This window comes from Hyaena hyaena, unplaced genomic scaffold (assembly GCF_003009895.1).
Source record: "Hyaena hyaena isolate Hyena2069 unplaced genomic scaffold, ASM300989v1 scaffold_17, whole genome shotgun sequence".
Taxonomy (NCBI): Eukaryota; Metazoa; Chordata; class Mammalia; order Carnivora; family Hyaenidae; genus Hyaena; species Hyaena hyaena.
In genome coordinates this window covers 3,645,159-3,717,247 of record NW_024080648.1, presented here as the reverse complement: position 1 = coordinate 3,717,247, position 72,089 = coordinate 3,645,159, and the positions used below count along the sequence as shown (strand labels likewise).

At 42.1% G+C, this 72,089-nt stretch overlaps 1 protein-coding gene across 2 annotated transcripts; it reads left to right on the top strand.

Annotated features, from left to right (window-relative positions):
• Window positions 1–37,287: 37,287 nt before the first annotated feature.
• TRMT9B (tRNA methyltransferase 9B (putative)) lies at window positions 37,288–61,367 on the top strand. 2 transcript variants are annotated; one of them, XM_039221204.1, is made up of 4 exons: window positions 37,288–37,452; window positions 48,337–48,519; window positions 54,839–55,012; window positions 60,018–61,367. In XM_039221204.1, exons 2-4 carry the CDS (start codon window positions 48,366–48,368, stop codon window positions 61,043–61,045), a joined length of 1,356 nt encoding a protein of 451 aa, XP_039077135.1. In that variant the 5' UTR covers window positions 37,288–37,452; window positions 48,337–48,365; the 3' UTR covers window positions 61,046–61,367. The 2 variants fall into 2 exon arrangements, with proteins under 2 accessions (XP_039077135.1, XP_039077144.1); XM_039221213.1 differs by lacking the exon at window positions 54,839–55,012.
• Window positions 61,368–72,089: the final 10,722 nt, after the last annotated feature.

The window sequence follows — 72,089 nt, the reverse complement described above, 5'->3', positions numbered from 1 at the left end:
CCGTCTGTTTTCCCCTACTGCTTTCGCTCTCACACTCTAAAATAGGTCAAGGGGTGGAAGTTACACCGGGTACGGCCCCCGGCTCTGATGCAAAAGCAGCTTTCTGTCCCCGGCTCCGGGAGAGCGTTGCAACTATTCGGTTCGGTAGAGTCTCCCGCCCCCACACCGTGCAGAAAGCGCCGGCGACCGTGGCGCTGACAATGGTCCGCAGAGGGGAGCGGCGGCGAGCCTCTTTCCCACCCTAGTTCTGCCCGCCCTCCCCCAGCACGAGGGGAGTCGCGGGTGCGACAGGTCGCTTCGCGCGCTCGGGTCCCCGTGTCCGGGGTCTGACCGCCTAGGTGAGTTCGTGCTCTCTTCCTCTGTCGTTCCGGTCGCCAAGAGTGACCTGTTTACCTTGAAAACTTAGACGTGATGAAAACTGGAGAGGCTGCCTTGCAGCAGGGGATTGCAGGATGTGCTTCAGATGTTAACATCGGATAAATCAGAACTCGGAGCTGCAGGGGACATGTTTAGAGTCTTAAAGGTGAAAATGAATTTCTGTTTTCACGGAATGCACGTGTATCTCTCCCTTTAGAAGCTATCGCTTGGGAATTGATTTTTAACTAGCAGGAGACCGTGAGCTAATCACTTAACGCCAGAAAGCGGTCAGAATATTTTTAGGTGATCTGAAAGAACTTATGCACATAGTCAAAGCTGACAACAAAAACACAGTTTAGGAAGAAATTTCAAAACGGGATGGTAGGGTTTGAGTAATATTGCTATAGGTGTATCTCATGGTATTACCTGGGTTCTTTGTGGTAAATATCGTAAACATACAAACGCTTTATGTAGAAAGAGGGCAAGGCTGTGAATATCTCCGTGCAAAGCTTTATATCGGTTTGTATGCATGAATTTAACCGTATATTGAACGTTTCCTGTGGTCAAAGAGCTAGAAAATTCTCTATATCGTTTTGAGGTTAAGGTTGCTAGCAATATTACAGGCAAATGATTGACATTTAACTCCTCCTTTCAGCTGTTAAATGTAATACTATTCATGTGGCTCATTAGCTATGGGATCTTTGACGTTACTGTCTAATGAATGGTTAATTCGGTTTGAAGGGACAATTGTGGGTTTTTCTGCCCTTGATGCCTGACTGAACATGCAGTGTAAAGGGCTCTCCAGTGTTGGTGAGGGATCTTTAGAGGACCTCAGAGGGGAGCGTTGTTTGCAAAGAATGAAAGCGACTCCCTGATGGCCAATGATTGCACATAACTTCTTTTAAGGGAGACCTTGACGAGTTGAAAAGTACTTGCTCACTAAGAAGACCACTCCAGAGACCACTGCCTTATGAATGCCTTTGGTCAGATTTGAGACCGGACCTCCCTATAGGCTCTTCTTGTCTTTCAAAAGAAAACCTATTTCTAGAAAGGTTCAATTACTGTAATGATGTTCTTTGGAAATAATTTGTCCTTTTGTGTGTGTGTGTTTTGATATAGCTAAATCACCAAGGTAGTCAAGGTTTTAAGAAAAATTTTACTTACCAGCGGGGTATGAAATTGAAAATACTATGTCTGTTAATTCTGTTTTAAAATGGAGGGGCAGAGGTGCTTTCCAAATAAATCTTAAGTCTCTGTTTACATGTATTTTCTAAAGCCAAATCTTAATGGGGATTAAGAGGACTCTAAAGAAGGTATTTCTGGTGCGTAGATATGTGAATACTTATATGCATATCACTATAAATAATTCATATGCACCTTTAGAAGACTAGTATCCAGAATTTGAAACAAATGATGAAGGTTCTATCACTCTATCCTCCACAAAGGACCACAGAAACTTGGCAATATATAGGACCTTAATGTTGAGGGGAAAAAAATGCAACTAAATCTTTCTTTACTGCACAGTGATGTTCTGATTTGTATTGTAAACAGGATTGGAGTCAAGCTCTCTTGTAATTTAGCCCTGGGTGTGACGCATTGTTGGCGTGAGGCCGTCAGCACTTGTCTGTGCGATCTTATGTTTCTACCTGTAGGGAAATTAGGAGGTGCTCTGAGAAGATGGGCATGAAAGTATTGAGAGGCCAGGGATTTCTTTAAGACCACACTGAAGGAATAAAAATGGAGCCCGATTCTGGTATGGTTTGGTCCCTGGAAAGTCTGCAAGTTAAGTGCTGGTTCATGGCCAGTTGAATGTCCTTCAGCTTTTGTGATTTTCTTCTCTTGATGTCCTAAAAGGACACGTAGCATAGGACCCCTAGCCAAGAGGTGTCCAAGAGGAGTTGACAGCATTCACTCTGGGCACTTTCTTCCCATCCAGGCAAACTTCTAGCCACTCAAGAGAAGGAATTTAGAGTGTGCACTGGTACAGCTGCAAGGAATCCCATCTCGGAGCCATTTCCTCACCTGTGAAATGGCCGTAATGAGCCTCCCCGATGTGCTTGTGAGAAGCAAATGGAATAATTTGTATATAATACCGAGTGTGCGGTCAGCACTCTGTGAGTAGTCGTACAAGCAGGAGAAATGTGTTGCCTTAAATGTCATCTCCAGGGGGCTCTGGAGGGGTTCCTGCATAATTGACAGAACTGAACATACAGATGAACGGGTCACTCTCCTGTCCTGGTGTACTTAGTATGCTCTCACAGTATACACTAGAGTATACACTAGGCTTCTAGTAGTTAGTCCTTTGGGAGCTAGCGGCTCACCTGCCAAACTTGCATATCTTCCACCTGACACAGGCCTGTGGCATATCTAGAGTTAAAGAAGTTACCTGCGGTGCTTTTTGGAAATGATGATGAGACAGCAGGGGAGGGAGAGAGGACCAACTGAAATTCTAAAATAGGAGTTAAACATTTATTTGGCCAGTTTCTGTTAATGCCGTTAGAACTATGGCCCTCATAAAACGATAATAATTTCTAGTTTCCCCACAGACAATTACACAGTTTGCAGTGGAGCATTGGACTTTGGGGATGAAACAGCAGTAACATTCCTTGAGCTTTTCAGTTCAGCGCTGTCTAGGCACCGAAGGCATTATGCTGAGCCTTCAGGAGACCATAGCAAGAAAACCAGACCTAACTTCCCAGGGAACGCATGTCTGCTGCCACACATACGCAAGCCTGTAATTATACCGGAGCTCGATGCCAGGCAGGAAAAACATCAAGGGCAGAAACAGGGAATTTGGCTTGTAAAGGGAGGGATATCAGGAATGCTTGCTTAAGGTGGTGGTATCGGGGTTGTGTGAAGGTCCTTGGGGAAGGAAGAACATTAATATGGAAGGGACAGCACCTGGGAAGACTGCAGGTGCACATATACTGTAGTGGGGGGACCAGGAGAGCAGGTGTCTGTGAGGAAGGGTCAGTGTTGTGAATGAGGTAGGCTTGGGCTCCGACAAACATTTTCGTGTCCTTTATATCAAGGAGTACAGTCTCAGTAGAACTCTTGTTTTGTGTAAGCATCTTACCTTACGCTCTCAATGATATGTAAATATATGTATGTAATGTAAATGATGAATGTAAAATGATATTTACAATCATTTTTTAAGCTGATCAGAGCCTAAACCAATATGTACCTTGATTGATTAGTGTGTCAGCTCTTTGCATGACTAATGGTCTGACTTGAAAACCACTGGGATTAATTTTCTTTTGAAAAATCTATCAGATTTTTGTTTAATATACACATTTTGAGGATTTCAGCTCTCCTACACACACACACCCTACATGCAAATTATTTGTATATTTCCATTTTGTGTATTTCCAGCTTCTCTCTCTCTCTCATATATATACACACAAATAAATTTGTATATGGGTTATGTATATTTATCCAGTTTGAATTTATATATCTATTCAACAGCTGTAGGGACAGAGTCACTTGCATCTCACCCACGGAAAGGCCCCTGAGCCTGTACGAGAGGCCTGAGCCCCGCTCTGGGAAGCGGAGAGCGAGGCCGTGCAGGGCAGTGGCGGGAAACAGCATCTTTGTGCTCCCCCGTCCAGGCAAGGTCAGGGGAACATCTGGCATAGGATTCCCTTCGCCATATGCTTGCTTTATTCACTGTTATTCCCTGTTCTCATTTCTCTTCTTCTTCCTTCCTCTCTCCCCTATTTGTCATTTGTTTCCCTTTCCATGGGTCCCCATAATTATTTCCTCAGCCCTTAAAATTATGCTTTGGCTTTAACCCGAGGCCATGCGTGTCGCCCCTCCCTTGGGTAGGTCTGCATGGTATGGCCCTTGACCTTCTCCCTGTTCTTAATGTATAACCATATGTGTCAGATGGGCACGAACTTTTTCTCCTTTGCTGTTCTTCAGAACTGCTGCCTTGTGCACTGAACACCCTCATCTCTCCCTTCTTCCCTGTTCAGGGAGGCTGCAGCTAATAGAAACTATCCCAGCTACTGTAAGCAAACACGGTTTTTGTAGGGAGTTAGGTGTTCACAAGGTTGGAAGAAAAGGTTGCAACGGAAAGGGGAGAAGAGGATCCAGGCTGAGCTCTAGGGGTGACCCCAGACACCACAGCTGCTGCCATTGTTGCCATGGTGTGAAGGCTGGGAATCAGAGCCACGAGCTATTGACAGTCAAGGGCACAATGATCAGATTAGCTGCTTACAAAGTGCGACTCCACACAGGAAGCCAGTGACTGAACACAGCTACTAATGACAAAAACAAGCTAGCAAGCCTATCTTTTTTATATACGCTCTCCCTCCCTTCTCAACCCACCTCATCCCACCAGCAGAGCCTGATCTGTGCCCAGAACCCCAGCTGCAAGGAACTCTGGGAAATGTAGTTTACACCTTTCCAGCCTCCGCAGTTGAGGAACACACACTTGAAGGAGACTGGAATGAAAGCTGAGTGACACCCCATCACATCTCACATATCTAAAACATAATTCATCAGAGCCTGAGCCAGCATATTTCATTCAAGGCAGGTAGATGATATATTGTAAGAATCCAAAAAGGATCTGGTTGCTAACCAATTTCCATTTCAAACAGATGGATATTATAGTCATTACAGCTGAAATTGCTGGAAAAAGCATCAAGCAAATAAATAACTAAAAATTACCAAGTGCCTGCCTCTGCATGTGGTTCTATTTGAATGTGAAATAATATCCCTTTGTTCTGGTTTAGTAATCAAAGTCAAATACCAGGAGAATCGATTTCTAAAAAAGTCCTCCTCACCAATGGCCCAGAGAGGCTACATTCAATGCATAGCAATACAAAGAAAGAATGAAGGGTCTGGTAACAGAAATTATAGCTCCTGGCGGGCTGGCTCTTTCATTAGATGAGTTATCTATGCATCTCTGTTTCTACTAAATCTTTCTTTCCTCTATAACTTTAATGGTGCTTTTTTTTTTAAGGATCATGAAGATAGAAATGACTTGTTAATTGGAGATTAAAATAAGAGCATTGACTCTAATAACATATTTTATACGCTGGTACTTGTCAGATTCTGTTTTTGCAAACCATTCAAGTAAATATGATGGACTATCTACTATTGTTAAGTAATAAATGATCATTTATTGGCAGTCAGAAGTTCCACTGGCGCATCTGGGACTTAATCTTGATTACTGAATGAAATCATTTTATATTTGCCTCTGATATTTGGAGCTAGAAAATGATAGCAGAGTAGCTAAAAAAAAAGAGGGTAACTTAGTGAATTTGTCAGTCTATCACATATATCTATTTTGAATTTATTTTTTGTCTCAAAAGGCAATAGTCCATTCAGATATCTTATCTGGTAGATGGTAAAAGCATTTAAATGCAGAATTACAAATGCTGCCTGGGGAAAGCCACACTATAACATGAATATGTTCTTTCAAGTCCAGTGGTGACGCCGAGTTTAGCCAACCCACTCCAAGCTGCCAAAACTAAACATATCAAAATAAACACAGGCTCTTGCTCTTTAAATGCAGCTTCAAGACAAATCCACTCTCCTCCCTCCTGAGCCCCCACCTAAGCCCCAAGCACAGTGTATTCTCAAGAGGGAAGTGTTTGAATCTAATATTACACTATTACTTGATTAGTTGTAAGGGAAAGTAAGTAGTATTAATCTTTCTACGTTACAGTAACACATGATCTCTGCTTTCAGCTTCCCATAATTTTTCTCTTTCTTTCATATCTGAGCAAACATTCAGGAGAAAAACCTGGATTTCCCTCCCCCAGGGTTGTAAGAGGGATGAGTTCTTCAGCTATATGGAGCATAGTGGCAGATTAAGTTGTCGGACACAACTCCTTTTATGGACTGAAAATCAAAATGGTGTGGGGCACCTGGGTGGCTCAGTCGGTTGAGTATCTGACTTTGGCTCAGGTCATGATCTTGCGGTTGGTGAGTTTGAGCCCCGCGTTAGGCTCTGTGCTGACATTTCAGAGCCTAGAGCCTGCTTTAGATTCTGTCTCCCTCTCTCTGCCCCTCCCCTGCTTACTCTCTCTCTCTCAAAAATAAATATTAAAATCAAAATGATCTTTTGATTTTCTAAGTGTATTATAAAGTAGAAGAACATCCAAATCTAAATTCACTCTCTGGTTAGATCATTGATAGGCCAAATTGAAGCAGGAGGTGGGTAGGGAAAGCATGGTTTTTTTGGTGTATTTTTTAAAGCAAAATTGGAGGACAATCAAGGAAGACTAGTATCTGAACATCATTGAGTGCTCTGTTTATTCACTGACTTGAGCTGTGCCTTTTAAGAAGCTCCTTTGTGCCAGGATTGGTGCTGGGTGCTAAGGATAGACAAGTCTGTGAGAGACCGACACTCTGAGGGAGACCGGCAAAATGGTACTCTCATCGTGAGCGTGGAGAACTGTGGCTTTCTCAAAGAAAAAGTGGGGTATTTTCTCATGGTCAGGTGGAAAGCAGAGTTAATTGAAACAGACATATCTCTGACTTCAAAGACTATCTGCTGCTATATCTTTAACAACAGCAAACGACAAAAAGGCGCCCAGAAGAGGCAACTGTTTAGGACTGCGCCTTTTATCTGCTCCCTTTAACCTGCAGAAATGGAAAGCAGCTTGTCCAACGTTAGAGGGTTTTAGTGTTTAAAGAAATAATGAGTTTGTAAAGAAAGAGGACTGCTTTTGGTACCTTAGTCGATGTTCAGAAAGTAATCTCTACAGCGCCCGGATAGCCTGTGACTTTCCGCTCAGGTCACACGATCTCACAGTTCATGAGTCCCACTTCCAGTGGGCCCCGCTTCTCTCTCTTTCTCTCTTTCCCCCTCTCCCCCTCCTCGGATTCTCTCTATCTGCCCCTCGCTCACTTGTGCCATCTCTCTCTCTCTCAAAAAAAAAAAAAAAAGAAAAGAAAACGTGAAATCTATTACAAACAAAAATAAAAATAAATTTAAACAAGAGACAATCTTTAATCTTTAAAAAATGTTAAGGGTGGCAGCAAGGGAAATCTCAGTCCTACCAGCGACTTCGATCCTATGACCACAAGAATTTGAATTCAATTCCAAAAATGGGCTTGGAAGTAGATTTTCCCCCAGAACCTCTGGATGACAGCTCAGCCTGGCCGATATCTTGATTTCAGCTTTGTCACATCCTGAGCAGAAAATTCAGGTGTGTTCAAACTTTTGCTCTACAGAACTGTCAGCTAATAAATGGGTGCTGTTTTAAGTTAAAAAAAAAAAAAGTTCAGAACCCATAACATTCTATAAGACATTGAATTTACTTATTTTTAAATTTTTTAAAAATATATTTATTTATTTTTGAGAGAAAGACAGAGCATGAGCAGGGAAGGGGCAGAGAGAGAGGGAGACACAGAATCCAAAGCAGACTCCAGGCTCTGCTGTCAGCGTAAAGCCCGATACAGGGCTCGAACTTGTGAACTGTGAGATCATGACCCGAGCTACCCAGGTGCCCCTATAGGACACCGAATTTATAATTAGAGTAATTTGAGAAAATGCAGGCATTTGCAGATGAAAATGGCCATGCAATGAAACAGATCTAGGGGGACCACATGACTTCGTGTTCAGTCTGGGACACTGTTAAGAGTGAAAGGGGCACTATTAACGACTGCCCTAGGGAAAGAGCGGAAATGGGGACTCCAGGATTTACGGTCACCCAAGATTAAGACACTCATTGTGTAACATGATTGCATTAACTGCAATACTGATTTCTTGAAAATTGTGTAAATATATACGTAACATAACATGTACCATTTAAGCCATTTTGAAGTGCACAGTTCAGTAGCATTAAGTATATTCTTCTTGTGCAACTCATCATTCATCTCTAGAATTTTTATCATTGTGATCATTGTGCAGCGCTAAAACTATACCTATTAAACAGTAAGTCCCCGCTCGCCTCTCCCGTTAGCTCCTGGCAACCACCGTTCTACTTCCTGTCTGTGAATTTGACTACTCCAGGTGCATGACATTAGTGGAGTCATAAACTACCCTTTTGTAGCTAGCTTGTTTCACTTAGCATAATGTCCTCGGGTCTGATCAGAGTTTCCTTTCTTTTTAATGATGAATATTTTTCCAGGGTATGTATTTCCACATTTTGTTGATCCATTCATTCGGAGGCAGACCCATGAGTTCGTTTGGCAATTGTGAATGATGCTTCTGTGAACGCGGGCTTGCAAAGATCTCTGAGCCCTTGCTCTCCCTTCTTTCCCATTCACAAAATTGAGTTTGAAATGAGGAAATTTAAAATGGAGAGAAAAAGAGCATTCTTTTCCTTTATAGGATCTTTCTGGTCATCGTGTAGCACAGGACTCTGTCAGACTGGAGCCTGGCTATACCTTACAGAACTCAGCAGAAAAATCAGTGGTTGCAGATGATCTAAAGAAACTGCCTGCTGAGAAAAAGCACACACGGGCTCATATTCCATCTCCACACAAGTAAGAAAGCTAGTTTTTCTGTCTCCACCACCATATGCATTGATCACGCATGTTTGTAAGGGAAAAGGCCTGGCAGCTAGAACATCAGACTCTGAGTCAAGTCAATGGCCTTCAGCCTCACAAAGAGCCAGGAAATCAGCAGCAGGAGACTGAACAACAGAAGGCTCCCGTGTGACCAAGAACATCTTTGTGACACGCGGAAATGAACTTCCTGGAGACAGGCAACAGAACCAACCAACAGCCATCTGTTGATTTGGAAGCTGAGATGAAAGGAGACAGGCTGCAGGACCACGGACCTTCCAGATCCCGAGAAAAATGTTCTTTTCGCTGTAGAAGTAGATACCATAAAGTCAATGTCAAGAACATTGGTACATATGATCTCAGCTTAGATAATCCCTTTATGGAAATAGAAGCTTCAAAGTAGAACTCTGTAAAAATTTTTTTTAATGTTTATTTATTTTTGAGGGAGACAGAGACAGACTGTGAGCAGGGGAGGAGCAGAGAGTGAGAGACACACACACACCGAATCCGAAGCAGGCTCCAGGTTCCAAGCTGTCAACACAGAGCCCGACGTGGGGCTCAAACCCATGAACCATGAGATCATGACCTGAGCCAAAGTAGGATGCTTAACCAACTGAGCCACCCAGGCGCTCCCAAAGTATAACTGTTTATCTGAAATGTTAAGCACCTTTATTTCCACTGGGGATTTATAGTCTTGGAAAGTAATGTTGACATGTCTGGAACAAATACAGAATTGCCAGCTCTCCCTCTCTGAGTCTCTGTGGCAGATGTCAGCCCTCTCTGGAGTCAATGAAGAAATGAATTCATTTGTAACAGCAGCCTTGAAGGAACTTGATAAACTTTTGGTCATTGGCCATAACCAGGCTTCAGAAAATACATTTGCAGAGGTTAATCTGCCAATCTCTCAGAAATGGCAGCCAAGAGCCCAATAGCTATTAAGGAGCTTTGAGAAAAATGGACCCAAAGGGAATAACTTACAGCTTTCCAGAATGATCAGTGCCCAAAAGTCTGTTCTCACCCAGACCACACCTGTATCAGTGGGGACTGAAATATTAACAGGCAAGTCCACATGAAAACCTGCACACAGATGTTTATAAACGCCTTTAAATTGCAAATAATCAACATATCCTTCAGCAGGTGAAGAGATCACCTGTGGTTATAGCCATAGGATAGAGTGATATCCAATGATAAAAGTATCTAGTAAGCTATGAAAAGACATGGCGGAACCATAACTACATATTGCTAAATAACAGAAGCCAGTTTGCAAAGGCTGGATGCTGTGTAACTGCAACTGTAGACATTCTGGAAAGAATCCTGTGTGGTTCTGGACTGGGACAGTAAAAAGGCCAGTGATTCCCAGGGATTCTGAGGGAAGAGGAGATCAATAATGGAGCACAGGGGATTTTTAGGGCAGTGAAACCTATTCTGAATGATACAATAATGATGGACATGTGACATTTTATATTTGACGAAACCCACACAACATTACAACACAAAGAGTGAACCCTGATATAAACTACAGGCATTTGTTAATAATAATGTATCAATATTGATTCCTCAGGGTTTTTTTTTTTAACATTTTTTATTTATTTCTGAGAGAGAGAGAGACAGCATGAACAGGGAAGGGTCAGAGAGAGAGGGAGATATACAGAATCTGAAATAGGCTCCAGGCTCTGAGCTAGCTGTCAGCACAGAGCCCAACGTGGGGCTCGAACCCATGAGCAATGAGATCGTGAGCTGAACCAAAGTCAGATGCTTAACTGACTGAGCCACCCAGGTGCCCCGGTTCCTCAGTTTTAACTGATGTTCCGCGGCAAAGCCAGATGTAAATTAGAAATTGCATAAAACATGTCTTAAAAGTTTAATGCACATTTCGCCTGCTGCTAGAGTAGAAGATGCTGAAAAATGTTACCTTCAGGGGACCGGGTGATGGCATGTCAAGTGTAGGGAACATAGCTCCAAGTCAATGAAATGAATAAATGAGAGTTCCGCCATCTGTTCTCAGCTGAAACGTGTAATCAGCTACACTGAACCTAGGTACAGATTGTTCACCCAAGCTCTCGGCAGGTGAGGAAGATGCACACGATGAGACTTCTGAGCAAACTGCTTCCTTTCCACAGTGTTAAAGACTTGGGTTGGTGGGCGGGGGGAGCACCTGGCTGGCTCAGTTGGTTAAGCATCCAACTCTTGATTTCGGCTCAGGTCATGATTTCACAGTTCGTGGTTTCAAGCCCCACGTTGGGCTCTGTGCTGACATCATAGAGCCTGCTTGGGATTCTTTTGCTCCCTCTCTCTCTGCCCATTCCCTGCTCACTCTCTCTCTCTCTCAAAATAAATAAACCACAAACATTAAAATTTTTTTCATTTAAAAAAGACTTGGGTCCGGGCCCACAGAATCCATTGATGGACCTGAAACCAGAGAGAATGCTGGTCTGAAGCTGCACAGCCAATCACCACGTCCCCCAACTGTGTGCCATTAATTTTCTGCACTGCAGACAGTGACTGGATCCTCCAGGTTGGCTCTTTCCCGCAGGAAGCTCTTCAGGCCTTGCATCGAGTTGGCAGAAATGCAGACCTAGCTCTTCTCTTTGTAGTGAGGCCTGCTGTAGTTCCTATATAACCGTGGTGGAGCAGGCTAGAACACACACCTTCCCAAAGCTATACCCGTGCACGCCTGGACTGTGCAGTATGTGTAGAAACCAGCAAGCAGAATGTCAAGCTGGATATTTTTAAATATTTTTTTTCAGCCAAAGTAATTTATGATCTTGTGTCTGATAATTTGTTCTACTCAGGCAGATATGGGCCTCTTGAAATGTGTTGGGAGTATGTGCATACGGAAGCTTTTTATTCTTATGAAGATGATATGTCCTGGCATAAAATTGATGGTTTTATGGGTAGCATACCACCTTGCAGTGAGAGTGAAACTGCAAAGCAGAAGCTACTGGAAATCTCACCACTTGTACAGCTGAAGGCAGATCAACACAATCTTGGCTGTCTGTTCTGTAAGCAGGGTCTGCCCTCTTGACTCAGTTGTGAGCTTGTAAACTTTCAACCACACAGTTTGTGTTTTGAATGATTCCCAGCGCTCTGTGTATTATGATCCATCCATTAAAACAGGACATTGAAGAATACTTGAACAGTAAAGCAGGGGAGGAAAACTGTGTTCAATTTTGGCATGGAAATTTTTGTCATAGGTAAACAGTAATCTCTAAAGCATTTATACAGGTTATTGAATACTTTGTGCACCAACTGCTTGGGACAAAGCCTGTTTTCCTGGATTTGTTTATTTAAACTAGACTCCAGTGTGATATGCTGGGCCACTGCGCTTGGAGAATAAGTACATGTGGGTTCTAGTCCTGCATCCTTCAGAAACTCGTATATATTTTTAACAGTAGACTCTCAGATATTTATAAGTGACACTACTGGCATTAGTTTTCACCTACGATGACACAGAGCTTAAACCTCTTTCCACACACGGTTGACGTTTTCCCTGGCCCCATCTCAACCCTGTTGGCCTTTATAGCCTGCCCCCACCTCGTCCCGGGTCTTGCTCAGCATCAGGGCCCTGCCCTGGGCTGCACCTGAGCTGTGCAAGGCTTCCTGCTTGCTGGATGACCAGCGGCTTCAGAAAGAGTACATTCTGGTCCGTGTGCTAACGGTCAGTCCCAGGGGTTCCTGGGAATGATCATCCTGTGCAGCTCAGCCACAGCTGTTCTCAGAGCCGGGATGCTGCTGTAAAACCTGGTGATGGAAGCCTGTGGCGGGAAGACCCGAGAGTCTATTGAGATAGAGCGGTGGTCTGCGGCGGGCAGGCTGCGGTGGGTTGAGGGCAGGAAGGACAAGGAAGAAGGCAAGGCTTATGGACACCCCTCGGAAAGGAGGAGAAGGGGCGTCTAATGCTTGCGGGCAGATGCAGGGGCTGGAATGGCTGATCTTACTGTGTGGTTTTCTGTTCCTGGTTCAGGACAGGAGACGGGAGCTGTGTGGGCAAGGACAGGAGGCCACCGGGGGAGAAGCTGCAGATGGGACCGAGGATTGGCTGAATGGCCAAGAAAGAAGAGATCAATGGAGAGATCTTTGAGAGGCACCTCGTAATTCTGGGGAGGGGAGGGGATGGACAGGACTTGGGGGTGGCAAGGAAGGAAACAAGAAATTTGCATTTTCTCAGTGAGGTAGGAGCAGAGTTAGCCTGATAAGGCACTATTTTGTCAGTATCTCAGGCTTTCTGGGGAAATTGAGTTAGGCTCCGCCCGATGTAAACAATAAAACTTTAAGCTTTGGTTTTATATCAATTTGCCCATTTGGGGTCCTAGTTTTCTTGTTCGCGAGCTCTGTAGCATCTCATTTTCTAACAATTTAGGAGGCCATGAAACACAGATGAGGTGACTGAAGCAGACTTTGGCCTTTCTAAGGAAAAGTTACATTAAAAACTCAAGTCAGGCGTCTGGGAGTCTCAGTCGGTTAAGCGTCCGACTCTTGATTTCAGCTCAGGTCATGATCCCGGGGTCTCGAGATCAAGCCCTGCATGGGACTCTGTACCAGGCATGAAGCCTGCTTGGGAGTCTCCCTCTGCCCCTCCCCAGCGCCTGCTGCTTGTGCACTGCACACTCTCTCTAAAAACAAAAACAAAAAACCTCCACTCATTATTGTCATCTTCATGATTTGTGCTTTTTAAAAATTATCTTTATAAAATATTATTATCTCATCTTTTGTTTTTAACATTTTGTGTTTCAGCATCATGGGAATTGGGGGTGCATATTATAGCGTGTCATCAATTTTCTTGGTAAAATAATTGTGCATCTTACAAAATAGAGGGTGTCTTAGTCAGGATGGGCTATCATTACAGAACACCACAGCCTGGGTGGCCTAAACAAGAGATATCTATATCTCACAGTTCTGGAGACTGCAAGTCCCAGATTGAGGTCCCAGCCAATCTGGTTTCTGGTAAGAGCCCTGTTCCTGGCTTGTAGATGGCCACCTTCTTGCTGTGTCCTCACATGACCTTTTGTCTGTGTGCACATTGAGAGAGAGTTCTTTGGTGTTTTTCTTGGATTTTTTTTTTTTAAGCAGACTCCACAACCAACATAGGACTTAAACTCTTGACACCAAGATTAAGAGTCGTATGCTCTACTGACTGAGCCAGCCAGGTGCCCCTCTGCTGTGTTTTCTTATAAGGACTGAAGGATGTTAATCCCATTGGATTAGGGCCCACCCTTATGACTTCATTTAATCCCATTACCTCCTAATAAACCCCAGCTTCAAAGACAGCCACATTGGGAGGTAGAGCTTCAACATATGAATTTTGGGAGAGAGACAAACATTGAGGCCATGAAGGTGGCTTCCTAGATCCCACTAGGTACTGTATAGCCAGCACCAAGAAATAACTCCATCAGCCACAGGAGCTTCAGGGTAAATCTTTTGTCTTATTTTTATTTTTTTGTAATTTGGAATCAGAACTCATATTTATTTTTTTAAGGAGATTATGATGAAACCCTGTGAAGGCTAAAAAATGCCACTTCTAACTCTAAATGAGAAATAATAGACTGCATCCTTATAGGCTTATCTCCGAAGAGACAAACACAGTTATAAAATGGGGTATGAAAATTGGAAAAAATTAAACTTTCCAAAACAGTCTGGTTTATTCTGGGCACAGACTTAATAACTCCTGCTGCTAGGAGAGGTACAATTTACTGCCACAGCAAAGCTTAAAATGTCAAACATATTCTTACAAAATACAATGCAAGCTGCCTGCAAATTAGACCATTCTTTCAGCTGGCATATTACCTACTTCTCTGCATCTTTCATAATTGTGGCACTTACTTAGAACGGAGGGCCTCTGTGCAAGAGGTAAACATTCAAACCCTACCAACGCATCAGTTTTCACGTGCATGAAGCAGGTATGAGTTGCTGCCGACAATGGAGGGAACTCCAAGATCTGAGCTCTGAGGAGCTTAGTGTAAGAGAAACAAGTAGTGTTGAAGCAAACGCACAGCCAGGAGATGGTGTCAGGGAGCTCCGGTTACAAGGTAAAAGCCTGCCAGTCCGAAGGCCAGGACTCAGGGACTCAGCAGGAGGTCACAAGTGCTGCCAGCCTTTTCCAGCATCCAAGTCAGGACTCAGAGCCAAGAAGGCAGAAGAGCGGTCAGTACAGATGTCACCAAATTGGCTTATCCAGAAAACGGTTAAGAAGTACTCAAAACCTAATCCCACTTAATGTAGATGCAGACACTCTCTTAAGCACCGGAGAGCAAAGCTCTCATACTTAACCCCCATGCATTTAAATTGTTTTAAATTACAATTTAAAAATATGTTATTTATAGGTATTTAGAAAGACATCAAAAATATGTGGTATAGGTTAGATTTACCTAAAGGTGATTAACATTAATACCTTGATGAACCTCAGCTGTTTTTAAGTTTTTTAATTTTACAGAGAAAGAGAAAGAGAGAGAAGGGGAGAAGGGCAGAGGGAGAGTGAGAATCTTAAACAGGCTCTAAGCTCAGTGCAGGGCGTGACTCCATGACCCTGGAATCATGATATGGGCCGAAATCAAGAGTCAGATGTTCAACCAACTGAGCCACCCAGGCGCCCCAGCCTCAGCTATTTCTAATGTTAAATTACGTGATCCAGGTTTTTATTAAAATTGATCTACTTTGCAGTTCAGTCCATATTTATTTAGCATAGGACTTCTCAGACTAATACAGGAGATGGATGGCATATGCTAATCCCATCCACCACCACCCTAGAGAAAGAACAGGATGTGGCAGAAGCTGGGGCATGTGATCAAGGGGATGAGTCATCCTCTCGGAGATGAGCAGAGCCTGTTCGGTCTGGAGTTGGCCACAGTGGGGAGCTGCTTGTCGAGGACCAAAGGCTTCCTTTCCCCAGATCACAGGAGCAAGAAATAGAGTTCACAATCTGTTCATTACCTTGTTCACCTTTTACATTTTTTACATTAGGAGTATATAATCTCATATAACAAAATGCATTTTAGGATCACGTAGCATTCCTCCTCAGTACAGACATCAGTGGTTAACACTCCAGAGGAATAGGAGGTATACGTAATAAAATTCTAGATAGCATGAAAATAAACTTTTTACAGTACATAAAAGATTGGATCGAGAAGCAGGAATGTTCTATGGGTTAACATTTCATGTTAAAAAACCGCTTCACTCTAGGATTAATCATTTCCTGTATTTGTCTTCTCTCTGAAATGGTCATCTAAAGAGATATGTACAGGGCCGTGAAATCTTCGATCAGTTAAATTTAATACTAGTATGTTGGGTGAAAGCATATGAAAAAAACCACCCAAAGGCTCAGGAGCAAATGGACTCCATAATGGGACTCAGCACTGGCAGAACTAGGTCTTCACCTCAGGACCTTAAGGCATCAACGTCATGTGCTCGACTCCTGCCTTACCACATGCCCCCAGACTGAAGCCCATCACACTACAGTGAAGGGATAGGGACAAGGACAGGATGATTTGCTCACCCTAGAGGTTTTTCTTGTGATAGAACTGACATTAAAATGTTAGCATTTGACCAACTTTGATTATATTGAACTTTTCTTCACTAATGCACTACACCTAGGTGTATTCCTTTCTGCTGAAAGCTGCCCTTTAACTTCGGTAATTTCTGGGGAAGGCAAGGCCTCCTGAGTTTACCACCTTTCTTGTTAATTAAGTAGGAAGCTGTCACTCTCATAGAATTACAATCACGAATCCACTTAGAATGCCAGATGAGTATTAAATACATTTTCAGACAGCCATCTTTATTCCACATAGCGATTGTCAATATGAAAGTAGTAACAGAGACTAAGATATTAACAAATTTTAAATTTGTGTTGAAGCATTGTTACAAGTTATTGTATAGTCTGAAGGACCTTGCCTGTAATACAGCTTCTAAAAAAAGACAATGATAAAGATGAATTTCTATTTTACTTTTTTTTTTACAGTTTATTTATTTTGAGAGAAAGAGGGAGAGAGAGAGAGAGGGAAAGTAAGGAGGGGAGGGGCAGAGAGAGAGAATGTCAAGCAGGCTCCCCACTGTCAGCACAGAGCCTGACGTGGGACTCAACATGGGGTTTGAACCCATGCGATCATGTGATCATGACCTGAGCCAAAACCAAAGGTCAGACACTTAACCCACTGAGCCACTCAGGCACCCCTAATGAATTTCTATTTTAAATGAGATGCTACCCCAAACACAAAAGACATACACACTAAAAGACTGTAAAGGTCTGCAGAAATCTGACTTTCCTGGGATGCTGCCCATTTGATGAAGACGAGGTTGGGAAGAGAACAGAGTGGCCAGACCTTCCTGATTTCTGTTCCTTTAATCTAGAAAGCCACAGGCTTGCTCTTTGGAATTTTCCTCTCATAAGGAAACAATAATCCTTTAGTAGTTTCTGATTCATTTATCCTATAGAGCTGCTACAGCTCCTAGTTCACTACCCAGATCTCTACATGTTCTCTACTCTGAGGTCTGAATTTTTATGAAATGCGGTCAGGTTAAGAGGATTTTTCGTGACGTTTCAAGGTGCCCACATGTTGACTCGATGCTCACCTGTGCCCTCTGGCAGGGACTAATCCTCAGGATGATGAGGACAGAAAGCCTGCTCACAGGGTACACCAGAAGTGCATTTTCCAGTAGGTATTTCTATCAATTTATCAGTGTCTGTTAGTTACTAGCAAAGCTGGGGCATGACGGATGTGCCACACTGCCCGTTATCTACGCTGGCCTCACCTGACCGGTGTCACAAGGAGTTCCTGCCTGTGGACTCCTGCAGACCAAAGCCCCTCCCTCTCTGGATTATACCTGGATCTCCATCCTGGGCTGTATATGTACAAAAAGAGAGAATTATCTGAGATCCCAGTTTCCTTGATTGATACCCCAAATTCCTTCCCTTTAGTTTTTCCCTAGTGATAATTCCAGTACTACCTGGTTTTCCTCCAGGTAAGAAAACAGTATTTTCTTACCTATATATACTTTGAGTGCGTGCACATGTGTATACAAATACACACACACACACTCAATATTTTACTTCTGTGAACAAAATTGTATGAAAACAACAAAAAGCAAATTTCCTGTTAACTTTTGTAGACATCTGTTATTAGTAAGCAGACCAGTAACAGTATTACTGTATAAGTAAGAGTGTTTTTCACTCTCCTTAAACTTTTGGTTCTGGGTTTATTTGTTTTTGTTTTTGTTTTTGTTTTTGTTTTTGTTTTTGTTTTAATGTAATCCTATTTGTACTCTGTCCTCAACCTTTTATCTCTAAAGTAGCACTTGACTGATTGTTATACTGTACTGTATTCTCCGTCACACACGGCAGTAAAGGGAGGATGCTGGTGGGGGTTCACTCCATTTGGTGCTGTGGCCTGCTCAGGGTCCTGCTCAGGGCTCAGCCTTGGGTACAGGGCTCCTTCCCCACGAACACGAGCCCCACTGTTCACATCCCACCTGGCGCCGTGCCTTCTTAAACCTTTACATGTCAGTGAAAGAGTACAGTTAGTTGCCCTGACCTGGTCTTTTTTGAGCTTTGCAACGCATTCCAATGTGTTAGACACTTAACTCAGCTGTTAATATTAATGCTATTCCACAGATTAGGATCTTAAGCGGCACCTGGGAGGCTCAGTTGGTTAAGAGCCTGACTCTTGATCTTGGCTCAGGTCATGATCTCACAGTTTATGAGATCGAGCCCTGCATCAGGCTCCTTGCTGACAGTGTGGAGCCTGCTTGGGATTCTGTCTCTCCCTCTTTCTTCCCCTCTCCTGCTCTCTTTCTCCCAAAATAAATGAATAAACTTAAAAAATAGTATCTAGCCAAGTTGAGAAAGTATTAGCTATAGGAAATTATAATTGTATTTAGAACAGGAAATAGGAAGTGGCACCAAAGCTTTTTATTAGACTGCTTACCGTTAGTCACTACACACTTGTCCAGGCTCAAAACGTGTAGAGTAATGTGTCTGGGGACAGAAGAAGAAATTCAAGTCTGGCATGAGCTGTCAGTGCTTGAAAGTTATGTTGCACTTTGGGGATGTTAAAGCACATTTCTATATAACAATCATTTTTCGAAGAGAAGGGCACTTTATACCTAAGACAAAGTAACCCATACCTGGAGAAGCTAAGTGACTTGCCCAAGGTCGCGCTGCGGGGGACAGACCTGGGCCCTGGGTGCTCTCTCAATCCAGTATTTTTCATCACACCAAAATGCTACACCAAATGAAGTCTTATTTGTGAGGTTAATGTACTGGTGTGCCAATTTTCAAGCTGTATATTTTATTGACTGAATGAATGTAAAGGAAAAGCACACTCGTGGGAGTCTTCTTTACTCTGAGCACAACGACTTCTCCATTTCACTTCTCTCTAGATGTGATTCTGTGACAGCCCCGGGTGCCCTACAATTTAACTCAACTGCAACACCATCTACCTGGATATAGCCTCAGATCCCACGGGTTATGGGTTCAGTCCCACAGGATCCCCAGTCCCCCACGTCAGGTGCCAATTACGAGTCCGGCTTGTCACCTGGGCTTCTGAGAGGCTATACATCAGGTGTTTCCACAGCCCCCTTCTTGAACTAGATTAATTTGCTAAAGTAGCTCACAGAACTCAGGAAATCACTTTATGTACTAGGTTACTGGTTTATTTTAAAAGATATAACTCAGGAATAGCCAGATGGAAGAGATATGAAAGGTAAGGCCCAGACCTCACTAAGGCTCCAAACTTCTGCCCCCTTGGAGATTGAGGTGCACCACCCTCCTGACACATGGATGCATTATTGTCTCCCAACATGGAAGCTCTCTAAACTGTATCCTTCAGGTTTTCTTGAGGGTATGATTGATTAAGTCATTGGCCATTGATATTTTTTTTCTTTCCAAGATTTTATTTAAATTCAAGTTAGTTACCATATAGTGTAGTATTGGTTTCAGGAGTAGAATTTAGTGATTCATCACTTATATATAACACCCAGTGCTCATCCCAACTAAGTGCCCTCCTTAATGCCCATCCCCCACCCACCTCCCCTCCAGCAGCCCTCAGTTTGTTTCCTGTATTTAAGAGTCTCTTAGGGTTTGCCTCCCTCTCTGTTTTTATCTTATTTTATTTTTCCTTCCCATCCCCTATGTTCATCTGTTTTGTTTCTTAAATTCTCTATATGAGTGAAATCATTACGGTATTTGTCTTTAGCATAATACACTCTAGACAAGAAACCAACAAATCCTAGAGGAGAACACAGGCAGCAACCTCTTTGACCTTGGCCATAGCGAAGTCTTACTAGACACGCCTCTGGAGGCAAGGGAAACAAAAGTAAAAATGAGCTATTGGGATTTCATCAAGATAAAAACCTTCTGCACAGCAAAGAAAACAATCAACAAAAGGCAACTTACAGAATGGGGGAAGATATTTGCAAATGACATATTGGATAATGGGCTAGTATCCAAAATCTATAAAGAATTTATCAAACACAACACCCCAAAAATAAAGAATCCAGTTAAGAAATGGGCAGAAGAGAGACACCTGGGTGGGTTAGTCAGTTAAGTGTCCGACTTCAGCTCAAGTCATGATATCACAGTTTGTGGGTTCGAGTCCCACTGTATTGGGCTCTGTGCTGACAGCTAGGAGCCTGGAGCCTGCTTTGGATTCTGTGTCTCCCTCTCTGTCCTTTCCCCCCTACACACACTCTCTCTCTCAAAAATAAATAAACATTAAAAAAATAAAAAAAGAAAGAAATGGGCAGAAGACACTTACACTTCTCCAAAGAAGACATACAAATGGCCAACAAACACATGAAAAGATACTCAACATCACTCATCATCAGGGAAGTACAAATTAAAACAACAATGAGATACCACCTCACAGCTGTCAGAATGCTAAAATTAATAAGTCAGGAAACAACAGAGAGTGGCACGGGTACAAAGAAAGGGAAACCCTCTTACACTGCTGGTGGGAATGCAAACTGGCACAGCTACTCTGGAAAACAGTGTGGAGGGTCCTCCGAAAGTTAAAGATAGAACTACCGAGTGACCCAGGAATCAACACTATTTGGTATTTATCCAAAGGATACAGAAATACTGATTCGAAGGCACACATGCACCCCAGTGTTTATTATAGCACTGCCAACAATAGCCAAATTATGGAAAGAGCCCAAATGTCCACTGACTGATGAATGGATAAAGATGTGGTATACATACAATGCAATATTACTCAGCCATCAAAAAGAATGCAGTCTCACCATTTGCAGTGACATGGATGGCCAGTGATGCTGGAACTTAACCTCCATTCCCTCTCCCTTCTTTGGGGGTCTGGGGGATGGGCCTGTAGGTCCAACCTTCTCCTCCCCTGGCAACTAGCCCTTCCTTAGGGGCTTTCCAAAGGCTACCTCATTAACATAAACTCAGGTGTGATTGAAAGGGGCTTGGTATTTATTAATAACAAAAGATACCCATTTCACCTTTATGCTCTGGAGCTATTTCAAGAACAGCTAGGAATAAAACTAAGAATTCTAACAAAAGATGTTTATTTCTTATTTATAATAAATATAACTAAAACATAATATTTCTTATTATAAATCACAATATCACACTGAATGATTATCTCTGGATTATATACCCTAACGTATAAGAAAAAAATTTGGAGAAACCTCCACTTACAAAATTACTAAACAAGAAAATGGGGTGGGAAAGAAGGAAATGGATATTGCTGAGACTTTCAGAGAATTTTATAAAAATCAAATATATTCCCCAAAATATATTTGCAGGTAGTTATAACATTTATATATTATAAGCCTATTTTCATGACCAAATTTATTTTGTGTTTCATGTTTAAGTGAAATATGTCCTGCTCGTTTATCCAATCAAGATGATTGGGCACCTGCTGTATGCCTGTCGGTGTTCAAAGTGCTGTGTGTATGCATCAGTGAGCCAAAAACACCAGATTCCGTGGTGTTTACAAACTAGCTGAGGGAGGTAGGCAATAAACAACTCTAGGAGGGTGTGGAAATGGAATTTTCTTGTTTCACTTTTTGCACACTAGTGCCAAAATAGAGAAGTATCGGTGTCAGGTCGGACAAATGGAAGTCGCCCTACTTATGTGAATAGAGGGAATTTGATGTAGGGAGTTGGTTAGAGATTAGAGAGCTCTAGCTGCAAGGTGGGGACAAATAAGGTCGGCCACCAGGAGCAACTGCAATTGCCAGCGTGTGTTGGGGGAACGAAAAGAAAGGGATGGGCTTTTCAGAACCTAGCAACTTGGAGGAGGGCCCTGGACCGGAGACCAGACCTCAGCCAGCCAGTGCTGACAATTCCAGAGCTCCTATGAAGGCCCCTGAGCAGATGGCACACAGATTTCTCGGCTAGGCTCCAATGTCTGGGGTCAAGCATATGCCTGAGAGATAGAAAGTTTGGTGGAAGCAGCCTGTGGCAGCAGAGCAAGGGGGCTATTTGGGAAGTGCCAGCACTCTCCCTGAGGATGGATCAGAGGTGTTTTCCTGCGGGTGCCTGGGTGGCTCAGTCACAGAAGCCTGGGACCTGGGACTTCGGCTCAGGTCTTGATCTAGCGGTTTGTGAGTTCGAGCCCTGCATTGGGCTCTCTGCTGACAGCTCAGAGCCTGGAGTCTGCTTTGGATTCTGTGTCTCCCTCTCTCTCTGCTTCTCCCCTGCTCCTGTTCTGTCTCTCTCACAAAAATAAACAAACATTTAAAACGTTTTTAATTAAAAAAAAACAATTAAAAAAATTTTAAAAAGGTGTTTTCCTTGGACCAAATGTGGGCCACACAAGATAGATGGCACTGGCCCAGCGGCTGCACACAATCTCACCCGGAGGGGTGACAAGATGGCAGATGAAAACGCAGGAGGTGACCAACTTCTGAGAGAGCCATCGTAAGCTGCCAGTGGGACAGTGCTCTTGTGTCAGGAAACTACAGATCGGAGGTTTGCAGCAATGAGGGTCTGCAAAGAACCAAGGAGCTGTTCCACGGAGGCCATCAAATGCTCCATGAAATAGAGACGCAGCCGTCAGGGCCCCCCATGCCAGGAGACCACAGACATTAGCTCGCACCAGGACCTGTCAGAAAGGGACTTCTCTGGCTCCCTGACATCTCCTTGCCGGCCGCGCCTCCAACCTCTACAGCACTAGAAGGTTTGAAGCGAGCTGGGCCTGAGAGTAACGGAGGAGTTTCAAAGCAGACACCACCACGCTCCACCTTTCCTGCCACTGGCTTCGTGATGGCAGCAGGTCCAAGCCAGCGACGAGAAGCTTCAGAGTGGAATGGAATATGGACCTTGATCTTCTACAGGACAGGGAATCCTAGTTTCAGGCGTAAGGGCGTTTGAGAACAAAGAGACTTGGAGAACAAGAGTGGTGGAAGCATGAATGCCACAGAATAGGTTTCCAGGGACATCAAGTCACCTGCAAGTCCCCCTGTTCCACCCGACAGTTCTGCAAGCAAGCATGGCACGTGGTGGCGAAGGCTGAGGGCGTAACAAAACAGAGCGTAGCCATCTGCAGTGCTGTCTGCTCTGCAGTCAGAGCAATGACTTGGGTCGGTGGAAAGTGAATGGTACTCCGATGCCACTGCATTATTGGTAAAAAAAAAAAAAAAAAAAAAAAAAGGAAAAAAAGCACTTGACCTCTTTCTTGAGTGAAAGGGGACAACAGCAGCAAAGCTTTTCTTTTTTCTGAAAGTAGCCTCCCCGACTACTCCACTTGCTGTTTCCAGCACTGTTGTCTAGTATGGACAGTTGCTTTACGATCAGCATGACGGGCGGAAATTGTGCAATAAGACGGAAGCCAGCAAGGACACACGTGTTTTCGAAGAACCTTGCCATAAAAGGAAGCAGTGAAATTAAGGCTTAAACTGGACAGCGATCTGTGGTCATGCCTGGGAGGGTTGTTTGGGTTTTTGTTGTTGTTGTTGTTGTTGTTGTTTTAGTTAAGAGATATTGAAGCATATTTTTATACCGATGGGAGAGATCTAATAGCAGAGGAAAACTGATGGTTGGGAAGAGAGGGGGCAGAGCTGATGGATTTGCTTTATAGGCAAGTATGGAGTTCACCCCTTGTCTCTCTTCCAGAAGGAAGGAATTTATGAGAACAAATGCAAATAGGTTAGCAGATATACTTCTATGAACTCATGCAAATCAGAATGTTCCACACACACATCCAAACAAGTTACTTCATATAGATATCAAGTATTCTGTTGAATATATGTAGACCCCAGTATAAAATTTAGACCTCATTTGGGACTATACCAAACTTAAAGACACAATCCTTTCTGCATCGAAAGACACAATCAACAGAGTGACGAGGCAACTGATAGGATGGAAGATGTTATTTGAAAGCATGTATCTGATCAGAGGTTTATGGCCAGAATATGTAAAGAGCTCCTACAACTCAACAACAAGGAAGAAAGGGGGGAAAAGGCTAAATGCCCAACTTTGAAAATGGGCAAGGGATTTGAATAGACATTTTTCCAGAGATGACATAAAAATGGCCAACATGCATATGAAACATGCCCAACATCGCAAACTGTTAAGAGAGATGCAAATAAAAATGAGATATCATTTCATACCCATTAGGAAAAATACTATTTTTTAAAAAAAGAACAGAAAGTAACTTGTTGGGAGGATGTAGAACTCTTGCACACCATCATTAGGAATGTAAAATGGTACAGACACTACGGAAAATCATATGGAGGATCCTCAAAAAATTAAAAATAGAATTACCCTGTGACCCAGCAACCCCATTTCTGGGTATTTATCCAAAAGAATGAAAAGCAGAATCTTGCGGAACTTGTTGTACACCCATGTCTCAGCAGAATTATTCAAAATAGCCAAAAAGGTGGAAGTCGCTTAAGTGTCCATTACCAGATGAGTGGATAAACATTGTGGTGTGTACATACAATGAAATATTATTCAGCCTTATAAAGGAAGGGAATCCATGGATGAATCTTGAGGTCATCATGCTAAGTGACATAAGCCAGTCACAATACAAGGGTGCCCGGGAGGCTCAGCTGGTTAAGCGTCAGACTTCCGCCCAGGTCATGATTTCACAGCTTGTGAGTTTGAGCCCTGCATTGGGCTCTGTGCTCACAGCTCAGAGCCTGGAGCCCGCTTCGCATTGTCTCCCTCTCTCTCTGCCCCTCCCACACTCACGCCCTGTCTCTCTCTCCTTCAAAAATAAATAAACATTAAAAAAACACACACACGACAAATATTGTATAAGCCCACTTATATGAGGTATCTAAAGTAGTGGAACTCTTAGAAGGAATGGTGGTCACTAGGGATTGGGGGCAGGGGAAATGGGGGGTTATTATTTAACGGGCAGATACTCAGTTTTGTAGGATGAAATGTTCTGGAGATCTGCTGCAGAACAATGTGAATGTACTAACAGTACTGAGTTGTACATTTATAAATGGTGCGGATGGTAACTTTAAATATGTTTCCATCACAACTAAAAATAAAAACAAGATTTTTTTTAACTTATAAGTTATTCTTTTTAACTTACAACTCTTTCTTTTCAAAAGTTGTGACTCAAACAAAAACTTTTTAACTGATGCTTCTAGCTGTTTGGAAGCATTCATTCATTCCTTCGGTTGACAATTATCTGCCACCACCATATCTGCCAGATACAGTAAGAGATATTATGGATAAAGAGATGAGGCAGGTATGGTCATTGTCTATACAGAGCTCAAAGTCAAGTTGGAGGAGATAAACATAAATGAGTGCCATGTTCTTCCAGTTCCATGTGACCCATGGTTCCTAACTGTAAGTAACAGAAGCTGAGTCTGGCACTGATTAGGAATTTATTGAAAGCATATGGACATCATAGAAAAGTCAGAGAACCAGACCTGGAGGGTAAGTGCACCCTAGGGCAGTTCCAAAACTCAAGACCACGAGGTCCAATCATCAGTATGACCAGTGACCAGGACCTGCTGCCACAGATGCAGAGTTTTGCCACACGAGGCTCCCATGGCGTGGTAACCCCTTGTGTGTGCAAACCTCTAAACCTGCAAACCACGAGGCATAACAGAGAGAACAAATTTAAAAATTAATTAGATTGAATTATTAGTGGCATCACTCAACATTTTCACTCCACTCCTACCTCACATTTCCTGGACCCAAGACCCATAGGAAAAAAAGTGTCACATATCACATATATCAGAATAATATGTACAAGGCCATATCTCAAGGTCAGAAGATGTTGTTTCCCACTTGCAATTGAACCTTAAATGAGTCTTTCTTAGGCCATCATCCCATTAAGTAAAGGCCAGAGATTTCTAGATGATTGGGTCCATGGTAAGATCAGTGATGGGGAATCATTTATTACTTTACTTCTTTCACTGTAAGGTAAATTTCTTGGTCCAAGAAATTCTTGTGTGTGAGAGACTACGTATTCATTAATACCACGTGAGGCAGCCAGAGCAGACCAAACAAAGGCCACCACAGGGCCAGTGCTGATGGGCATCTATGAAATAAGGGGAGGCACAGGGGAGCACGGGGTGGTGAATCCAGCTAGGGAACAGGAAAAGCCTCATAGAGAATATGGCACAAGCTGACCCTTCAGAAACAATCATGTCTTTCAGGTAGTCTATGGGAGCAAGGTTTAGTTCCAGGCAGAGGGAACAGATGTGCAAAAAATCATGAAGACTTCAAAGGTCTAAAGTGTTCAGAGAATCTCAAGTTCTAAAGGTAGAGCAGTGGCACTGGATAAGGAGTTTGTCATTGACTATAAATAAGCTATGTCACTGAACCGATTCCCTTAACTTTCATCATAGCAGGTTTCTCAATGAAAGAAACAATCATTGATCTACGTTCTGGTATAAAGTCTTTATCTCATGGTAACAGTTTGCTGACTGGCTACTTTCAGTAGAACATCATGGGGAGGGAAAGCTGGGGAGTGGGCTGGGGTCAGATCATGGAATGCTTTGCTTTGGGACATGCTGAGTTATTTGGACTTTCTCTTCCAGTCTGAAGAGGAGGAGTGAGACATGACATTCACTGTGCTGTTGAGGATGAATTTCAGAGCACAGAGCTGTGAAGGCTGGGGGTCCAGTGGGTTTGGGGACTCTTGTATTAATCTGGTCCCCAAAACTCAGTTCTTTATTGCAGTGTTGGTTTGTGATCAATCTGTAGAAGAACGAAAAAATTAAAGGAGGTTCAGTTGGTTTTTCACAAAACTAAAGTTTATTGAATTTTAAAGGACTTTTTTCGTTCCAGATGACGGCCTCCCAACTTTTGTGGGGATAAATTATCCGTTCTTCTACACAATTATGGTGACAGCAAGTAATAGCCTTTAAAAATATGTGTGTGTGTGCGCTTGTGCGTTTGCGTGTGCGTGTGTGTGTGTCCTAGCCTTCCAGTAAAGAGCCAACTGGTCCCTCTGGTTCACCAGATGCCCTTCTGAGATTTTTGCGGGGTGTCTGTGAAATCCACAAGAGTGGGAACTCCAAGCTGAGGCAATGGAGATGGAGGTGGGAGACACCTAAGAGGAGAGGAGCAGGTGCGATCTATAGGATAAGATGTTGGACAGTCCAGATCTTACTATACTTCCTATGCATGTAACTCTCTTCCTGAGCCTCAAATGACCAGATTTCTTTTCATAACAACCTCGTGCATACCTCTTTTGAATCAATTACATTATAAACATATTTTATGACTATATCATCCTCCTCACATTTATCCCCTTAATTCTATTCTTAGAAAATCATCAGATGATGTCTGGTTTTAAATTGACACCGTGGTCCTCATGTAAAACTCCTTCTTGCACAATCAATCATTTGACAGCAAGAGGAGTGTGGGATTTCTCATCCCCTGACATGCTGAAACCTTCTTTCCTTAGAGGAAACAAGACGGGTCACGTTCCACTTCTCCACTGGGGTTGCCTTCTCTAACTCTGGAACGATCTGCCTGCAAGATGCCATTCCGGAGACCCTGTATTACCTTTATCTTAACACAGACTAGAGCTGGTTTTGTCAAATCTCCACCAGCAGCAAATGCCTGGGGGAAGCAGGGTGCTGTATGCTCATTTTTCTTCAAGCTCATATTTGATTTCCTGGCAGCCTCTAATCTACAGAATCAAAATAAACTATGATAGAGTTCAATGAATCTGGCCCAGTCATTCATTGTAGCGGAGCAGTCTTCGACAGTGGATCTCATCATCAATATTGTGCTGAGTTCTTATTTCTTACTTTGCATTCTCCTCCTGTGACCACCCCTCCCCCTCACCTACTCCCGCTCCTCACCCAGATGATATCACCTTTGCTTCCTTCATTGAGATGTTGGAGACAGTATTCTGCTCCTAAATGAAGTCAATTTAGACATGTGATCTTTGAAAATTTTCAAGGAAAACAAAGTATTCTTTGGGCATATGTGCTGTCTTTCTCCTGAGATCTACTTCTCTCATGTTGTCCACATTCTTTCAACATCCATTTACTCCAGGGTAACCTTTGGACCCTGTTGGGCTTACAGAGAGGGTCATAGTCTCCTAATGCTGCACATTGTGCTGTTTGGAAGCCCCAACTTTGTTCTGCTCATGAGATTTTAATTAGAAATGCCTGTTGTTCCTTCGACCATTTCTACTGTAATCTCTCTGGTGTATCATTAAGGGGTTCTGTGTAGGGTAGGGAGTATTCATTAGAACAGCATCCTGTTTCACTTGCCTCATTCCATAGAGGGGCTAATACTCAGAGTATCACTCCAAATTATAGCACTGCTTGCTACCTATATTTTTCTATCAGTAGAGCATGTGCTTGTCTCCTACTGTTGTCATTCGGCTGTCCTGTGTCACTCTCGTATTCACCTACAGCTCCGTGAGAGGAGAGACCATGCATCTTCTGCTCTTCTCATTGCTGCCAAAGCAACTGTTGCCTAGCAGGGGCTCCGTCAGTATTTCTTGAATTAAATTTCATTATGGTGGAGCTCTAATAGCAGCACATGGCTAGCCTTTCCTCTAATACTAGCATGTATGGGAGTTAAATATTGGGGATCCTTGGTGTTCTAACCTCATTCCATTTCTTAACTCTGCATAATCTCTTTTGATTTAATCCACTTCTGTGGTGCGAATTGCCAAGACCTAGGATAATGATTTGTAAATGATCGTTAGTCCAGCCTGTGCTCTGGAGCTTCATATCCATCTTACTCTGCTCTCTTCCAAACACCACGGAAAGAATATATCTAGGTATGATTATTCCCTCTGATGGTGGACCTTAGCACCATCTAAAGGGCCATCTTTTTTATTCTCCTATTCCTTTTCTCACATATTTATACAATAGATATTTACTGAGAACTGTGTAAATGGCAATACCAGGCAAAGATGCAGCCATCATAAGCTACATTGTCCCTTCCTGGAAAATGCTGCAATAAGAGAATAAGGGATATGTACAAACAGTCCATGCCAATACATGAATACAACGTATTACCGATCATGGCATTTCAAAGTCAGTTCCCAAAGTCTAGTCCTTCTTATCCTATTTCCTGCAGACACACAAATATTTTAAGTTTATTTATTTATTTTTGAGAGAGAGATGGGGATGCAGAGAGTAAATCCCAAACAGGCTCTGTACCATCAGGGCAGAGCCCGACCCAGGGCTCAAGCTCACAGAACCATGAGATCATGACCTGAGCTGAGCCCAAGAGCCTGACGCTCAACCAACTGAGCCCCTGCAGACACCTAAATCTTAAGTAACCTTCTTTGATATATTCACATGTATTCCAAAGGAACTGTTTATCAGTTTATATACGGTCATTGCCCTTTAGATGATGCTAAGGTCCACTATCAGAGGGAATAGTCAGAGGGAGGGTTCAGACCTAGAAACCAAAGTTTCCTTTTGTTTGCCCTTCATTGCCTCTTACTTTGTTTTAGGGGGGTGAAGGTACATCTTCCATGTCAGCATTGTTATTATATTGTTTTCCCTTCAGTGTGCTCTTTAACTCTTCCTCAGTCCCCCAGTCCTATTAGTTTGATCCTTTCTCCTTAATCTCTCTTGTATTTGGCCTTACATGCATAATATAATACTTCAAATATTTAACCAGGTTCTTTCTCTGTCTTCATGGTGAACCTGGCCAGGCAACACGAACCTACACTACTTCCAAAGGAGATTTTTAAAAAATTAATTCCAGTATAGTTAAAATACAGTGTTATATTAGTTTCATGCATACAATATAGTGATTTAGGAATTCTGTACATCACCCAGAGCTCATCACAAGTACACTCCTTAATCCCCATCACTTATTTAACCCATCCCGTCCAGCCCACCACCCCTCTGGAAACCAACAGTTTGTTCTTTATAGTCAAGAGTTGATATCTCAGTTTGTCTCTCTTTTTCCTTTGCTCCTTTGTTTCTTTCTTTTTTATGTTTTATTTATTTCTAGGAGAGAGAGAGAGACAGCGTAAGCAGGGGAGGGTCAGAGAGAGAGGGAGTCACAGACTGAAACAGGCTCCAGGCTCCGAGCTGGCAGTCAGCACAGAGCCCGATGCGGGGCTCCAACCCACGAACTGTGAGATCATGACCTAAGCGAAAGTCGGACGCTTAACCGACTAAGCCACCCAGGCGCCCCTCCTTTGTTTTTTTCTTAAGTTCTATGTATGAGTGAAATCATATGGTGTCTCTCTTTCTCTGACTTATTTTGCTCTAGTTCCATCCATGTTGTAGCAAGTGGCAAGAATTCATTCTTCTTATGGCTAAATAATATTCCATTGTGTACATATACCATTTCTTTTTCCATGCATCAATCACTGAACACTTGGGCTACTTCCATATCTTAACTATTGTAAATAATGCTGCTGTAAGCATTGAGGTGCATGTATCCCTTTGAATTAGTGCTTTTGTACATTTTGGGTAAATACCCAGTAATGTGATTACTGGATCATAGGGTAGTTATATTTTTAACTTTTTAAAAAAATGTTTATTTATTTTGAGAGAGAGAGAGTGCACACAAGCTGGGAAGGGACAGACAGAGGGGAAAGAGTGAATCCCAAGAAGGCTCCCTGCTGTCAGTGCAGAGACCGACACACAGCTGATCCCACAAACTGTGAGATAATGACCTGAGCCAAAATCAGACGGCTACCCAACTGAGCCACCCAGGGGCCCCTATTTTCAACCTTTTGAGAAACTTCTCCACTGTTTTCCCCAGTGGCTGCACCAGTTTGCATTCCAACCAACAAAGCAAAAACGTTCCTTTTTCTCCACAGCCTCGTCAGCACCTGTTGTTTCTTGTGTTGTTAATTTTAGCCATTCTGATAGGTACAAAGTGATATTTCATTATAGTTTTGAATTGCATTTTCCTGATGATGAGTGGATGTTGAGCATCTTTTCATGTATCTGTTGGTGACGTGTGTGTCTTCTTTGGAGAAGTGTCTGTTCATGTCTTCAGCCCATTTTTAAATTGGATTATTTGTTTTTGGAGGAGGGGTTAGGGTTAGTAGGGTTAGGGTGTAGTAATGCATAAGTTCTTTATATATTTTGGATATTAACCCTTTATCTGATATGTCATTTGCAAATATCTTCTCCCATCAGTAGGTTGCTTTTTAGTTTTATTGATCATTTCCTTTGCTGAGCAGAAGCTGTTTGATTTTGATGAAGTCCCAATAGTTTATTTTTACTTTTCTTTCCCTTGCCTCAGGGGATATATCTAGAAAAATGTTGCGATGGCTGATGTGAGAGAAATTACTGCCTGTGCTCTCTTCTCGAATTTTTATGATTTCAGGTCTCACATTTAGGTCCTTAATCCATTTTAAGTTTATTTCTGTGTATTGTGTAAGAAAGTGCTCTGGGTTACATTATTTTGCATGTAGCTGTCCGGTTTCCCCACCACCATTTGTTTGAAGAGACTATCTTTCTCCATTGGATATTCTTTCCACCTTTGTTGAAGGTTAATTGGCCATATAACTGTGGGTTTATTTCTGGATATTCTATTATTTGTCTACTTTGTGCCAGTGCTATACAGTTTTGATTGCTACACCTTTGTAATATAATGTGAAGTCTGGAGTTGTGATACCTCCAGCTTTGCTTTCTTTTCCAAATTACTTTGGCTATTCAGGGTCCTTTGTGGTTCGACACAAATTTTAGGATTGTTTGTTCTAGCTCTGTGAAAAATGCTGTTTTTTTATAGATATGGCATTACATCTGTAGATAGACATTTTAACAATATTTGTTCTTCCAATCTGTGAGCATGGAATTTCTTTCCATTTCTTTGTGTCATCTTCAATTTCTTTCATCAGAGTTTTGTAGTTTTCAGAGCAGGGTACACACCTTTCACCTCTTTGGTTAGGTTTGTTCCTAGGTATTTTATTCCTTTTGGTGCAATTGTAAATGGAATTGTTTTCTTAATTTCTCTTTCTGCTGCTTCATTATTAGTTAATAGAAATTCTACATATTTCTGCACATTGATTTTGTATCCTGAGACTTTACTGAATTCATTTATCAGTTTTAGTAGTTTTTTTGGTGGAGCCTTTAGGGTTTTCTACATAGAGTATCATGTCATCTGCAAATATTGGAAGTTTGACTTCTTTACCAATTTGGATGCCTTTTATTTCTCTTGTCTGATTGCTGTGGCTAGGACTTCCTGTGCTATGTTGAGTAACAGTGGTGAGAATGGACATCCTTGTCTTGTTCCTGACGTTAGAGGGAAAACTATCAGGTTTTCCCCATTGAGGATGATGATTTTCATATGAGGCCTTTATTACGTCCTCTTACTATTGTATTTTTGTAGTGTTGGTTGTTATTTCTATTTCATTTGTAATTTTCCTTTTCTGAGTCTTTCCTGTTTTTTGATGAGTCTGGCTAGAGGTTTATGAATTTTGTTTATCTCTTCAACAAACCAGCTCCTGGTTTCATTTATCTGTTCTGCTGGTGTTTTATTTTACTTTCTATATTGTTTATTTATGCCCTAATCTTTATCACTTCCTTCCTTCTGCTGGTTTTGGGTTGTTTGTTGTTCTTTTTCCAGATGCTTTAGGTGTAGGTGAGGTTATTTATGTTGAGATATGTTCCCTCTAGAACTACTCTGTTGAGGACTTTTATCATGAATGGATGTTGTACTTTTTCACATGATTTTTCTGCATCTATTGAAATGATCATATGGCTTTTTGTCCTTCCTCTTATTGATGTGGTGTATCATGTTGATTGATTTGCAAATATTGAACCATCCTTGCATACCAGGAATAAATCCCACTTGATTACCATGAACAACTTCTTTAAATGTATTGTTGGATTTGGTTTGCTAGTATTTTGTTGGGGACTTTTGCGTCTATGTTCATCAAAGATATTGGACTGTAGATCTCTTTCTTCCTGGGGTCTTTATCTGGTTTTGGTATGAGGGTAATGCTGGTCTCATAGAATGAATTTGGAAATTTTCCTTCCTCTTCTCTTTTTTGGAACAGTTTGAGAAGAATTGGTATTAATTCTTCTTTAACTACTTCGTAGAGTTGGCCTGTGAAGCTGTCTGGTCCTGGACTCTGTTCATTTGAAGTTTTTTGATGACTGATTCAATCTCCTTGTTGGTAATCAGTATATTCAAATTCATTGTTTAGAAGCATGTTATTTAACCTCCATGTATTTGGGTACTTTCCAGACCTTCTCTTGTGGTTGATTTCTAGTTTCATAGTGTTGTGGCTGGAAAAGATACATGGTATAACTTCAGTCTTCTTGAATTTGTTGAGACTGTTTGTGGTCCGCCATGTAATCTCTTCTGGAAAATGTTTCATGTGCCCTTGAAATGACTGTGTATTGTGTTTTAGACCGCTGTCAGTCTTGATCTTTCCTTTCCACAGAGAGTCTCCTTTAATATTTCTGGTAAAGTTGCTTTCGTGGTCATGAACTCCTTTAGTTCTTGTTTGTCTGGGAAACTCTTTATCTCTCCTCCGGTTCTGAATGATAACCTTTTTGGATAGATACTTGGATGCAGATTTTTCCCATTCTGCACTTTGAATAGATCTATTAGATTCATCTGGTCCAATGTATCATTCAAAGTCACTGTTTCCTTATTGATTTTCTGTTTTGATGATCTAGCCATTGATATAAATGGGGGTGTTAAAGTCCCCTACTATTATTATATTACCATTGACTACTTCCCTGTGTGGTATGAGCTGCTTTATGTATTTGGATGGTCCCATGTTGGATGAATATTTATAATTGTTATATCTTCTTGTTGGATTGTCTCCTTATTACACTGGATGGAGTCACTGAGTTCCCTAAGTCTATTCTCATTTTGTGTAATTCTTTTTTCTCTCTTTTGTTTACCTTGATTACTTTTCATTACTCTGTCTTCTAGGTCATCAATTTGTTCCTCTTCTTCTTCCAGCCTGTCATTAATTGCATCAAATCTGTTTCTTGTTTCATTTATTAAATCTTTATCTCTGCTATGTTATTCCTTATCTCTGTGCTAAAGGTCTCACTGATGTCTTCCACTCTTTTCTCAAGTCCAGTGAGTACCTTTATGATCATTAGGTTTCCAAAGCAGATTTTTTAAACCCCAAATTTTGTTATTTTGCTTGTTGAAATACTTAAATGGTTCCGCATTATGTTCAGGATAAAATCCAAACTCCCTAGAATGCTAAACTAAGACCTACGTGATCTGACTGCTACCTACGCCTCCAGCCCTGCCTGTCTGTTCTCCTTTCCCCAAGATGGAGAGCTAAGAGTGTGAACTCTGGAATCTAACTTTCTAGGTTCAGATCCTGGCTCTGCCACTTACTAGCTCTGTAACTTTGGAAAGTCACTAATATTCTCTGTGCCTTGGTTTTCTTACTGTAAAATGGGGGACATACTAGTTCTTGTTTCATATAGATATTGGGTAAATTCTAAGAGTTAACATATGTTATATGCTTAAAATAGCCTGGATGATGGTAAATTATGAGTGCGTGTGTGTGTCTTACTATTATTAATTTACTTGAAGTTCATTACAGAGAATATAATAGGTCTTGTTTCTTTTTTTGCCTATGCTGTTTTCTATGCCTAGAATCACCCACTGCCCCTTTATCTGACTTACTCTCTGTCTTCTGAACTCCAGGTCTGATGCCAGCCTTTCAAGGGAGCCTTCATTGCCTCTCCCTGCTCCAAGCTGGATGAGGTACGTGTCCTGTGTGCTCCTATAGCACCTGGATCATAATATGCAGTACACTGGATGGGAGACCATGGCATTTGTGGTTTGGAAAGGAATTTTTTTTTTAATTTTTATGTTTGTTTATTTTTGAGAGACAGACAGACAGACAGACAGACAGAGTGCTGGCAGGGGAGGGGCAGAGAGTGAGGGAGACACAGAATCTGAAGCAGGCTCCAGGCTCTGAGCTGTCAGCACAGAGCCCAACGAGGGTCTTGAACCCATGAACGGTGAGATCATGACCTGAGCCGAAGTCAGACGCTTAACCAACTGAGCCACCCAGGTGCCCCGGTTTTGAAAAATTTTAAGTGACCTAAGGGGCTATGATGTTTAGTAATTTGTTGTGGGGTTAATTATATATAACATAAGATTATTAGGATTAAATAAATACAGCATAAGTTTGGGGATTCAGAAACTCTCAGTATAGATCTATCCCCAAAGTAAAGTTTCTACATATTTTAAATTTCTTTCTTTGTATTGTTTCTCATATTAAATTTTGGGTTCCTGAATGGACAGATTGTTTTATCTCTATCCCTTGTACTTTATATGCACAAGAAGCTTAACTAATATTTGCTGAGTGAATGTGTGAAAGAACGAATTTTTGCAGAATTTTTATGTATCTCAAAACTGACTTGGCCCCTAAGACATAATTTGAGGTGCCGACCCATTTCCCCAGGGAAGAACACACACGGCTAACCACAAAATTTCAGGTTTGAGGTAGAAGCCTTTGCCCTAGAAGATGGTTTCCCATTTATTCAGGAGAAAAGGAGAGGAACTACGTTTCTTAATGCTAACTACTCTAGAGATATATGGCTAATATAGTTAAAGGGCTCATTTGAATTCAACATTTTAAACAATAGATACTACCCTCTTTTGTCTTTGCCCAGCAGCTTCTTGGAGAAGATAAAATGATTCATTCCCACATTTTCAACAGAAGCAAATTTGGATCATAATTTAGTAAAGGTGAGGAAAGTCTGTTTATATGGAGAGGCACTGGAGGGATGATTTGGGCGTACAGAAATCTTCCCCCACCCCTGCTCTCATCCAAGTAGCTAACAGATGCCTTCTGCATTGCCTACAATTCCTTTTGATGGCTACTTTTACTGACACATCTTAAGTGGCATATCTGAGGGTTAATGCATTTAGGAACTAATGCCTGAAAGAAAGGTATAGCCAGCCAAGTTGGCTGGTGACCGTGGAGTGTCGAGGTCAGGACATGGAAGGGTGAATCCAAGTAGAGAGCGTTTAGTTTTGGGACTAGCATGGGGCCTCGGTAAACAAATGTCATCTCCTTTAGGATAAAGGTAGGCTCTAAAATTGCAGGAGGAAAGATGAGATCCTTTGACTAATAGCTCTGTCAAGACCCTTCTTAAATGTTCTTCCTAAAAAGTCAGCCTTTGTGGCTCTCAGCGGCACAGATTGAACCCCTGATACGACCGACGGATGACTGTGGTGTAAATGTATAGGCATATTCTGAAGATCCAGAAGCTTTCCAAAGCACACCCAGATCGGTGATAATCAGATCGGGACCAAGACTGGGGTGGGGTGGAGAGCGGGGGGGCGTTGGGGGAAGCCACACGCGTACCACCCACCATCCAGAGAATCACTGTGTATAACAAGAGGCAGTTTGTCATAGTGAGGTGTCCACACAAAAAATACGAAGACTAGGGAAAATGGGTGAGAACCGTGATCTAGATTAAGGTCCATTTGCTTCATTTACAGATAAGGAGGCGGGCCCCAAGGTATTACAGAATTAGCTTTTCCTATCACACGAGGTATCTCCCCAGACCTCATTTTATACCCCAAGACTTCTACATTACAAACTGCTTTTTGGCATACAAAAAGCATTTTTTTTCTTTAAGTAACTAAGTCTCCTGATGGGTTTCATGACAGACCCACTGTATTACGAAAAAAGAAAAATAAATGTGAACAGCGAAGAATTGGAGTACTTCTTAAAGTGATGTGGAAGTAGCTGATATTCTGAGCAAATATTGAGCAAACAGCACTGGAATGATTTAATGCAGTTTAATAATATTGTCTGAAATAGTATAGATTTCATTAAGCCATGGGATTCAGAGTTGACTTTCCATGCTTGTAATTTCTCTAGGAACAGGATGAAATCATTCAGTGTAATTTGGGGAGAAAGTACTGTATATTCTATAGAGAGTTTAGGAAGTAATTCAGAAACTGCTCGTACCGTTCTGGCATACTCTATGGAGGAACAGTTCTTTCTAATCCCTTCTTCCCTGGGTAATTTATGCGGAGGTCAAGAGGTCACTCTGGGCTGTAGCTGGTTCAATGTTTTTATTATGTAAAATGACATTTAGTATTTGTGTTTTTCCTGATAGGGCCTGTGTTCCCTTCAAAGACTCACGCAGAATTGCCTCATTGCGCGAAGGACCTCCCTGCTTTCACTCCTACTACTTTTCATTTACATCACACACTGAGAAAGTCATGAGCTAAAACCATCACCGTCTGAGGGTAGAAACTGCCATGATTCACAAAGACAAGTTTCCTGTCATCACAAGATGACTCAGGTTAGTAGCTTTTAGCTGTTACTGCAATTCAAATAATATGAGGGTGTGGGGCACTGCGCAAACCTAATTAGTCCCCATCTCTCTACTTTTAAATGTATGATGATGTGATATAAAGTAAGTTGGAGTTTATTTTTGCACTAGGCAGCAAAAAGTGGTTTGAAAATTGTAATACAGGGTAAGTTAAAATTGCAAGAATGTATTTAGTATTTTTTTAGAGAGAGAAAATGCTTTTCTAGTAAAGAGCCTGGTTAAATGATCATTTTTATCATAGGAAAGTTTGCATTGTAAGCTGTACTTGGAAGTAATATGTAGATGTTAAGTTTGAAGGATCATGGATTAAAAGGTAAAACACACACACACACAGCACAAAAACCCATGTATTTTTACAAATAAATGTCTCTGAACTTTTTACAAGTCTCTGAACTCTCCTAACCAACTTGTATCGTGTTAGCATCGCAGTGTGAGTAGGTCTTTGAAACTTAAAGCAGCTTCGTGTTCTTTTTTAATATTGTGTCTTCTGTGGCGTTTATAAATAGGAGAGCAATTTAAATGCTTATGTTTGCTTTTAGTTACCAAAACGTGACTTCTGAGTGTCTGGGATAGGTCTGTCAGACGAGCCTCTACCAGGGCAGGAAATCATGAAATACAAAACACAAGTGGGAAAGCTCGGTCTGAGCCCTGTTTCCTCTTGGTGCCTGTTGCCTCCCTGTAGGGAACTTATGATTTCTGATCAGAGACTTGAGCCCCCGTTTGTCTGGAGTAAAGTATTGTTGTCTTGCAGAAGGAGCTAAGGAAAAAGCTTACGGATGCATTGATTCTGTGGTTAATATTGAGTGTCTGCTCTGTGTTGAGCATTATCCTAAGCACTTCGAGATAGACAAAGAAAGGTCATTTTCCAGTTCCTGCCGTCCAGAAGCTTCTAATCTAGTTGGGCACATATACAAAGTTGAGAGTTTAAGAAGTATCAGGAGAAATGTCCTAAGAGTGATGGAGATAAATCTTCTCATAGGCTAGTGCTGGTTCCCACATGACATCCCAGTATGCCCCAGTGCCCCAGGGCTCCAACAGGGGTCTCTGCATCTATCTGTGGCAAGTCCTCCGGTGGCCACAGCACAATTCCTCCACTGTGGTGCCCCCCGAGGTGCATGTTGTGGTCGCGAAGATGCATTCAAGTCTGTAAGAAAGTCCCTTGGCAGCAAAGGTCAAAACAAACTCTCCCTCAGGCACGAAGGACAGATTTGTTGGGAATGTACTGAGTAGCTGATAGAAGAAAGAGCTGCAAACCAAACCAAACCTCAGGAAAGGCAACACTTGGGAGAAACCTGAGGATTTTCCTTTAGGGTTGTGCCGTTAGTGATTTGGCTCCACCTACCTCTTCTCATTTTCACAGGGGAGAGAGAATGACTGTCCTAGATCGAATCACACGTCCACCCCTAGCATACATGATCAGCAGACCCCAGCATCACTTGGAATCTGAGAGAGGGGCAGTTCCTCAAAGGAAGAGAGGATAAGCAGACATTTTTAAAAGTACTTAACCTCTAGAGGCACCTGGGTGGCTCAGTCAGTTAAGCCTCTGACTTGGGCTCAGGTCATGATCTCATGGTTCGTGAGTTGGAGCCCTGTGTCAAGCTCTGTGCTGACAGCTCAGGGCCTGCTTTGGGTTCTGTGTCTCCCTCGCTCTCTGCCCCTCCCCTGCTAGTACTCTGTCTCTGTCTCTCTCAAAAATAAATAAAACGTTTTTAAAAAGTATTTAACCTCTCAAAGTTCTGGATTTTTAAATAATGGTCATACGTGCATGGCTTCAGGATTGGGGAGAAATCAGCTATTTCGCAGAATCTCAGATTTCCAAAATTATTTTTTCACAACTACTTCTGGCAGACCCTCTGCTCTTCCAAACTAAAGTTTTACTGTTAAAAAACACACAAACAGATATTAACCAGAAATTACCTAACGCAATACCTTCATTCTTTAGGGTCCACCCATTAGTGTCTTTTCTCCCCCCAACTCTCCTTTTTGTCCTTTGGTAGCAGTCTCCTCTTCAAACACATCAAGTGGTCCAAAGTGATTGGATTTCTATGCCGTAGCGGTATTAGAAACAGGGCCTTAAGAAACAGAGAGCCTTGTCCAGCTTTGGGCGATCTTTGAATTGATACTTCTTGTAAGTGCAATTTAATTGAGTTCTAAGGTGGCGATCCCAGTTTCTCACGTATTCGTTTGGAGATGTGTTATTTTACATACAAGGAGGACTCACGGAAAATTTCCTTTTTAACAATTTCCAATTACACTGGAAATGAACATAATATATTAAACTCTAACAGAATACAATTCCAGACTTCTAAAGCAAGAGTTTTTAAGCTTCTCTGGCATTATTTTGAATGTTCATTTTTTAAAACAAAGGTTCAAACAAATTTCAGTTGCAGTTACAAGTTGTCAGAGTCTAATTTCTATGATTAATGGTAATGCATTCTATGAACAATTAATATTAGAGTGTATTAATCTGGTTCTGAACCCTAATTGAAACATAAAATTAATAAAAACATAAAATTCCATAGTCTATCTCTTCTTTCTTATTTTTATCCCTATAAAATTGGAACTCTTATATCTTTGTCTACTTTTCCTCCTTTCCGTGTCTGGCTTTTTTGTATTAACCTATAGGAAGCACGTGATCATCATTTGATATATATTCGTTTCCCTTTTTCTTTTCCTCTTTTTCTCTTCCCCTAGTGCCTTTCTCCTTTTCCTTATCATTCCACATTGCTCCTTCAAAAAGAAAAACTGTATGGACACATAGTTTGGACTCCTTTCTTTGTCTTTTGGGGGGAACCCTGTTTCTTTTATTACGTATGCATTGTTCAGGAGATTAACTGTCCAAGTCTCAAGTTCCACGTTGCTGTTTCCTTGATTCCAAGGCTTATAAATACTGTGAAATAATTCAGAAAGATTTTATTCTCTGATAACCTCAGCAGGGTTTTCCAATAAGTGCACGTGCAGAGAGCCGCATAAACAACTGGCTGAACATTCCCGCCGATCCACGTAGGAGTAATAAATCAGGAAATTTCAGTTTGTCCAAACATTTCCAACACGGCACTGAAGTAGCTGAGAATTGTGCTAATGAGTAACAGTAACAACAGAACAAGGTAATTAGAGAAATGATGGTGAGTAAGACTAGGACCCACACGCTGTTAGAAGCTGAGGATATGGTAGCATCCTCCCTGGATCCTTTATAGACTTTCTGTTCCCAATCCATTCATGAGGATCCATAATCCTCATATGTCATTTAGTTGTGTGTCTTGGAGGCTATAGCTAACATAATTCATCCTTAATTTCACACTGAATGTTTAGATAAAGCTATTCAGTATCTAGAAAGCACATGAGTCTAATGTTGGTGAGATTAATTTCTTTTCTTTTAATAGACCAGTGGGTCACCGACCTGCAGCCCTGATATGATGTCTTTACTAAGAGCAAATAGACTTTATTTTTCACTGGTTACTGGATAATCTGACATTAGGGATTCATCTTAAATTATTAAGAAATCCTCAGCGAATTTCCCTATACTGTCTCCGTGAGGGTTACCAGCAAGTTATTTGCGAATCAGAGTTGTTAAGTGTGTGGTTGTTGAAGGCACAGTGCGTGGGTTCACATTCCAAGCACTGGATTTATCTGTATTTTTTCAGGTCTTTTTTATGTTCTTCAATAAAATTTTATAGTTTATTCCAAGGAAAAAGAGAGAAGGAAATCCTCAGTTAAATTACTTCTGAGCTAAAAATTCTCTCCACAGTTTTTTGTAGATACTACTATATAACCTAATTTCACGGGGATACTGCCTTGAAATAAAACCCCAACTCATCTTTGAACCTAGCAATCTCCAGTTTCTAGGTGTCCCCAAGAAGACGCACTAACTGAATGGCATCCATTCATCCTGGGAGTGCTAGGACACGGCTGAGAAAGGACACTGCTCAGCTTGGAGTTTTAAAATGCTTTAAGGTACATAGTAAGACAACTGTCTGAAAGTAAAAGGGGTTTCCTACGTGGAAATAGAGAGAAGAGTACATGTAACTGTACACTTAGGTGAATTTTCACAAAAGAAGCATACTTGTGTCACCAGAACCCCGATCAAGAAATAGATTATTACCTGCACCCCAGGACAGTTGTCCCAGGCTCCTTTGCAGTTACTACCCCTTCCAGTAACCATCGTAACCATTATTCCTTTTCTAATGGCCAAGATTTGTTTTACCTGTTTTTGTACCTTACGTAAATGGACTCCTATGCTCCATACCCTTTTGTGTCTTTCTCTTTTAACATTATATTTATGAGACTGATCCATCTCATTGCAAATAGTCACAGACTTTTCATTCTTATTACTCTACAGTATTTCATTGTATGAATACATCATTATCTGATCATTCTGCTGATGCCAGGCATACACATTTCCACGTTTGTGCTGTTTTGAAGACTGCTACGGTGGAAATTCTGGACTGTCTTTTGGTGAACAGATGTGTGCATTTCTTTTGGATACATGTACACATACATAAAGAGTAGAATCTCTGAGCCACAGGATGTGCATATGTTTGGCTTTAGCTGTCACTTGCCAAATAGTCTTCCAAATAGGCTGACACACTTTACACTTTTACCAGCAGCATATTCTAATTCTGGCAGCCACATGTTCTCACCAGCACTTCGTATTTTCTTTTTCCTGTTTGCCACTCTCTCACGTAAACGGCATGTCACACTGTGGTTTTATTCTGCAATTGCCTGTTATGAATGAAGATGAGCACTTTTTCATGTGCTTCCTGCCCGTCTCCTGCCCACTGTGAAGTCTGGGGTGGGGGTTGCCCATTTCTACATTGAGTTATCTGTCTCCTGCTTAATGATGTGGAAGAACTCTTCATATTCTGGATACCAGTCCTTCGTCAGAGGTACATCTGGGACTATCTTCTCACATCCTATGGGTTGCATTTTTCACTCTCCTACTGATGTCTTAGTTTTAATATAGTCTAATTTACTTATTTTCCCTTTTATGCTTAGTGCTTTCTAGGACCTGTTACGGTTATGTTCAAGAAATCTTAACAGACCTCCAGGTTCTATAGATGTTCTCTCTCTTCTTCTAAAAGCTCTGTTGTTTTACCTCCTAGCAAGAGGGTTTAATTCAGAAATATAGTCAGCAGGTATTCTGAGAGGGAATTAAATAAGAAAAAAAGAAATGTGTTTTCTGTTAAGCCAAAACATGGGCCACTGACTGCAGAGAAAATAATGGTGCAGAGAGAAACTCAGGATTAACTGTAACAGAAGTTCCCATCGCAGACAAAAGACAAATCCCTTCTGGTGACTGGCCGTGAGCTTAGAGCCTATTACCCCAGCCTCTGAGCTGTCTTTCTAGGAATGGTTACTACAGGCACTGTCCTGATGGTACGCAGCTATAGTGACTCTTCCCTGGGGACAAGGAGCTACTCCTGGGGACAAAACAAGGCCTCTCAGAGTTCCCTGTGGTTCAAGTGCAATGCCTCATCTCCTTGATGAGATGCTAGGAAAATCTTTTCTCATGAAGCCTTTTCTACTCCTGTGAATATTTTTACTATTTATACACGTGTGTGGTAGATATGTAGTTTTGCAGTGATTATTAGAAGTATTTCATTTTTTGGTACCCACATAAAATCTCAAAGTTGCATTTGAAATTGTGGGTATTGGCCACACGTGAGTATTGGCCATACGTCTCAGTGTGCACCCATCCATCCCTGTTTCTTCACCCAGAAACATGGCATTAAGAAAAACTAAAAGTGGGAGGGATGGCTTATAGAGGGGCACAAGGAAACTTTGTGGGTGATGGCTGTATTCATTGTCATAATTGTCAGGAAACCCCACGTATGTACATATAAAACGTATCATATTGCACACATTAAATAGGTGCAGTTTGTCATATGCCAATTATACATAAACTGTTTAAAAATAAAATAAAAAATAAAAACCATATTGTTTATTTGCTAGAGTTTCATTTTCCATTTACTCACTAAATGTGGTTAGACCCGTTATATTTAAGACTAGTGCTAGATACTATGGGCTAAGATGTATATTTAATGTTTCTTTAGTAGTTCAGAATGTGGTAGAGTTACTTAAGTCATTCTAATGCTTGGTAGACTATGAAACATTTCAAGTCCTGTGCAATTTAGGGATGAAGGAAATTACATTTATTTGAGAAGTTTGGAGAAAACCACAGGCAAAAATCACTTCTTGGCTCCCACTATTAAATTAAGTTTTAAAAAGTGGGACAGAGTACTATATCCTGTTTTCTCCCAGTTTCATTACATCTACAGTAAAGAGGAAAATGTTAATATTTATGAAGAAAAAAGATAGGCTCACATAGTAACAAGGTCCCTTTTAATAGCATATGATTGATAGTCTTTGGTTTTTCAGCATTTTCAACCTATTCAGCATTTATGATGAGCTCTTTATCTCCCTCCCCCCCTCTTTTTTTTTTTGGCTTAAAACACACATGCTGATAAAAAAAAAAAAAATTAAAAAAAAGGGGCGCCTGGGTGGCTTAGTCGGTTAAGCGTCCGACTTTCGCTTAGGTCATGATCTCGCGGTTTGTGGGTTTGAGCCCCGCGTCGGGCTCTGTGCTGACTGCCAGCTCAGAGCCTGGAGCCTGTTTCAGTCTGTGACTCCCTCTCTCTCTGACCCTCCCCTGCTCACGCTGTCTCTCTCTCTCCTAGAAATAAATAAAACATAAAAACAAAACAAAACAAAAAAAACACACACATGCTGTCTGTCCATCAAGAGCAGTCGCTCGGGGGTCCCACACCACTACTTCCATGATTTTGCAGAGACACAGAAGAGGGCCGGCTCATAAAGCTTCTCCCCAGATGTAATCCACATCTTTTCTGGTCATATTTAATGGTCAAAACAAGACACATGGCTTTGCCTAAACGAAGCTGAGTGAAGAAGTGCTATCCTGATCACATCCCCAGAACAGGACAACCAAACATTTGTGACTTCTCTGTGACAACCCCGTGGCTAGAATTGCTGATGTCCTTCTCTTTGTTCCTCTCTCTGTGGGAAATACATAAAGCACAGACCTCTCTTGTTAGTTTCCTATCACCTTCTCTCACCTCTTCCGTTTTCCAAGGAATACAAGCTTGACATAGAACAGAAAAACAAAGCTCTTGGTAGAAGAAGTAATGCTGAACTAGCGAGGCCTCTAGTGCTGGCCAGGTCAGAACCCCGACAAGAGTAAGCACAAAGGCGAACAGACTGATTCCCTGAGTTGGGAAGGATGAGGAGGGGCCCCAGGACGGCAGGAACCGAAGTCTCCGGGAATAGAACCAGGACTTGATGCGTGCCTTGATTCTTTCCCCACCGCATCTGTCTCTCATGTGTTCGCTCTGCCTCACTTCATTCTCTTCTACCTAAAGACATGTCTTTCCCGTGTGGGGAAAGATAGCCACCGGCAGCCTGAGTTCTGTGATGCCTGAGGCAGGCCACTTGCTCTTTAGGTCCACACGGAGAGAGCTCCAAGAAGCACCCTGATTGGCTCACCTTGCATCACCCTGAAACAGCGGTTGTGTTCAGGGATAGGGATACCATGATTGGCCAGGCCTGGGGCATCCAGGGAGGTGCCCATCCAGGGAGGACAGGATGCAAATTATGGGAACAAGGGGACTGAGACAAGTAAAATGACAGCTCCTCCAATATACTTAGAATTAGATATGCCTAGAGGGATCTTTTAAAATTATAAATCCAGGGGCGTCTGGGTGGCTCAGTTGGTTAAGTATCTGACTTTTGATTTTGGTTCGGGTCATGATCTCACGGTCAAAGGTCATCTCTGCACTGGGCATGGAGCCTGCTTAAAATTCTCTCTCTCTCTCTCTCTCTCTCCCCCTCTGCCCCTCCCTGCTCACATGCACACACACAATCTCTCTCAAACATTTTTAAAACTAAAAAATAAAATTATAAATCCAGTCATGTTACCTACCTCCCCCAACCCATCTACCAACTTAAAACTACTTTCTACTTTCCATTGCACTTAAAATAAAATCCAAATCAGTTCTTTGAATTTTCAGTGCATTACTACATCTGGCTTCTCCTTGCCTTTCAAATTATTTTCCCTTCTGTCACGACTCACCAACAATGCACCAGCTAGCTACAAGGGCCTTCAGTTTGATAGCCCACAGGTTAAGAAGCCTAGCTAAACCTAACCCTATGTCCCTAGCTTCACCTTGATCCCCACTCATATTTTATAGTACCAACCTCAACTAGCTTAATCACACAACCTAATCCACAGGGAATTTGTTTATTATGCATAAGAGTCATGTGGAAAATATTGCAGGTAATTTAAATCCAGTGTTAAAAATGTCACCTTGGATAGCTCCAACTCCACAAATCAGTTTCACGGTCAGCTAACCATTCTGCAGTATAGAATCTTAACTGTAAAACAGAGTAAAAACAAAATGGATTTATGTTGTTCACACACTTTCAAATAGCTCTTTGTTTATGGTCAAGGCCAAGCAGTGTGGGAGAGGACTTAGTGAACGGTCTCCGAGGCGTACTATTCACATACTGCATATTCTGAGCTTGCAGGTGGAGCGAGATGGAAGATAAGTGTTTACGTTGATTGCCACCTACACTGCACAAGTACCAGAAAGTAAAATTCCTCAAAATTGTATTGCCTGATCTGATTCCTTGAGGGAAAAAATTTTAAGCAGACTTAAGTCTACTGAGATTTTGATTAAGAAGAAAAGCACTCAGTGTTTGGGCTTTTCTGGTGTGTAGGCAGTTATAGCCGGCCATATGTTTACTTTGTAAATTCCAGTTGAGGGTGCAATATAAGCTGTTTCAGTTTGGGTGGAAGTTTTGTCAGACCTCACAAATGAGATTTGTACTCTGTTAGGAGTTTGCCAGATTTTTTGCAGGGGCTGTGGGCAGGCCCGTAGTAATTAAGGATAGTCTACTGCTCATTTGTGTTCTTAAGAGTCAATCCTGAAAAGCTCTTCCTGGCAATAGAAGGCATGATGGAATTGGAATATCATCATGTGGTGATAATTATAGTAATAACTGTTTGGGGCAAGCATCGTCGATGGAGAGGATGCTACAATTGGTGGATGAGAGTATGAGAAACAGGATATTTATGTAGTCTCAAAGTATCTCTCCACAAGATTCTTTCTTTCTTTCTTTTTAATGTTTATTTTGAGAGACAGACAGACAGAGAAGTGGGGAAGGGCAGGGAGGGAATCCCAAGCAATCTCTGTCTGCTTTCTTGGCCCAGTGTGGGTCTCAAACTCAGGAACTGTGAGATGGGTTACCTGAGCTGAAATCGCGTTGAACCGACCCAGCCACCCAGGCGCCCCTCTCCACAAGATATTTTTTAAATGCAAAGGGGAGGAAGAAGGGCAGGTACTTTGCAATAACGAATCAGATGCCATCTTGCTCAAGGGCTTCCCACTTTCGTAGGTAGGAGTGGTGAGGGGATGGAGGGTGGAGAGCGGGACACACGGCTGTCACGAGACTGGAGGCTTCTCTTGTCACTCTTTCATCTGCAAGTGTGTGAGGGTCTGTCTCTTCCCACCAGGGTTAGTCAATCCTGATTGTGTTTCTTTGTTCATTATTGAGCATCTGCCATGTGCAAACTCTGGTGGATTCAGCATTAAATAAGGCGAGCCCTTGAGCTCTAGGATCTTCCAGACAGTACTAGAGGTGAATATCCAATAAATAATTATAGCCCTCTGTATCTGTGGAAGCCAGCATGGGATGCACAGGAGTAAAAGCATCAGGAGCAGACTAGCTGATAGGAACCCTTGAGGCCAAATGGGCTCTTAAATGATTGAAAATACTTTCATATTGATTGGTAAAAAGCCACAGGCTGAGCCTCGGGCCACTTCCCCAGGATACTCTTCACTCACATGCCACGAGAGAATAATTAAAAGATTAAACCCAACCCAGCAGCGGCCTCTAAGACTGCTCTTACATTTGCTCACTCCTTTCTCATTGCCTGATCCTGCATGAGAGGTCAGAGGTGGCTTTCTGGAAAAGGTGATGCACGTGTCAAGAATGAACTGAAGTTAGCCAGGTAAAGAACAGCATCTGTTCAGGCCCCTGGCTGGGAGAGAATGTGTCACGTCTGAGAAACCCTGGGTCACTGAGGTACAGCTTCCTCTGATGCCGGGGAAGGGTGGTGACAAATGGCTTCAAGAGGTAAGCTGGGGCCAGATCAGAAAGCCTTGTATGCCCTACTGAGATACGTGAACTTGACTGGACAAGCTAGAAAATGCCTTTGAAGAAATCTGAGATGGAAAGCAACATTATTAAATTTATGTTTTAGGAAAATAGCTGTGATATTAAGTGAAGGAAAGGGACTGAGGGGCAACCCTGTCCCCCCAAACTCCCAAATCCTCTCCCAAAAATCTGTTTGCAGCTATGAAAGCAATTCAGGCCAGAGATGAGCACCTTTTCTAAAGCCGGATCAGTAGGGACATAGAGAAATGGTTGGAATCCAAAGACATTAAAAAGGTTGAATCAATAGGGCTTTGTGATTGGATTGGAGACGAACTACCTGTTATAAAATTTTAAAACTTCTGTAGCATTAGATAGAATGATTTTATCCAGAGTGACCCATTTGGTGAACCTTCTGCATATGCTTCCAGAAGTAAGAATTGATCTGGCACAGGAACTTAACACTAACTGGCTCATTTCCAATCCATTATTTTCTGAAGATGTGCAGGTAAAAATTATGCACTTTCTGGTCTTTTGACAATTATTGTGGGGTTACAGTGCAGATTTTGTTCCTTGCAGTTAAAAACAAAAGCATAAGGACAGTATGACCGTGGCTGTCGTAGGTTCCCAGTTTTAGGAAATCTGCATCCCCTTTCAGCTCTCTCTGCTGTGTACCCTGACCAGCATTTCTTGGGGGCGGCCACGTTCCCAGGATGGATCATGAAGCCGCCCAGCTGGAAAAGCAGCACGTACACGATGTATATGAGGGCACCGCACCGTACTTCAGTGACCTGCAGAGCAAAGCCTGGCCTCGCGTCCGCCAGTTCCTCCAGGAGCAGAAGCCGGGCAGCCTCATCGCTGACATAGGTAACCCTGGCGCTGTGCCATGGAGTCTGAAATACATTCTATCATGCCTTTCCTTTTCAGATTCATTTCACAGTTTTGCTCTAACCAGAAGTCTAAAATTGTGTCCTTGGCCTGCCGGTACCTAGACTATCCACTTCATAGCAGAAATTCATCAAGTCAGAAAGTAGGAAACTTCCTGAAATCTACATTTACACAATGGTGACCTTTTCAAGAGCCTCTGCACACATCCTCCCACGAAATAGACCTGATAGTGAATGAATAAATCACGACAAAAGACTGCAGGTGAAACTGACCATTTGAAATGTAGAGAGATTCACATTTGTAAATAATGTTTTGGTGGCTCACCATGAGGGGCTCTCGGGCCTTTTACAGAAGAGCCAGAATTGTGGGATTACAAAAGAAGTCCTATAACCTCTTATAAATCTCATAGATCTTTTCCTTTAACTATTCTGTAAGTCTTTCATTATTAGAGCATATCTTTAATTGGGTCATACCTTCATAATCATTGATTTGCGTGGAAGACTTTGGCTCCATGTCTTTCTGAATCAAGAAGTGGTAAACCACAACACGGTAGGTCGAAGACTAAGGTTTAAGACACGGTAAGATTTCTACTTGAGGCATGCCTACCTAAAACTGCTTTCCAGCAACTGCACGCAGGCTGTGCCCAGAAGAGTCATAAATCTGTAGTTACAAATTCCATCTGATTTGCCATTTGCTCTAAACATTTACTCTCGATATTAGCAAGAGAAACAGATGTGTGCCCAGGGCTTTTAGCATGTTAAGGATGGTATGAGCAGTGTGGAGTTTGAGGAAGGGGTGCATATCACGTAGAAATGGAGAGTCTCTGAAAAATCTATCATGTCATTTTTTAAAAAATTCAATGTGGTTTCAGAAGATACCTTGAGTTTGGAACTCTTACCAACCACAATGTTAGCACAGTGCCAGAATATTAAAATAGTAAAAGCAACCATTTAATAAGTGACTTTGGGACAACAGTATCATTACATGCTACATTCTCATATCTTATAGCAAAAATTCAAAACAAAGTGAAGACTTAGGTATAAGAAAATGAAATCATTAAAGGACTAGATGATTGACAATTAGATTATTTTTTAAAATATCCACAGAGGCCAAAGGCCCCTCTGTAACACCAAGACAAGTCAGAAATCACAAAAGAAAATGCAGTTATTATTCACAGTACCTTTGTCAAGTTTACAAAATTGCCATGAACACCGAATTTGTGAACACTACGTTAGAGCCCCCTGGGAGAAATGTAGGATTAGGATTCCTGTGAGCCTCTGGTCACAATAGTTTTGTCAACTGATCAAGACCTAACCTTGTTTCATGGGTATGTCTATTTGAAGACACATAATTTCCTATATAGTATAGATTCACTGACATTGAACTCAAGGCCAGCACACTATAACTCATGCCTGAACAAAGTTTACTTAATACGCATATCTTATCCGTAAGGCTCGTGATAGCCTTCTTGGGCTTAGGAACCGTATGCACCTTAGGGGCCTATGCTCAGGGGCCATTTTAAACAATGAAATCACTAACAGAAAGCACAAAAATGCCAGAAATATGTGGCACTAAAGAGACCACATAAAGGACACTTGTGGATAGGGTATTGATAGGGTGAGAACCAAAACAAGACATGGGTAATGGGCCCCTCAGAGGACTCAAGTTTTTCCAAATTTGTTGCTGTTTTACAAGCCAGCTTGTTGGTAACCAGCATGTAAGTGGTTGAGTATTGGCTTGGGGGTAACAAGTAAATTTTATCCAGCAGGTGAACATGCAAACACAGAACCTGTGAACAATGAAGATGGACTCTACCAATACCTTTGACTGCATAAAAATTTAAAAGTTCTACAAGGCAAAAATCTAGACAAATATATAATTGAAGTAAAAAAAGACACCAAACAACTAAGTAAAAGTATCTGTAACTCATCTGATAAAAGACTGGATAATTGTCTTCATCTCCAGAGCATTCTTCAAAGTCAGTACAAGAATATGATGAACAGTTCAAAAGAAATAATGAGGAAATGATACAAACAAACAATTCAAAAAAGGAGGAATAGCGATTGCTGAAAACTTTGTTTGATAGGTAATCCACTCACATGGCTTAGTCACAAAGGTACAGAAGGGTGTACAGTGAAAGACAGCATCCCATCCCAGACCTGCAGCACCAAGTAATCAGCAATCAGCTTCTTGGATAATTTCGAGATAGCTCACTTAAGTATAAGCATATTTGTGCATACCAGTGTATGCATGGGTGAGTTTCCTTTTTTGATACATACCATACAAATGGTGGTATGTTATACAAATTGTGAGACACCTAAACTTTTGTTTCCTTTAATATATGGTGGAGATCATTCCATATTTATACTTAGAGAACTGCCTAGTAGTAAAGCTGCATAACATTATTTCTGATAATGGCACTGTATTAACAGATATATGTTGTTTGCTATATTTTGCCACTACAAGGTATGGCATAAATAATATTCCTTAGATTCCCCTGTGCATATTCATAATTATATCCAGTAAATATTTTTTTACCCATTTGTATCTTTCAAATTTTGTGCTTTTACATTTTTTCTATTCAATAAATGAATGGTACTATTTTGATGAAACAATGACAGATGGGTTTTAAAATAAAAGTGAAGTTAAAGATGAAATAAATGAAAAAGGAAAGAGAGAAGCCCAAGGAGAGTAGAAGAAAAGAGAGCAGGATAATATGACTATCTCCAAAAGGAAATTTTTGTCTTTCCGGGTTTTCCGCTTAGCTAAACTCAATGGTTTGTTATATTGGTTAACTTGATTGGTTATTAGATTAGCAATTTATAGTTAATGACTAGTTAAGCTTTGCATAAATAATCAACATCTGGCCGTAATCAGGTTCCAGTTGCCCATACAGTAATTTTCTAGGCTGTTGTTACTACTTACGTGGTGCAACTTTTAGTTGACTAAAATTTTACTAACCACATCACCCCATTCCCCAGCCAAGCTGATTTGCTCTGATGTAGGTGAAGAGTTCCTGATGGCAACTAAGTCTTCTGGGCCAGTACCAGGAATTAAGGGAGCAGAAATTATAGCCTAAGTGAAAAGAACTTCAATGATTCAAAGACAGCAGAAATCAAAAGTACTCTCAGGAAATACTATGACCTGTTCAATCATGGCAATACCTCTACCTCAAACGGGCTCATTGCTTAAGGCCATTAGATGGTGCATGGAGTTTGTCCTAGGATTTGAGATCTTTATTTAGGTTAGTTTAGAAAACAGGAAGAAGACCAGAGCCAGATTCTTTCTGAGCAAGGTTACCTTTCTGTCTGACATCAGACACAACCATCTGCCCTAATAGTGTTAAAAATTTTATTTTTTGTGTACATAATGAAAATTAACTTTTCAATAATTAAGACTCCCTTTGCCTCTTAACTCTATGTAGTTATCCTCAATCTCTGTAGTAACATTTAATTGGCCAAGCCCTTCCCTATTTACCATTCCTTCATGGAGTCAATAAAAATGTAGAGCTCATGCTCCGTGGCAAGCACCATGCCTACAGAATAAAACATATCCCTTCAACTCTGCTTTCAAGGAATGTATATTAAATGGGAAATAAGTAGGCTTTACCACTTGTCTTTCCCATGGTAAAAGAGAATTCTCTTTCACATAAGGGTCTTAGCAAAAAAAACTCTTAATTTAAAAACTGTAGTCGTTCCTGCAAACTCGAGAGGAAACATTCAAATTAGTTATTTCTAGCAAACACTCGCCCACCATGCACCAAAACACTTCATTGAATTGAGGCAATTATCTGTTTTCTTCTGTGAGTGGGGTGCAGAATAGAAAATAGAGAGGAAATGTAAGCACGCACTTTCTGTTAGCTCTCTTCAGCACTGCAAAAGGTTATCATTTAATGAGATTTTGTAAAGCAGCATGACTCCTGTGCATGGCTTGCTGCCGTGTCAAAAATGTTTGATATACTTCTTGCACATTTAAGATAATAGGGTCACTAGGCTTGGCAGCATTCCCGATTTCCTCATTAGGGTGAAGTCTTCCCCCCTCTATCATCTCAGTGTATGCAGTTGGAAAATAAATAATTGCATCATGTTTGGGAGGTCCACCACTATGCTTCAAAGGAATGCCATCAGAAATGGAGATGGGATAAATCAAGGGTGCCATGGGCCGTAGAAGTGTTTCAGGAGATGCTGAGACTTGAAAAGTTGCCTAGTATTGCCAGGTGCTCTCTGAACACCTCCCTTTAGCTCTCATGGTCCACAACCTGTTATTTCTTTTTTTTTACTTTTTAATTCTAGAATAATCAATGTACAATGTTATATTAGTTTCAGGTGTACAATGTAGTGATTAAAAAAACCCAAAACCAGGGCACCTGGGTGGCTCAGTCGGTTAAGCATCCGACATCGGCTCAGGTCACGATCTCACAGTTCGTGCGTTCGAGCCCCATGTCAGGCTCTGGGCTGACAGCCAGCTCGGAGCCTGGAGCCTGTTTCACTCTCCATGACCCTCCCCTGCTCTCGTGCGCATGCTCTCTCAGAAATAAGTAAAAAACATTTAAAAAAAAAAAACCCAAAACCAAAAACAACCCCCAAATAACCCACAAAACAAACAAAAACAATACAGTGATTCAACAGTTCTGTACATTACTCAGCGCTCATGATGGTAAGTGTACTCTTTATCCCCTTCACCTGTTTCACCCATCCCATCTGGTAACCACCAGTTTGTCATGAACCTGTTCCGATTAGTCTAAGGTAATTTTCTTTCATTTTTCTAAATGTATCCCCTGAGCCAATTAAAAATAACAAAGCAAACAGATTTGCAAGATTCTTTTCACCTATGAGCATCATCCTTGAAATACTCAGGATTGCAATTTTAAAATACTTAGTGAATCCTATTTTCATCATAACTCCCCTCAAATATTGGTTACTTTTTCTCGTAAGTATTCTTAGGAACAATGGCTATGACATCTAAGATATTTCTAAGACCCCAATCATTTACATTAAAATAATGACACTGGAAATCTTATTTTTATTCATATACTTGTCTCAGATGGCATCATCGCGGAACTTTATGCTTTTCATGTCTCATATAATTTTGAATGGCCTATTATTTCAGAAGCAGCAAACTAATCATGCTTGAAGATTGGTAGACATTTTTTCAGGGATATCAGCTCTAATGATATTTTTAAATATTTCTGAAAAAGGAATTCACCTCTATGTCCATGTTACAGCATAACACGAGGTATCAGATCCTAGAAGGCCTTGTTTCAAGATGGTTACTCACTCCTATTACTTCCTTCCTCGTTGTAATATCAGATCTGATTGATCTAGATCTCTGGGTTGTGTAAATACTGAATGACTTGGGTCTCTGCCAAATTAATGCCATAAATGGTCTGTTTAAGAAAAAAAATAGCTCAGAGAGTTGTATACTGAGTCAATAGAGATCATTCAAAACCTAGAATGGACAACAGATTGGATAACTCCTGTTTCAAAACCTAGAACAGACAGGGGCGCCTGGGTGGTTCAGTCAGTTGGGCATCTGACTTCGGCTCAGGTCATGATCTCATGGTTCGTGGATTTGAGCGCCGTGTCAGGCTTTGTGCTGACACCTCAGAGCCTGGAGCCTGCTTCAGATTCTGTGTCTCCCTCTCTCTCTCTCTCTGACCCTCCCCTGCTCACGCTGTCTCCCTCTCTCAGAAATAAAAACATTAAAAAAAACCAAAAAACCTAGAACGGACAATAGATTGGAAATTTCTTTTTCATTCAAATTCAAATTCCCGATTTTTGAAAAGCATGTGTTATGGTATAAATTGTTTTGTTTATATCCAGTGAAAACTGGTTGGCAGCAGTTTGTTTTAGGCAGCCAGCAAGTGTTAAGAATGTCTGGAGAGAGGACATGAGAATAAATACCATCACATAGAGGCTTATGCATAATGAAACATGTATGTGAAGGTAGCTGTTGTAAAGGCCTGGGCACCATTCCCAGGGTCCTGGGAAACAGCCCGTCATGAGCCAGCTAACAGTTTTCTGGTGGTGCTAGTGGGTTAACCCCTATGGACGTCACCTCATTAAATGTTTAATAAATATTATTTCTTTTCCCCCATTCTTTTCTGTCTTCTATTATAGATGAAAACATGTAAGTGCCCTCTGATGATTTTTCTTTGGCTTTTGAGAATATCTTCAGACCATGTTGTAGTCTGTCTCGGTTAGTTACTACAAAGTTGTTTTTATTCCTTCTTGTAGGACAAACTGACTGTGTTCCACTTCCCGTGAGGACAGCATGTAACACGGTTTTTCTCTTCTAGGTTGTGGGACTGGAAAATATCTCAAAGTGAACAGCCAGGTGTATACCCTGGGCTGTGACTACTGCGGGCCACTGGTAGAGATTGCCCAGAGTAGAGGATGTGAAGTCATGGTGTGTGACAACCTTAACCTCCCCTTTAGGGATCAGGGCTTCGATGCCATCATCTCCATAGGAGGTAAGGCAGCCTGGTCACATGGTCCTTCTTCACCATGACAATAGCATTACATGAACGGTGGAGGTCATTCTCACAACATTCGTTCTTTGTAGAAACGTGACTGTGATTCATTTTATCTAATTTTTAAAATTCCTTCAACTGGATTATTTGACTAATCCCAAATGTACATATGGTGGTACATAGGATTGTTTTAACTAGTTAAACCTTCACACTGGCACTGTCTTCTTTCTGATGATTCAGTCCAATGTCTTTTACTTATGAGTAAGAAAGCATGAAAAGGATGTTAATCACTGAAATATTTCATACTTTGTTTTATTGAGATAAAGCCAGGCTCTTCCAATGTGAAGTTGAACTTTAGAAGTCCTATTACCTACTTAAGGTCACGACTATGTCCTTTATTAGCAGAACACTGTAAGACTAATGCACCTGGCAGGATGTGTCATCTGATCTGCTACGCACTGGTGCATGACACACTGGGGAAGAGGCCCACCTGGTCCCGGACTACATCAGTTTTACATCACTCAGCTCTCTCACTGGCAGAGACTGTTCATAGTCTAGGGAATATGTTCTTTGTATATTCTCTGCAAGTGTGCCCCATAAAAACACACATGCCACAAATGAAAAGAAAAACAAAACCCCGTGCCTGAAATATACACAGGTATGGCTCATTGTACTCAATGTGTGTGATCCTGACACCTAGACTTTTAGTCCCACTGCAGCGTGCTAGGGGACCTGGCACCGAGTTCTTTTCCAAAGAGGAAAATCTCTTGCAAAGCAAATGATCTGCTCCAGTATACTTAAAATTAATCTACTTGACTCTAACACACTTCATCAAAGCAAGGTGATCCTATATAAAGCTGACTGACTAGATAGAAACTGGGAGATAAAAAAAAATACACGGTAAGACTGCTCTCCCCTGAAGGAAAGGAGGACTTGATCTATTCAGCAATAGAGGGGGACTATATCTTTGCACAGTAAGGGGATACAAGCCTGGAGGCCACAGCCCGGAAACTAGTCAGGACTGGCAGGAGATGGTTGCCATGGAAACCTGCTCTGGGACAGCCCTACTTATTTGCAGTTGAAACCCTGAAGTCCATTTTGGGTATAAACACTGCCAGGAGGGATTCCTGGTACACCAAGCAACTCATTACAGTGTTTTGAATCTTGAGTGGAAAGAAAGCTTTTGGGTTGGTTATTCCACCTAAAACAAGCAGAAATCCGGGAGAGGTCAGAGGAGTGGTATTATTCGCTCTTTGTGTTCGTTTACATTAGCTTTAGAGTCGGCAAGGCTGTGCCATGAGCCACCGTGGCGGCAGGGGTAGTGCCGGCTGTCCGACTTCTGGGAAGCGCTCCGTGTGTGCGTGGGTGTGTCTTTCTATGCTTCCCACGTAGGTCTTGCGCTTTATCTGCGGAAGAAATGCAACACACCTGGTTGCCACCTTCTGAAGAAAAAATGCTTCCTTAGATGGAAACATACCATGTATTTTTGGGAACTGTAACTGTATTAATGTGACGTGGTCATTTTCAGCGAGGTTTCACATTTAGAACTGCATTATGAAAATTGTTGATAGTCTGTCTCTCTTATTTCCATATATATATTTACTTCCCTATTTAGAATTTTTATTCCGCCATAAAAACATATGTTTTTCCATGTCTCTTTTTTTCTTTTTTTTTTTAATATTTATTTTTGAGAGAGAGACACACACAGAGAGTATGAGCAGGGGAGGGTCAGAAAGAGAGGAAGACACAGAATCTGTAGCAGGCTCCAGGCTCGGATCTGTCAGCACAGAACCCAAAACAGGGCTCGAACCCACAAACTGTGAGATTATGACCTGAGCTGAAGTTGGCTACTTAGCCAACTGAGCCACCCAGGCACCCCTGTTTTTCCATGTCTCTTAATAATAATTTGAGAGGTCAGCATCATATCTAATTATACATTCCATACGTTTTACTGACAGATTGGAGAAAGAAACCCTCTTCCCACTTACTTTGAGAATAGCTTGATAATTCTATGAAAATTTAGCAATATTTCACAACAGTGCCAATCAACTATTTATTTTATGCCAGTTGCTCTCAGTGTGGGGTTATGTTGCCCCCTTCACACTTAGAGGACACTTATCAATGTCTGGGGACATTATTGGCTGGCTCAACTGGACGTGTGTACAACCTCTGGCCATCTAGTATCTGGCCCCCTACAACAAAGAATTATCCAGCCCAAAGGGTCAGTAGTGTTGAGGTTGCAAAACTCTGCTTTATGCTTTCAGTTAGAGGAGACCTGCACACTGGAAGAGTTAAATATCAACACATCATAAAATATCAAGATATAACAGGGCTTTAAAGATGAACTTCTATAACTTCCCATCTAATTCTAGAATCTAGTACTTGAATTCAACCTACCTATTTTCTGGGGTGTCAGCAGGAACATGTGGCTATATTATACATATATTGAGTTCTATTTTTTTAAGTTTATTTATTTATTTTGAGAGAGATAGAATGCGCGCGCAAGTGGGGAAGGCACAGAGGGAGAGACAGAATCCTAAGCAGAGTTCAGCACACAGCTTGAACTCACGAACTGTGAGATCATGACCTGAGCCAAGATCAAGAGTCAGATTTAACTGACTGAGCCACCCAGGTGCCTCTATTGAGTACTATTTTTGCCTTTAAGTTGTGATTATGATTTTTAAACACAAAAGGGAATTTTTTTATCCTTTAAAAATATAATATAGCCTCCTAACATTGATGACTCATATAAATGCATTTCACATCCCATTTTGGTTACATTTATAACGCTTTTAAATAGAATATATAGATGCATATATATTTTTTAGATAATGAAGAAATCTTCATTTGTAACCTTTTTCCAAAAAGTTTGGCCTAAAAGTTACTTAGTATTACATGTCAAATATAAATATAAAACAATATAAAAGATTCAGGTATTTCCTGGGTGATATTATGCTATTAAAGTGAATCATCACATAACAGATGTTTAAGGAATGCACATATATACTTTCTTCCTTTAAGGAAAGACTTCTTTTGAGGCCCAGAATCCTAAAATGTTGAAGATCTATGAATCTGCTAAAAAGAGATTACTGTATCAAAGTAGTCCTGTTTTCATGATTTTTTTTTTCTTTTTTGGCCCCCAAAAGGAACGTAGTCAACTGTCATTATTCACAGTAATTATGTTCTATGAAGTCTCTGTGAAAAAATGCGGAGCCGTCGTTCCCAGGGGAAATACAGGACTAGGTTCCCGTGAGCCTCTGCTCGCTGCATTTTTTGTTAACTGATTAATACACAACCTTATTTTACATGTGTTTCCATATGAAGACAATTTATTTAATTTTAAACTCATGGCAACAGCCCGAACGAAGCGTACCTAACACCAGACATACCTCAGCCTTCACGTGCTCGGGAACCCCACACAGCGCTTGAGCACTATGCTCAGGGATCATTTAAAACGATGAAATCACCAACAAAAAGCACAAAGTGCGAGGACCGTGGCAGACAGACCATGAAAGGACACTTGCCGCCAGGGAGAAGGCTGCAACAAGCAGGCAGAGGTCCCCTTGCTCACCCTCCGACGGACACACGCACGTTGGGGGTTCAGGGCCACCATGTGCGTGCCAAGAAATGACCAGGAAAACACTGAGAGTGCTGTTTTGGGGGCTACAAGTAGATTTTGGTGAGTAGCAACATTGGCAAATACAGATAACAAGGACTGACCATATTTACCAGCTCTCTACGGCAGGTGAGCTGGAGTTTTATTTGCCTAAAACCACCACTACCGGCTGGACTATGGGGAGCATTTCAGGCCTGTCCGTCCCACCCTCCATCTCTCCCCTTACCACTCTTACCTGAGCGTAGTGTCCAGACTCCCCCTGGGACTAACTTCCTACTTGAGACACAGGGTAGGCCTCACCCCTGCATGTGGATAACAATCTGATTTTTTTTCCTTCACATAGTACTGTGATCAGAGTCCTCTCAGAACTCATAGACTGACACTTTCCACGTACTGTTTGATGAAAATAGGCCTGATAACACACTTAGGACTGGATAAAGGCAGTCTTACTTGAATTCCACTTTAACTTTGCAGGGACTGGAAGTAAGACAATGACCTATATGCTGATTTTTAAAAACACATACACGACCGCTTTATATTAATATTTTAAAAATTATAAGCAATCATTTGGACTTCTGCTGGGCTGGCTTATCTTTGCATGATCTAAGTAAGAAGACAATCTTTAACATTTTTTTCCACTTGTTTGCTTTATTAATTTTATTAATAATTGATTAGTGGTGTTAATCTTATGGTGCATAAGAAGTACCAATCATTCAGTAAAGTAAGGAATTATCTCCTAGACTTCTGTTGGGGAACACTTACCTAACACAGTGCTCCCATGAAAATTTCACTAATTCACTTCGGTCATCCTTCTAGTTAACAAATTCATAGGATTCGGAAACTGGAAGGATTTGGAACTTAACACATTTTTTATTTATTTGAACAAATTTAAACACATTTTTAAATGTTTTTTTATTTTTGAGCGAGAGAGAGAAAGAGCAGAGTGCAAGCAGGGGAGGGGGAGAGGGAGACACAGAATCTAAAGCAGGTTCCAGGCTCTGATCTGTCAGCACAGAGCCTGACACTGGGCTTGAACCCACGAACCGTGAGATCATGACCTGAGCCAAAGCTGGATGCCTAAATGACTGAGCCACTGAGGCACCCACACATTATTTGTCTTATTATAGATAAACAACCTGAAATCCATAGACGTTACATCATTGCCCAAGATTGTCTAATAAGTACAGGAGCCAAAGATAAGAATTCTATCTCCCCTAAAGCAAGGCTTTGCTCTCCCCACCAGGTGCCCTGCCCTGTAGGAAATACAGAGGTTTTACTGCGTGTTGAAATTGCATTATGTGAAATTGTATTATATTGAAAACACTAGTTTATAAATGCGAGAGTTTGTGAATGTGTATACACATTGAGATCTAGTTTCTTCTTTTTCAGTCATACATCATTTTTCTACAAAACAGAGGAGAATCAGAGCAATAAAAGAAATGGCCAGAGTCTTAGTTCCTGGAGGCCAGCTGATGATTTACGTTTGGGCCATGGAACAAAAGAACCGGCGCTTTGAGAAGCAAGATGTGCTCGTCCCGTGGAACAGGGCCTTATGCTCCCAGCTCTTCTCCGACTCCAGCCAGCCTGGCAGAAAGCAGCAGTGTGGACACCCAGAAAGAAGCCATCCCTACCATCCTCCGTGTTCTGTCTGTAGCTGCTCCGGTTGTTTTAAAGAGCAAGGTCATTCCAAACGGTCCCACAGCATGGACTATGAACCGATGATGGCCGGGGCCTGTTGTGCAAATATTTCTCAGGAAGGAGAGGAAGAAAATGGGTTCTATAACACTTTTGGAAAATCTTTTCGTTCCTGGTTTTTTTCTAGGTCTTTGGATGAATCAACTCTGAGGAAGCAGATTGAGAGAGTGAGGCCCCTGAAAAGTACAGAGGGTTGGGCCAACAGCACTATCTCGATCCAGCCTTCCAGACACTCCAGTTTAGACTTCGATCACCAAGAGCCATTTCCAACAAGAGAACAAACTTTAGATGAAGACGTGTTTGTGGACACTTCACAAAAACAAGTGGAGTGGCTGAGAGCACCAGCCACAAAGAAACCTCTGCACGAAGACCAGCAAGGAGGAGTTAGGAGAAATGGGGATGGGAATTTTCTGGAAAGCATCAATACCAATGTGAATCGTGTGAATGCAGGTGATGTAGAGGAAGGTAACCCTTCTAGTAAAATACTGAAAAGGATTTCTGCGGCCGACTCCACAGATTCCAACCCAGATGACACAATTTCTGTCGAAGAACAGCAGCCCATTTCAGATTCCAGAGCCTTTATGCGCTATTACCATGTGTTTCGAGAGGGTGAGCTCTATGGTCTGCTGAAGGAGAATGTGTCAGAGCTGCATATTCTGAGTTCTGGGAATGATCATGGCAACTGGTGTATCATTGCTGAGAAAAAGGACAATTGCTATTGACTAGATCATTTTAGACAATTCCTCCAAAAAGTGGACCGTGGTCTCTTCACAGGGCCTGGTATGGTTACCTGAACTTGCATCCAACTTTATTATTTTTAGTGCATTTTTGCTTTGGTTTGTAGAGATGATGAATTGATCATCTTTTAACTCTTTGGATGAACAGAGTCTGGCATGTAAAGCATTTGACAAAGGCTATTCATAAATTATTAACATAAGAGAAAAGCAGCAGCAGTATTAAAATGAACTTCAAAATGGTTAGGAATTTCTTTTCCCTGAAAGGTGAAATTATGATAAGGATACATGTATATCATTTTTCAGTATTATATGCGGATTTTAACAGATGCTGGTGGTTGTCCTTTTTTTCATTACTATTAAAGCAGAGTCAACATTGACATTAGTTTCAGGTGTACAACATAGTGATTTGACAATTCTATACAAGACTCTCTTTTTGAGTATGCCTTTTTCGAACAGCCTTTTTATAATTAAGGGGGGTGATTTCTGCTTCTCCGGTTATACTTTAGATCTGTCTGCAAGATAACAGGTAAGCCTGTTCCTTTGCACGCATGTAAATTGAATGATGTGATAAAATATTTTGTTGCCAAAGCCTTCCTCATACTTCAGAAAAGCCAGAGATGGTAGAGAGAGACAAGTTGTTACAAGGACTCTTCTAGATGATAAGCAAACTTGCTTCCAAATACATAAATGACAAGGCTTTCAATGTTTCTCGGAAGGTTTTTAAAGGCATGGTGAGCATGTATGGAGTGGTATGTGTAGGTATTAGAAATTGTTGCAAGTACCTGAGTGGTATTTTTCTGACCTTATTCGAAGCAGGAATGTCTACTTAAGACCAAGAGTGACGAAGGAGGAGTTTTCGTCTAGAATGATGCTTTTCTCATGAACTGAAGGGATATTTAGGAAATGAGAATTTGGTTGAAGCACTGTTTTATTTCAGCTCTCAATATAAATACATGGTTAAAGGGCAAGTTTTTGTCCTTGATAGAGGATCTGTTGTTGGATTTTTTTTAAAATCTGGGCATTTATCTTGTTGAAAGCCACATTGTGTTAGTTATATTAGGGATTTAGGCAGAATTAAGTCCTACGAATGAAAGGCTGAACTTCTGACACTCTGTAGACAAACAGAGGAGGTGCTGTGTGGTCACTATATCTGCTCTGATTTAACCGTGGGTCTCTTTAAACCCATGGTGGCTCAGGAGACACACATAATTGGGAGTCGACATTTGACAGAAGCTGTTTTAATCTGTGGACCACCTTAACGCTGCACAAAAATCCAATTCTTGTTTTGTGGAATATTTCATTTGTTTGGGGGTCTTTTTACCTTCAGTGATTGTGCTCCATCTTAAAATAACGATGCTACTTTCAAAGAGACGTAAGGGATTATTTTTAATGTTTGTCTGAGAATGACTGACATGTATAACTCTTTTGGCTTCAAAATAAGACCACATCATTGCCGTTTTGGTTGGTGAGGCTGTCCGGTGGAAAGGAGACATAGGACTTGGGTTGTTCAGTGTGGAGGGACCATGGAAGCAGACCTAAAAGTGGAATATAAATTAACGCAGTGTCTTCCATTTCTTAAATTAGGACATTAAACATGAGTATGAGCGCTATCTCGGTAGAAAGAAAATATTCTCAGAGTTGGAGAAGTTCTTGCAACTAAGGCTTGTTGGCCTTTTTATTGTGAGTGGATTTTTCCTCTCCTTGAGGCTTGTGGTCACTTGTATCTTTAATCTCAGGCTTGCTGCTAGAAATGTGCTTGAAGTCGTATCTTTCCGGTGGTAGTGGGCCACTTATGAGGAACTCAGTTTATCAGACTGCACCAAAAAAGCCTTGCGCTAACCTGTGTGAGCGACCCTATGCACACACCCTACTTTACATAGAACACTTCTTGAGAAAGACTTTCACATAATTTTGACAAGACTGTACCTAAGAAGCCACTTAATAATAGCAATCTTTCATTCTTCGTCTGCTGAGCACAAGAATTCTATGCATCCAGACATTATTTTGTACACAAATGCTTAACTGGTTGATAACCTCTCTTTGGTATATTCGTGTGAAAAGCACTCTTAACCCTAACTTCTGCCTTTGGAGATATGTACATATATGACATTGAAGAGCCAAGCTGATGTAAATATTGTAACCATTTAAAAATCTTGTTCTTTAGGACTGTCCTCAAAAGGAAATACAAATCATAAGCGACTGTAAGTATACACAGTTTACTTGCAAGCATTCAGTCTGCCTTAATTGGCTTAATTATAGAAGTCACTGATCTATCTGAAGCACTATGAAAACTTGGACTCCATTGTTAGTACTGGATCAAATAGTCTTTCCTGTTCCTTGGTGGCATCTCTGCAGAGTCCCACTATCTGAAGTAACCGGAAATGTTTGGGAGATGTCCAGAAGGTTCCTCCTTACTGGCTTACTGATACCTCACTGACCTATTTAAGGATTACATACAACAGTCAAATGATTTGGGGTAAACTGCATTAACATGGGGAAAGAATGCAATCAAAATAACATTATAGTGGGAAGCATGCATGTGACCTATGTAAATTATTACTTTTTAAATTGTCACTAAAGTGTCATGTAACTACCAAACCATGTGGCAACTATCTCAGGTTATTTTATTGGTCTGGTCCTCCTGTCTTATCACGCTGTTCTGTGCAGGATGGTGTACGATTCTTGTGTCTAGTTTGTCCTGTGTTCTTCCAAATTCTAGATGGCAATCAAGAATTCCTCTATATTTTAATTGACCATCAATTGAATGGGCAAAAATTGGAGGTAATCCAGAGAGAAAAGAATTCACATACAAATCATCCAGGAACATTAATGTCATTGAATATTAATGGCCACACACACACACACACAAAACACAGACTTTTTAAAAATAAAAGTAGGGGAGCCTGGGTGGCTCAGTCAGTTAAGCATCCCACTTTGGCTCAGGTCATGATCTCATGATTCATGGGTTCGAGCCCTGCATCGGGCTCTGTGCTGACAGCCAGCTCAGAGCCTGGAGCCTGTTTCAGATTCTGTATCTCCTTCTTTCTCTGCCCCTCCCCTGCTCATGCTGTCTCTCTCTCTCAGAAATAAATAAAACATTTTAAAAAATAACAAAAGTAAATGGGTTTGGAGGAGGACAGAGGGACTAACCAAGTTGTTGAACTTGGTCGGGAGCTGTGAGCACTCAGTTTGAAAGGGATGGAGGATAGGAGGTCTAACTACTGGCCAAGCAGAAGTGTCCTGGGATAAACAAATTCGGAAGGCTTGAGCTCTTCTCTGCTAGAAAGTATGAAATGATAATTATAAGAGCAGCTAACTTTTCCTAAAATCTAATAATTATTTTGTCTGTAATCCTCACCACAGCCCTCTGAGATAGACTTATTATTTCCATCTTGCAGATAAGGAAAACTGAGGCATAAAGAAATTAATTAAATTGCCTAATATCACAGTTGTAATTAGTATCACACATCTAGAGGGGGCAGGGTTGAGATTCAAATGCAGGCTGGCTGGCTCCCAGCCTGTGCTCTCAAGCACACCACCATATACCCCCAGTCATGGTGGAGGCAGATTATAAGAGCGTTTCAAGGTAAGTGTGATTAATCTCTTTACAAATGAACTTGAGCAAAGTTAAGCAAAGCTTTCACAGTTACACAATAACTGGATAGTAATCCCTATGTAGCTCCCCCATCTTTACACCTATTTTTTTTTCATTTGTAAGTCTATCTCAATTTGAATTAAAAAAAAAAGTCTTTGGTCACAAAATGCTCTGTGATCACGTCTCTCCAATTCTTCCCACCCTTTAACCATTGTATTACTGTTTTTCCATTTTATACATGTCAGAAAATGGAGGCTGTTCAGACATTTCACTCCTTTTACTTGTTGACTAAATCCTGCTCTGTGCCAGATACGTAGGATATAAGGCAGTGCATATCAGGTGTGTTGAGTATATGCAGAATATTAAAATTAAGTGACCTGAAAAGTGCCTCCCAGGATGGGACAGTTTCGTGTTTGTTGTATACCTACAACCAACCACATTGTACTTACTGTTTAGTTGAATACATGAAACCCCCTCTTAGAGAATCACCGTACATATTAGCATATTTAAGGCCTACCCTAAAGTAATCTTGGACTTAACTGAGCTTGCCCTTGGCACATGAACATCCTCCAACACAAGCACTGTGAGAAACATATTTAAGAAAATAATGTGTCCAATAGAATAAAACGCAGACTCCTTTGGATGGCACCCAGGCTCTTCCTAAACCGACTGCCAACTGTTTTTCAGCCTCATCTCTTGCAATCACACCCACTTTTTCTGTTCTGCAATCTGCTTTAAACAATGTCTTTATTAGAAATTATATAATGACAAGCAATTACGCATCCCCTAGATATAAACTTGGATTTCTTTTTTTTTATAAACTTTTTTTTTTTAAATATTTTTATTTATTTCTAGGAGAGAGAGACAGCGTGAACAGGGGAGGGTCAGAGAGAGAGGGAGTCACAGACTGAAACAGGCTCCAGGCTCTGAGCTGGCAGTCAGCACAGAGCCCGTCGCGGGGCTTGAACCCACTAACCGCGAGATCATGACCTAAGCGAAAGTCGGACGCTTAACCGACTAAGCCACCCAGGCGCCTCTAAACTTGGATTTCAAATGCCATCATTGTAATCCCTCTCCAGAGAAAAATGCATGGCGTGGGCTTCACTCCACCAATTCAAAGGGCATATTAGGTAAGTGTTATCACATACGCATCCAGCAGATGGAAAAGCCATGGGAGCAGAAAGGCGTGACAGAGGCTTCCGCAGACCCCAAACCAGAATGCTCCCCTCCTCTTTTCCCAGCCTTGACTCCAAACTATGATTACTGGTTTCATTGTATATACTCTGGGTCAATCATCCACAGAACTGGAGCGGGAGCATTTTACAAGAACTCTCACCAACCAAGAACAGAAATTACGATGCAGATAGAAAGTTCCCAGGCATGTCACAAATACACACACACACACACACACCCCTAAGACTGCTGATCAAAGAGAAAACACTAACTGTGATTCGTCCCATTTTTCATTCCCTGCGGGTCGCACAGTATGGGATGCATTAGTAGGAACGTCAGTCAGTCCTTTCATATTCTGTCCCCTCTGGATGCAAGTCTTCCCAAGTATTAGGCGCCTGTGATGGCCTATCTGGATGGGGTTAGGGCTAGCATGCCATCCATATGCCCAATCTGATGGACCACTTGTGAGAACCCCTTGCCACACTTGATCCCTCATTTGCCAAATAAATATACATTTTGTCTCTTCTTCAACTGCCCCTGGGAAAAATAAAGCTTACCTCTACCCAATTAATTAGTAATTAATCCATATGAAACAATATATTTTCTCCATGTGAAACTTTTGCTTTTCTCTGGATACTACCTCCACATAGAGAAGACGGTGGGTCACCAGTTAATCTGTCTCCAGTGTCCCTGAAAAAGTGACATTTCTATTTACACTCACCCTGCAAGGAATCTGCTTGAATGACAAGCATTTCTGTAATGAGCTAACCATACCACTTCCATCAGATTTTCTATTAACGTAGCTGGAGGGAGCCCCTTAGGGAAGGATTCACTCCATTCTGGAGGCTCACTACCGTGACCCTGGTGGAGGTTCCGAGAAACTACATATGTGAAAACTGTCCCATTTTCTTTAGATGCTCTCGTAAATATGGATTTTGTAAATACAAAATAGTTTAAGTGCGATGGGACAGGTTTTGTTCCCGGTCAGCTCGGACAGCCACCTCTCCTCACACTTCAGGAGAATCGGGCAGATTCGTATTTGAATCCTATTATCGTTGCCTAAAGGAAACCAAACTAACCAGTTAATAACAGATGGTCTTGAAAGGGTCAATGAAAGAATATTATTGACTAAGAAAAAATCTTTTAAGATGAATAAAAGTGTGTTAGACTATCCCAAAGCGTGTGTGGACATAGGTACCGATGTTGAAAGAACATCATTTTTTACCTTCTTGGAAGCCAAGCACCTCCACTGACCCACGCCACCTGCAGGCTGTCAGCTCCTTGCCGGACTCGGGTGAGAAGTAATAGAGCGCTGTGCCCAGCACTGCTGTGGCCCTAACGCAGCTCGGTGGGGGTGTGTTCTAGCGGCATATGGTGCCCCGGCTGGGCGGGGCTCGGGGGCAAGGCTGAGCCCTTCGCATTCTCTGGGATGGGTTGGAAGAAGCTACATTTCCCTGCATATTGGTTTGCTCCTCATGGTGGCTGCTCAGAGGCAAACCAAATAAAGTCCCCATAACAAAATACACTCTGTGCCAAGTGTGTATTTTTGGCAAGAATCTATGAAACCTCAGCCATGCGTCTTGTGCTCTTTGGCAGAAATCTCTCAGTTTTAAAACATTGTTAATGGGGCACCTGGGTGGCTCAGTCAGTTAAGCATCCGACTTCAGCTCAGGTCATGATCTCATGGTTTCATGAGTTTGAGACCCGCATCGGGCTCTGTGCTGACAGCTCAGAGCCCGGAGCCTGCTTCGGATTCGGTGTCTCCCTCTCTCTCTGCCCCTGCCCCCCCTCAAAAAAACTTGCTAGTTATTGTCCTTAGAAACCATCACTTACTCCATCTTTGTGCTCATCTTCCATTGTTTGAAATATCTAAGCATAAATTCGGATGAAGAGCGATCTCCTTAACAGGTTTGTCAGCAGATTTTAGTTTCTTCCATGATTGGACCCGACGGAAATAAAGTTGAATACCTGGTTTTTACTGTACACATCACTCCCACTCAGTCCCCAGGGACAGGGCACAGGAAACACGAAGCTGCACCCCCGAGCAGCCTTGGCCAGGGGAAAACTGCCACATGTTTGAAGCTCCAGGGACCTTCGCTGCCACTGACTCCAAGAAGGAGGGATCTGCCCCAGCCAGAACCCAGACCTGCCCTTTCCCCAGCACACCATGCTGTTTGCTCTCCTTGTGGTCTTCTGCGTCCCCCCAGATCTTTCAGGACAGTTGGCTGAACTCACTGCTCTGTGTTGCTTTTCTTGCTCATCCTATAGCCCTTTCCATTTAGGGAATTTTACAGCATTACACACCATATTTACCTTTAGCAATTAAAAACCTTCATTTTAAAAAAATGTTTGTTTATTTTTGAGAGACAGAGAGAGAGAGGAGAGCATGAGCAGGGGAGGGACAGAGAGAGAGGGAGACACAGAATCCGAAGCAAGTACCAGGCCCTGAGCTGTCAGCATACAGCCTGATACGGGCTTGAACCCACGAACTGTGAGATCATGACCTGAACCAAAAGGTGGATGCTTAATCGACTAAACCACCCAGGTGCTCCCAAACCTTCTTGAATCATCCACAGTGTTTTCCCTTAGGTTTTTCCAATTGAAAATAAGGGAAAACATTTTTCTACTTGGTATCTTTGTCCTCCACGTCAGCCCCAGCCCCAACCTCCAGGAACAAACCTGCATTTGCCATTATTTTTTGAGGGCCGGGGGCGGGGGGGGGCGCGGGAGGGTGGAGGGAGGGAGAGAGAATGAGTGGGGGAGGGGCAGAGGAAGAGAGAGAATGCCAATGGAGCCCAATGTGGGACTCAATCTCACAACCATGATTTCTTGACCTGAGCTGAAATCAAGAGCAGGACGCTTAACCAACTGAGCCACCCGGGCGCCCCTCGCATTTGCCATTTTAAAGGGCCTGCTGAAAATGGCTATAAAGGAGCTCTCCCACCCACTGACCCAGCCTGCCTTTTGGGGAGGAAGGGTCCGGATCTGGCCGTTGGAATTCAGTTCCTGGGGTCAGCAGGCTGTGGAGGGCCATGTCTCCACTTCACTTTGTCTTCCACCAAGAGAATCTCTCCTCTTAGATCCTGTAGATCTAAGTCCCTGCTCTCATCTTCCTCTAAGACTCCCAGGTGTGAAGAGTAAGTGTTCATTTACTCACAAGATTTTCACTACAGTCTCCCCTTACCTGCAAGGAATATTTTCTGAGACGCCCAGTGGATGTCTGAAACCACGGATAGTACCAAACCCTCTACATAGTATGCTTTTTCCTACACATACGCACCTCTGATAAAGTTCAATTCATGCATCAAACGCAGTAAAAGATTAACAATAGTAGCTGATAATAGAACTGTAACAATATACTGTCATCAGAGTTACGTGAGAGTGGTCTCTCTCAAAATTTATTTATCAAAACACAGCACTCACCCTTCCCGTGGTGACATGAGATGATAAAACGCCAACACGACGAGCTGAAGCGAGGTCACTGATGTGAGTTTTGGGCGGAGGAGGGTCGGAAGGGGGAGCACCCGCTCTGGCCCGAGGCTGACCGGGGTAACGAAGCTGCGGAAAGCCGAGCCGCAGGTGAGGGGACGGCTGTACCTGAGTCCAGGTGAAATCGATGATGTGTGCTTCGTCCTCAGAGGTGGCTGAGCTAAGGTAAGGTGAAAATGACATCACCTGTGGCCAATATTCAGCCATCAGTTACTAGCTTTTTCTTTCCCTTAAAAAGAAGTATTTGCCACAGTATTTGGCTAAGTGTACAATGAAGGGCATGACATTTTGAGATACAAAGGGAAATAAAACCCTTCCGTGTTCAGAGCTCTCTTGCTCCGGCGGAGAACAAGACCATGAAGTCAACCCCATCCCTGCCTTTGAGAGCGCAGAGCCCTGGAGGGTTTATCAATGGGGATCCTGTACTGAGAGAGGCTGGAGCAGCCCCACTCACAGGAGCCAGTTGAGGCAGTGAGCTGGGCCCCTGACACCCCGGGAGCGGAAAGAACATGACAGGGGACAGCCCCCTGTGTACCACGAGCCTGAGCACTAGCTTCCCCCTCCCCCCATTTGGGAACCTTGGCAAAGATTCCTGGGCCTTCGCTTGGCATGCAGTGGGCAGAGCCGCCATCTTCAATGGTATGGCCAGCCTCTTCCACAGGCCTTGTCCCTGCCTGTTTGTGAGACCAGTGTGCCCACCCTGGACCCGGGGAGGGTGGGAAGCTGCCTGTGGTCATCTGCATCAGAGGCAACTGAAAGGTTCTCATCAAAAGCAATGCAGTTGGATCCCCAGATTTTGATGGCACAAGAAGACCCCACGTGAGGCTGCTTGTTAGGTGTCCTAATCCAGTTCCACACTCCTCTGTCCCATTAAGAGGGGGACCTGAGTGTGTGAGCTGAAGTGACTTGCCCATTCCCACACAGGCAGAGCTTTCTGGCTCCTGGGTGGAATCCTGCAGAAACTCACCCACACCATCTCGTGAGGCCTCAGCCCTCAAAAGCAGGTGATATATGGATGACTTGTCTTTTTTCACCCAAGAAAGGTACTGAAAACATGGAACAGAAAGTACTTGCTTTTCCATCATTTTAAAGATGGTGATTTGGTCAGTTAAATGTTTGACTTTTGATTTCAGCTCAGGTCAGGATTTCAGGGTCATTAGATTAAGCTCTGTGTTGGGATCTACTCTGGGCATGGAATCTGCTTAAAATTCTCTCTCTCGGGGCGCCTGGGTGGCTTAGTCGGTTAAGCGTCCGACTTTCGCTTAGGTCATGATCTCGCGGTTCGTGGGTTCGAGCCCCGCGTCGGGTTCTGTGCTGACTGCCGGCTCAGAGCCTGGAGCCTGTTTCAGTCTGTGACTCCCTCTCTCTCTGGCCCTCCCCTGCTCATGCTCTCTCTCTCCTAGAAATAAAAAAAAAAACAAAAACCTTTAAAATTCTCTCTCTGTAAATACATACATGCATACATAATTTTAAAAATTTAAAAAAAAAGAGATTGATATAAAATCTCTTCATTTCTCTGTATTTTGTATTAACTTTTGAACCATTCCCTTGGGCAAGGGGTATTCCAGATACTGTTGGAGATTTTCCGAGAATAAGATATAGTTCCTGGTCCTATAGAATTAAAATTGAGCAGGACCAATGTGCACAGTTCTCTCTTTCTGGAATATTCTTCCACTCTCCATTTGGCCCGATTTAATCATGGTTCCACCTCAGCTGAAACGTATATTGCTCACGTGGGACTTTGGTGTCCCTACCCTAACCCAGACCAGATAGAAGTTATGGTCTCAGAGCCTTTTGTAGTCTTCCTTTTAAAATTCATCACGCCTATTTATTTCCTTAGCATTTCCTTTGTCTACCAGAGTACACATATCTCAGGGGCCAGGACCCCTCTCAGTGCAGACACCCACAGTGCCTAGCAGAGTGTGGGCCAGGTGGGGAGCACTCAGCCTGGCTCTGGGCGGGAGGGCGTCTCAGAGGAAGTGACACAGAGCCATGGGAGCCTGGAGGAGAGGAGGGTTGTCTGGAAGAAGGTGACACAACACTGGACCTTAGAGGGTAGAATGTGGAGAGGTGAGGAGGTCAGGGAATTTAGACAATGGCAAAGAGGAAGGCAAGCTCAAAGGGACGACTGACAATAACCACGACGGTACCATTTATCTTATGGGCACTATGTGTGAAGAACTTCACATTTATAGTGTCCTTTATTTGTTGTTGTTGTTTTTTTTTTATTTCTAGGAGAGAGAGAGAGAGAGAGAGAGACAGCGTGAGCAGGGGAGGGTCAGAGAGAGAGGGAGTCACAGACTGAAACTGGCTCCAGGCTCCGAGCTGGCAGTCAGCACAGAGCCCGACGCTGGGCTCGAACCCACGAACCGCGAGATCATGACCTAAGCGAAAGTCGGACGCTTAACCGACTAAGCCACCCAGGCGCCCCTAGTGTCCTTTATTTGTTAAAGTACGGAGCCATTTACAGATGTAGAAACTAGGGCCTAAAGAGGTCTGGCTCCTGTCAAAGTCCCAGAGCTGGGGGCGGGGGGGCGGGGGGGGGTAAAGGGCAGAGAAACCTGGAAAAGCAGAGTGCAGTTTGAGTTTTAAGGACCTGATGCCCTTCAAAGGGCTTTTAACCTTTCACCTATAATGCTACAGGGCCTTTGAAGATTTGTGAGCAGGCCTTGAAAAAGATGATTCTGGAAACCAGCGGAGGTGTGGGTGGGGAGGGGGGCCTGGGCTCTGAAGGAGTCTGTGGCGGGGAGAGGAGACACAGCGAGGAGGTGG

Excerpts from the sequence above, each read along its gene's own strand:
- TRMT9B (XM_039221204.1), top strand. The coding sequence starts at position 48,366 with ATGGATCATGAAGCCGCCCAGCTGGAAAAGCAGCACGTACACGATGTA. Across the intron at positions 48,520-54,838 it reads CAGCCTCATCGCTGACATAG|GTTGTGGGACTGGAAAATAT; the intron begins GTAACCCTGGCG and ends TTTCTCTTCTAG. Across the intron at positions 55,013-60,017 it reads TGCCATCATCTCCATAGGAG|TCATACATCATTTTTCTACA; the intron begins GTAAGGCAGCCT and ends CTTCTTTTTCAG.